This window comes from Trachypithecus francoisi, unplaced genomic scaffold, assembly GCF_009764315.1.
Source record: "Trachypithecus francoisi isolate TF-2019V2 unplaced genomic scaffold, Tfra_2.0 Lachesis_group20, whole genome shotgun sequence".
NCBI lineage: Eukaryota > Metazoa > Chordata > Mammalia > Primates > Cercopithecidae > Trachypithecus > Trachypithecus francoisi.
The window spans coordinates 49844577-49914638 of NW_022681466.1; the positions used below are offsets into that span (position 1 = coordinate 49844577).

Here is a 70062-nt window from a genome sequence, read left to right on the forward strand (position 1 = left end):
GCTTTTCCCGACCACGGTCCAAGTCTAGCGGCGCGCGCGCACTTAGCCCCGCCTCCCGTCTAGCCCCGCCCCTCAACTCCTGTCCGCTAGAGTCGTCCGGCCCAAGACCAGGGGGGATTCTCGCTGCAATCCCACAATCGGCCACAGGGAGGGGACAGTGGCTGTTGAAGCCACTGTAGGGCCTTCCCCCACTGCGGAGGATGCGGAAGCGGAAAAGGCGGGACCTAAGGAGCGCGTTACGACCGGATCTCCGAACCTGAAATCGGGAGCTTCCTACTCGTGTTAGCTGTTTAGGAGCTCCCCACGGGGTTGTAGAGTTTGGACCTCATGGCAGAGATAATTCAGGAGCGCATAGAAGATCGGCTCCCGGAATTGGAACAGCTGGAGCGCATTGGACTGTTCAGTCATGCGGAGATTAAGTGAGAGAGGGTTGGGGAGAGGGAAGAGCTAAGGCGGCCTGAGGGGAGGTTGGGAGTGTGTGGCAGGGGCCAGCTGTGGGGACGCTCGACCTGTGTTTATTTTTCCTAACGTGGCGGAAGCCCATTTCCGTTTTTCGGTGATGTCTAGAATTAATTTCTCATTCGTTGCAAGGTTATCCGTCCGTCTACTTACCCATCTGACATATTGACAGGCCTTTCATGGAGCCGGGTCTTAGGGTCGTTAACGGTAATTAAACCCAGGATTCCTGCTCATTAGGAGCTAATTGGGCTGTATGTTGTGGGGGAGATAGACTAAATATTTTGATAACAGTGTACTGTAAGGTGATTGCAGTAGCTTGTACTGCTCTAGGGATGGGAACAGAGTGCAGCGGGAGTGAATAAGTTTCTAACTAGACTGAAGGTGAGGACCGTTGAAATCAGTTTCATATGCTACTCCAGAGCCTAACCACAGCGCCTGGCACATAGTAGACATTCAGTTGCGTGTTAAAATTATGTTTAGTAGTTTTTAATGGTTTCTGTGATTGTTGCTTTGTTTTGCAACGTCTGAATGTAGTAATGCGACTCAGAGCTTCAAAGTAAGCATTCGTTACTGAAACACAGAACATAGCAGTGTGGATGCTTAGAAAGTGCTCAGTAAATGTTATTGTTACCATTACTAAAGACACCTGTCTTGCACATCTTGCATTAAATTCTACTAAAGTGTGCTTGTCATGTGTTCTCTCCTTAGCTAAGGACTCTGAATCTTCTCCCATAAGTCCTTCGTAGTAATAAACCTTTTAGGGCAGACACAATTTAGAATTTTTAAAAAATTTGGTCGGGCGCGGTGGCTCAAGCCTGTAATCCCAGCACTTTGGGAGGCCGAGACGGGCGGATCACGAGGTCAGGAGATCGAGACCATCCTGGCTAACACGGTGAAACCCCGTCTCTACTAAAAAAAATACAAAAACTAGCCGGGTGAGGTGGTGGGCGCCTGTAGTCCCAGCTGCTCGGGAGGCTGAGGCAGGAGAATGGCGTGAACCCGGAAGGCGGAGCTTGCATTGAGCTGAGATCCGGCCACTGCACTCTAGCCTGGGCGACAGAGCGAGACTCCGTCTCAAAAAAAAAAAAAAAAATTTACATGTTGAGAACTCAGAAATAAGAGGAATTTCAGAAAGAGATTTATTATTAAAATCAAAGTGACCTGAACTCGGTGCAAAAGAAGTCTTTATTAATACCAGCCGGGCGCGGTGGCTCACGCCTGTAATTCCAGCACTTTGGGAGGCCGAGGCGGGTGGATCACGTGAGATCAGGAGTTCGAGACCAGCCTGGCCAATGTGGTGAAACCCCATCTCTACTAAAAATACAAAAATTAACCGAGCGTGGTGGCAGGCGCCTGTAGTCACAGCTACTCAGGTGGCTAAGGCAGGAGAATCGCTTGAACCCAGGAGGCAGAGGTTGCAGTGAGCTGTGATCTTGCCACTGCACTCCAGTCTGGGTCGACAGAGTGAGGCACTGTCTCAAAAAAAAAAAAAAAAAAAAGAAGAAAAAAATACCATGCATAAATGGTATAAAGTTATTAATTATGTTTGCTTTGCTGGTGGGAATGTCATTGGTTTTGGGAGTTGATTAAGATGATTTTCCTGAAAGTTTAAAAATACATCCTGATACCCTTAAGAACACAAAAGTAATTGTGTAAGAGAATACTTTTTTTTTCTTTTTTTTTTGAGATGGAGTCTCGCTCTGTCACCAGGCTGGAGTGCAGTGGCACGATCTCGGCTTACTGCAACCTCCACCTCCTAGGTTCAAGCAATTTTCCTGCCTCAGTTTCCCGAGTAGCTGGGACTACAGGTGCGCACCACCACGCCCAGCTAATTTTTGTATTTTTAGTAGAGATGGAGTTTTACCGTGTTGGCCAGGGTGGCCTCAATCTCTTAACCTCGTGATCTACCCGCCTTAGCCTCCCAAAGTGCTGGGATTCCAGGCATGAGCCACTGCACCCGGCCAATGTATTTTCTTTTTTTTTTTTTTTTTGAGACGGAGTCTTGCTCTGTCGCCCAGGCTGGAGTGCAGTGGCCGGATCTCAGCTCACTGCAACCTCCGCCTCCCGGGTTCACGCCATTCTCCCGCCTCAGCCTCCTGAGTAGCTGGGACCACAGGCGCCCGCCACCTCGCCCGGCTAATTTTTTGTATTTTTAGTAGAGACGGGGTTTCGCCGTGTTAGCCAGGATGGTCTCGATCTCCTGACCTCGTGATCCGCCCGTCTCGGCCTCCCAAAGTGCTGGGATTACAGGCTTGAGCCACCGCGCCCCGCCTGTATTTTCTTATGAAGGATAACTCTAGGAATTTTGTATTTTGAAAAACGTGTTTTAGATATATTCAAAATAAAGTTAAACATTTAATTTTTGCAGTTTTCAAGTGAAGTTTAAATGGTTTTCTCCTCAGGGCTATCATTAAGAAGGCTTCTGATCTAGAGTACAAAATCCAGAGAAGAACCCTTTTCAAGGAAGACTTTATCAATTATGTTCAAGTAAGTGTGTAATTAATAATTTTTTTTTTTTTTTGATGAGATGGGGTCTCACTCTGTCACCCAGGTTGGAGTGCAGTGGTGTGAATGGTGTGATCTTTGCTCACTGCAACCTCTGCCTTCCAGGCTCAAGCAGTTCTCCTACCTCAGCCACCTGGGTAGCTGGGACCACAGGTGCATGCCACCTTGCCTGGCTAATTTTTTATACTTTTTGGTAGACACTGGGTTTTGCCATGTTGCCCAGGCTGGTCTGGAATTCCTGAACTCAAGGGATCCACGCCTTGGCCTCTCAAAGTGCTGGGCTTACAGGTGTGAACCACAATGCCCGACCAATAATTAATAATTTTATTACTTATTTTTGAGGCAGGGTCTCACCTTTCACCCAGGCTGAAATCCAGTGGTCCCATCATGGCTCAGTGTAGCTTCCACGTCCTGGGCTGGAGCCATCCTCCCACCTCAGCCTCTGGAGTAGCTGGGACTACGGGTGTGTGACACTATGTCTGGCTAGTTTTTGTGTTTTTTGTAGAGACAGGGTTTTGGCATGTTTCCCACACCCAAAATGCTGGGATTACAACTGTTTGTGAGCCACCGGGCCTAGTCTTTCTTTTGTTTTGTTTAGTTTTTGAGACAAGAGTCTTGCTCTTTCGTCCAGGCTGGAGTGCAGTGGTGCGATCTTGGCTCACTGCAACCACCACCTCCCGGGTTCTAGTGGTTCTTAAGTCTCAGCCTCCCCAGTAGCTGGGATTACAGGCGTGTGGCACCACGCCCAGCTACTTTTAGTAGAGACTGGGTTTTGCCATGTTGGCCAGTCTGGTCTTGAACTCCTGGCTTCAAGCAGTCCACCTGCATTGGCCTCCCAAAGTGAGTGCTATGATTACAGGTATGAGGCACCATGCCCGGCCTTAGCCTTACTTTAATCCCTTCACAAATGATTGATTGGTTGATTAATTGAGATGGAGTCTCTCTGTGTCACCCAGGCTGGAGTGCAGTTGCACAGTCTCTGCTCACTGCAACCTCTGCCTCCTGGCTTCAAGTGATTCTCCTGCCTCAGCCTCCCATCCCTTCACAAATTTAAAATCACTTCTAGAATGATTAGCTTAACATCATTTTTTTTTTTTTTTGAGATGGAGTTTCGCTCTTGTTGCCCGGGCTGGAGTGCAGTGGTGTGATCTCAACTCACTGCAACCTCTGCCTCCCGGGTTTAAGCAGTTCTGTGCCTCAACTTCCTGAGTAGCTAGGATTACAGGCGCCTGCCACCATGCCAGGCTAAGTTTTGTATTTTTAGTAGAGACAGGGTTTCACCATCTTGATCAGGCTCGTCTTGAACTCCTGATCTCGTGATCCACCCACCTCGGCCTCCCAAAGTGCTAGGATTACAGGTGGGAGCCACCGCTCCTGGCCAACATCAATTTTTAAAAAAATTTTTAGGCTGGGCGCGGTGGCTCACACCTGTAATCCCAACACTTTGGGAGACCACGGAAGGCAGATCACTTGAGGTCAGAAGTTCAAGACCAGCCTGACCAACATGGTGAAACCCCATCTCTACTAAATACAAAAATTAGCCGGACATGGTGGCGGGTGCCTGTAATCCTGGCTACTCAGGAGACTGAGGCAAGAGAATCGCTTGAACTCGGGAGGTGGAGGTTGCAGGAGCCAAGATCACGCCATTGCACTCCAACCTGGGCAACGTAGTGAGACTCCGTCTTAAAAAAAAAAAAAAAATTATTTTTTTCTAAAATTCCAGAAAGGTGCATTAGATAGATATTTCTGAACAGGAGTAACATTGGGAATAGCATTACTCCACTAAGACTTTAGTCCTTGCCAAACTGAACTTACTTTTCCCCTCTCTCTCTTTTCATTTTTTTTTTTTTTTTTTTCTACTGGGTTTGTAGATCAGAGATTGTCAGAGACATAGCGTGTATCAGGACTTCAGCAAGAGATTTGCCTCTTGGTGAGCAAGATAGAGGAGAGTGAATTCGGTGATTGTAGAGAATTGAAAAGTTACTACTTGTTTATCCGTTGTCTGTCCACTTGGAAAGAGGTGTGCTGCAAGATTTTTTCGTTTTGTAAATGCATGGAAGGTTTGAATAAAGATAAATCATGTCAGATCAATTTTCCAATGGGGGAGAATAGCTAATATGTTGGATGATGAAATCAGGATTCGGAAAGAACCAATAACAAGATGAAATGTTTATAAGACTAGAAGTTTTGGGTGGGCACAGTGGCTTATGCTGTAATCCCAGCACTTTGGGAGACTGAGGTGGGCAGATCACCTGAGGTCAGGAGTTCGAGATCAGCCTGGCCAACATGGGGAAACCCCGTCTCTGCTAAAAAATCAAAAATTACCTGGGTATGGTGGTGGGCGCCTGTAATCCTAGTTACTCAGGAGGCTGAGGCAGGAGAAACGCTTGAACCCAGGAGGTGGAGGTTGCAGTGAGCCAAGATTGTGCCATTGCACTCTCAGCCTGGGCGACAAGAGTGAAACTGCATCTCAAAAAAAAAAAAAAGACTAGAAGTTTTGAGCTTAGATTTCAAAAGACAGCTGAACAAATGATATATGAACCTTGACTAAGCTATTGTTTCTGAAAGAGGTCCTATGAGTAGATTGCTCACTCAAAATGAGTCAAGACCATATTATGTCAAAAATATAATTTGTTTTTTTTCAAGTAATACTCACACTCTTGCCCAGGCTGGAGTGCAGTGGTGCGAGCATCACTCATTGCAGCCTCAAACTTCTAGGCTCAGGTGATCCTCCTGCCTCAGCCTCCCAAGTGGATAGGACTACAGGCTTGTGCCAGATGGCTGGCTAATTTTCTTATGTTTTGTAGAGATAGGGTCTCTTGATGTTGCCCAGGCTGGTCTTGAACTCCTGGGCTCAAGTGATCCTCCTGCCTTGACCTACCAGAGTGTTGGGATTATAGGCTTGAGCCAGTGTACCCAGCCAAAAGATTTCTTTTTTTTTTTTTTTATTGAGACGGAGTCTCACTCTGTCGCCCAGGCTGGAGTGCAGTGGCCGGATCTCAGCTCACTGCAAGCTCCGCCTCCCGGGTTTACGCCATTCTCCTGCCTCAGCCTCCCAAGTAGCTGGGACTACAAGCACCCGCCACCTCGCCCGGCTAGTTTTTTGTATTTTTTAGTAGAGACGGGGTTTCACCGTGTTCGCCAGGATGGTCTCGATGTCCTGACCTCGTGATCCGCCCGTCTCGGCCTCCCAAAGTGCTGGGATTACAGGCTTGAGCCACCGCGCCCGGCCAGGATTTCTTAAAGCTAAATGAGACTGTGAAAGCACAAACCATAGGAGAAAAGATCGATTGATTTGTGTTCAAAATACAAATTTCCGGAGGGGCGTGGCGGCTCACTGTAAGACAGGCAGATCGCTTGAACTGAGGAGTTCAAGACCAGCCTAGGCAACATGGCAAACCCCATCTCTACAAAAAAATACAGAAATTAGCTAGGCATGGTGGTGCACGCCTGTAGTCCTAGCTACTCTGGAGGTTGAGGTGGGAGGATCAGTTGAACCTGGGAGGTGGAAGCTGCAGCAAGCCATGATGGTGCCATTGCAGTTCAGTCTGGGTGATAGAGACCCTGTCTCAAAAAAAAAAAGAAAATTTTCTATGCAAAAAAGACATGACAAATAATGTGAAAATACAAGCCACAAAATGTGAGAAAATATTTGCAACACAAAATTGGAACTACATATATGCATGTATAAAGAACTGTAAATCGAGAAGAAAATGACAACTGAAAAGAAAAATGGCCAAATCATGTGAATGTGAAAGTCGCAAAGGGGAAACATCACTTGTAGTTAAACTTATGAAAAGATGTCAGCCTCATCAGTAATTATTTAAATAAAGATTAAAACCAGGTGTAGGGCCTGGGCACGGTAGCTCACGCCTGTAATCCTAGCGCTTTGGGAGGCCGAGGCAGGTGGATTACTTGAGGTTGGGAGTTGGAGATCAGCCTGGTCAACATGGTGGAACCCCATCTCTATTAAAAATACAAAAATTAGCCAGGCATAGTAGCACATGCCTATAATCCCAGCTACTGGGGAGGCTGAGGCCAGAAAATTGCTTGAACCTGGGAGGCAGAGGTTGCAGTAAGCCTAGATTTTGCCACTGCACTTCAGCCTTGGCGACAGAGCAAGACTCCATCTTAAAAAAACAAACAAAAAAAACCAGGACTGCTTTATAGTCCTGCTTTTTAGGACTGCTTTATATTCATCATAAGAGCAAATCTTTTTTTGTTTTGTTTTGAGATGGAGTCTCGCTCTGTCACCCAGGCTGAAGTGCAGTGGCATCATCTCGGCTCACTGCAACCTCCACCTCCTGAGTGTTTGTTTTTTTTGTCTCAAACAAGCAAAAAACAACGAACAACCTATGGGTTGATAGATGTAGCATGATACCGTTTATGTAAAATTTAAAAGCATTCAAGACATCATTGTAATAAAGTTCAAAATCATGTTTGGGAATGATAACAAAGTCAAGATAATTCCTGCCTCTGGAGAGGGAGAAGAGTAGAATCAGAGATGGGTACATAGGTGGCTTCATTTTTATACTGTTTTATTTCTAAAAAAAGATTTGAAGCAAATGTAGTGCAATGTAGGTTTTGATGTAGCTGTATTGTAGCTGCATGGGGTGTTTTATAAGCTTGAAATATTTCATGGAATAATTTTTAAGTGAAGCATGTAATTATAAGCTTGTTAATTATTTTGTTTAAGTTTTATAGCTAAGTGAATTTAAGTGAATTCTAGACATTTATTGTAAATTATACTTATGTGATAGCACATTATTTTTTATTTTATATTCTTGAGTTTTGTTTTATGACTAACTACATTTCCAGTATCTAAAAGGTTTTAGATTTTCTAGCTTCTAATTTTTTTGTATGTTTTTCATTCGTAGTATGAAATTAATCTTTTGGAGCTGATCCAGAGAAGAAGAACAGTAAGTAGAGGATTTTCTAGAAATTGGAAAAAAATACAGAACTAAGCAGTATGACTGACGGTATAGTTAGGACTTGTGTTTGGGAGACAGTGTTGATAAAACTGTATGGTGACATGCCTGTAATGGATATTTGTAATTATTTGTTTGCTTCATCAGTACCACTCAGTGGTCAAGTAGGAATGCTGTTTTGGACAAATGTGATTAAGCTGAGGCTTTGTTTTTTATGTCCCCCTTTAGCGCATTGGGTATTCATTTAAGAAGGATGAGATTGAGAATTCTATTGTACACCGGGTACAAGGTGTTTTCCAGCGTGCCTCAGCAAAATGGAAAGTAAGTGATCAGGCCATCCTTAATTTTATGAGATGTGAAGATAAGTATTATACATATTGTATTAGGAATTCAACTGCAGTTTTCTATTTTTATCTTGGGTATCTTTATACTTATTCTAATGATGGTATCATTGCTCAAAACATTTTTTGAGCCACTTAGCAAACCAGTAAGAAAATTGGTCTTATTACCTTATAGTTATTCTGTGAGGACACTGCTGAAAATAGTGTATTTGATACATTACTAAGGATTGGAAATTTGGGAGATATTTGTATATATTTGTGAGTATACTGAAGACTTAGAGCCTGAAGATAAATGGTAATGTAGGGGCAATACCTCAGAAACTTGATTTTTTTTCTTTTCTTTTTTTTTTTTTTGAGATAAGGTCTCACTGTGTTGCCCAGGCTAGGGTACGGTGGAGTGATCTCAGTTCACTGCAACCTCTGCCTCCTAGGCTCAAACGATTCTCCCACCTCAGCCTCCCCAGTAGCTGGGATCACAGGCGCATGCCACCATGCCTGGCTAATTTTTGTATTTTTGGTAGACACAGGGTTTTGTCATGTTGCTCAGGCTGGTTTCGAACTCCTGGGCTCAAGTGATCTGCCCACCTCAGCCTCCCAAAGTGCTGGGATTACAGGACTCTTTGGGATTGGATATATTATATGAGAAGTATTTTGGATTCTTGGGAATGACAAATTTTGTATTGCTACCCAGATTGAGATCCTTTAAGAACTGCATTAAACAAATTGGATAGATAGGGCCGGGCGCGGTGGCTCAAGCCTGTAATCCCAGCACTTTGGGAGGCCGAGACGGGTGGATCACGAGGTCAGGAGATCGAGACCATCCTGGCTAACATGGTGAAACCCCGTCTCTACTAAAAATACAAAAAACTAGCCGGGCGAGGTGGCGGGCGCCTGTAGTCCCAGCTACTTGGGAGGCTGAGGCAGGAGAATGGCGTGAACCCGGGAGGCGGAGCTTGCAGTGAGCCGAGATTGCGCCACTGCACTCCAGTCTGGGCGACAGAGCGAGACTCTGCCTCAAAAAAAAAAAAACAACCAAAAAAAACAAATTGGATAGATAACAAAGTTTTTTTGGGGCACTGTGAGTGGGAGTTCGGGGAAAGATTGAATTATCATAGTTAAGAGATCTGAGGCCTTTGTGAGGGAAAGCCAGATAGGATGAGAGGTGATTGAATTTTCTGAAACCTGCTTTTTTTTTTTTTGGGATGCAATCTTACTCTGTCGCCCAGGCTAGAGTTCAGTGGTGTGATCTTGGCTCACTACAACCTCTGCCTCCTAGGTTGAAGTAATTCTTCTGCCTCAGCCTCCCCAGTACCTGGGACTACAGGCACAAGCCACCACACCTGGCTAATTTTTGTATTTTTAGTAGTCAGGGTTTCGCCGTCTTGTCCAGGCTGGTCTCGAAACTCCTGACCTCAGGTGATCCACCTGCTTCAGCCTCCAAAAGTGCTAGGATTACAGGCCTGAGCCATTGTGCCTGGCTTTTTTTTTTTTTTTTTTTTTTTTTGAGGTGGAGTCTTGCTCTGTCACCCAGGCTGGAGTGCAGTGGCACAATCTCGGCAGCTCACTGTAACCTTCACCTCCTAGGTTCAAGTGATTCTTCTGCCTCAGCCTCCCTAGTAGCTGGGATTACAGGCACATACCACCATACTTGGCTAATTTTTTTTTTTTTTTTGAGGTGGAGCCTCCCTCTGTTGCCCAGGCTGGAGTGCAGTGGCATGATCTCGGCCTCCCGGGTTCGAGCGATTCTCGTGTCTCAGCTTCCCGAATAGCTGGGATTACAGGGGTCTGCACCACACCCGGCTAATTTTTTTGTATTTTTAGTAGAGACGGGGTTTCACCATATTGGCTAGGCTGGTTTTGAACTCCCGACCTCAAGGGATCCACCTGCCTTGGCCTCCTAATAATCTTTGTAATTTTGTTGAGGTGGGGTTTCACCATGTTGGCCAGGCTGGTTTCGATCTCCTGACCTCAAGTGATCCTCCCACTTTGGCCTCACAAAGTGTTGGGATTACAGGCGTGAGCCACCGCACCCAACCTGAAATCTACTTGTTTTTAGCAAAGCTAATTAATGCGAAGATGTATTATATGTAACGGTCAAATTCGCTCAGCTTACTACATTGCTTTTCTTGCAGGATGATGTTCAACTTTGGCTCTCCTATGTGGTTTTTTGTAAGAAGTGGGTGAGTAAAGCCATGCATGTCTTGCTTCCTCTGGCCATATTTTTGTTAATCTGCCCTTTAAGCTTCATGTCAGAGGTTTTTCCTGAAGTGTAGGGTTAATAAATGAAAAAAGAACCCAAGGAGGCGGAACATCAATATAACATTGGATATCTAAATGACTCTTAATAGTTTCCAAGTCAGTTGAAAAGAATATAATTTTTACGTGTATTGGTTCAATACAGCTGATGTTTAAAAAAAAGATTTAAAGTGTTTAGTGGTTTAATTGAGGTAGAAAATTATGAGGGTCTGTGTTCGTTTATGTGTCCCTAGCAATAGCATGTCATGCTTCATTGGATTTTACAGTTGGTAAAGTTAGGGTGCACATTACTTAGCGAGTAAGAGCAATGATTTATCTGTGCAGGAAGTAGAAATATTTTCCTTTTTTACAGGCTACTAAAACTCAACTTAGCAAGGTATTCTCTGCCATGTTGGCGATTCATTCCAACAAGCCAGGTATGGTGAAATCTTTGTCAATTTTTCTGCATTTTATTTAGACTCAAGCCATTTTGGATTTTATTTCACTTGATGAATCTAAGAGATTATTTTGAGGACTTGAGCTTAGGCAGTCGGTCTCAGCAGTTTTTGTTACTGACATAGCTGCCTCATAGTTCACCCCTGCCCATTATAAACTAGTTACTGTCCTAGGTGTTGTATCTGCAGGCAAGAAGGACTGTATTTCTTTTTTTTTTTGAGATGGAGTCTCGCTCTGTCACCCAGGCAGGAGGGCAGTGGCGCAATCTCGGCTCACTGTAACCTCCGCCTCCCGGGTTCAAGCAGTTCTCCTGCCTCAGCCTCCTGAGTAGCTGAGATTACAGGCATCTGCCATCACGCCCAGCTAATTTTTGTATTTTTAGCAGAGATGGGGTTTCACTATGGTGGTCAGGCTGGTCTTGAACCCCTGACCTCGTGATCCACCCAGCTCGGCCTCCCAAAGTGCTGGGATTACAGGCGTGAGCCACCACGCCCGTCCAGACTGTATTTCTTTTTAGGTGATGGCAAAATAAACTTTTGAGTCCTTTGAGGGACATTTTATTTGGAGGCAGTCAAATCTGAGGAATTTTAGAAGCTTAAAGGGGAAAAGACCAATATAAATTTTAGAAGAGTGCTGGTACAGGGTAGACTCATGTTTTGTAAAAGAAATATTTCTCTTGTGAATAACGTATAAATGGTCTAGTTGATAGTGGAGAGGCCTCAGTACCTATTCTCAGGGTATTAGGCTTAATCAGACATCTTACACCACGCAAGACTCAAATAGACGACATTTGCTACCAGTTTACTCAGAAATATAGCAGGATAGCCTTAGGTATGTTTCTTCTGCAGAATGCTCTTAGCAGAATGCAGGTAGCCTCTGGTTCCTAAGGTGACTGTTCAGGTATGAGGAGATGAGATCATATCAGTGGGTAGGGGATCCAGTCTGGCTTAGAAGCCCCATGGATGGGCGTGGCTTCTACAGATCCTAGAAGGGTCATGCTCAATTTTAAGAGTCACATGTTCAAGAAAGCTCAACGGAATTTCTTGCCACCATTGCTGACCCTCCTATTCCAAGTGTGGTTACCAGCCAGGCGTCATTTTTAACAAAAGCAATATTGCTTGTTAAGATAGCTGACCTTTGTTAAGTTTCTAGGGAAATAGCTAGAATGTTAACTCAGGGTTAATTTCCCATATAGAAGGATAAAGGATTTTAAAGAAAATTACGAATTAGAATTTATTTTGTTTTTTATTTTTTCGAGACAGAGTCCTGCCTCTGTTGCCCAGGCTTCAGTGCAGTGGTACTATCTCGGCTCTCTGAAACCTCTGTCTCCTGGGTTCAGGTGATTCTCATGCCTCAGCCTCCTAAGTAGTTGGGATTACAGATGTGCACCACCACGCCCGGTTAATTTTTGTATTTTAGTACAGATGGGGTTTTGCCATGTTGGCTAGACTGGTCTCGAACTCCTGACCTCAAACGATCTGCTCACCTCAGCCTCCCAAAGTGCTGGGATTACAGGAGTAAGCCATTGTTCCTGGCCCTAGAATTTCTCTAAATATTGAAAAAAGAGCAAAAAATAATTCATTCATTGTAAGATAAGCAGTTTTTTCTGGCCTTTTTTTTTTTGAGATGGGGTCTTTCTCTGTCGCCCAGGCTGGGGTGCAGTGGTGCGACCTCAGCTCACTGCAGCGTCCACCTCCCAGGTTAAAGTGACTCTTCTGCCTCAGCCTCCCTAATAGCTGGGACTGCAGGAGGGTGCCACCACATCCGGCTAATTTTTTTTTGTATTTTTTAGTAGAAACGAGGATTCATCATGTTGGCCGGGCTGGTCTCAAACTCCTGACCTCAAGTGATCTGCCTGCCTCGGCCTCCCAAAGTGCTGGGATTACAGGTGTGAGACTCTGTGCCTGGCCTTTTTCTGGCATTTTACTACCTTTAAAATTTGTATGTGGACCAGGCACAGTGGCTCATGTCTATAATCCCAGCACTTTAGGAAGCCGAGGCAGGCAGATCATTTGAGATCAGGAATTTGAGACCAGCCTGGGCAATGTGGTGAAAACCTGTCTCTACAAAAACTACAAAATTTAGCTGGGCGTGATGGCGTGTGCCCGTGGTCCCAGCTACTTGAGGGGCTAAGGTGGGATCCTGGGAGGTAGAGACTGCAGTGAGCTGTGTTTGTGCCACTGCAGCCTGAGCAACAGAGCGAGACCCTGTCTCAAAAAAAAAAAAAAAAAAAATTGTATGTGACTTACAATAATGTCCTTTGAGCTGAGGAAATATAGTAACAGACACTTAGGTACTCATCCTCTAAATTAACATTTGTTATCATTTACTTATTTGCTTCAGAGTACTGTTTCTAATTTTAGATAATGTAACCAAGCTTTGCAGTTAGAAACAGTCTGTGGGAACTGCATCCCCTTTTGTTAAGGGTTTTTAAAAAAAATTGTTTGAGTAGGCTGGGTGCGGTGGCTCACGCCTGTAATCCCAGCACTTTGGGAGGTCAAGTGGGGCGGATCACAAGGTCAGGAGATCGAGACCATCCTGGCGAACATGGGGAAACCCTGTCTCTACTAAAAATACAAAAAAGAATTGGCCGGGCATGGTGGTGGGCGCCTGTAGTCCCAGCTACTCAGAAGGCTGAGGCAGGAGAATGGCATGAACCTGGGAAGCGAGGCTTGTAGCGAATCAAGATCGCACCACTGCACTCCAGCTGGGCGACAGAGTGAGACTCCATCTCAAAAAAAAGAAAAAATGTGTGAGTATTAAAATTGGATCATTTGGTTCTTTTCTTGTCTGACTTGATTAATTTATTGAAATCTGATGTTTTTTCACTTACAGCTTTGTGGATTATGGCAGCCAAATGGGAAATGGAAGATCGATTGTCTTCAGAAAGCGCAAGGCAACTCTTTCTTCGGGCACTGCGCTTTCATCCAGAGTGCGCAAAACTTTATAAAGAAGTAAGTGTGTGTGCACATAGGATGAGATGGTGATGTCTCAGTTTGGTCCTCTGGAGACATATATTGTTTTTTTTTAACTGGATTCAAGCAATTCTTATACCTCAGCCTCCTGAGTAGCTGAGATTACAGGTGCCCGCTACCATACCTGGCTATTTTTTGTATTTTTAGTAGTGATGGGGTTTTGCCTTGTTGGCCAGGCTGGTCATACATATATATATATATATATATATATATATTTTTTTTTTTTTTTTTTTTTTGAGACAGAGTCTCGCTCTGTCACCCAAGCTGGAGTGCAGTGGCGCAGTCTTGGCTCACTGCAAGCTCTGCCTCCCAGGTTCACGCCATTCTCCTGCCTCAGCCTCCCGAGTAGCTAGGACTACAGGTGCCCGCCACCACGCCCAGCTAATTTTTTGTATTTTTTAGTAGAGATGGGGTTTCACCGTGTTTGCCAGGATGGTCTCAATCTCCTCACCTCGTGATCTGCCCGCCTTGGCCTCCCAAAGTGCCGGAATTACAGGCGTGAGCCACTGTTCCTGGCCCGTGTATTCTTTGTTAAATAAAAAAGGCTTCAATTTATGGAGGCTAGGAATAAGTGTGGAGGTGTGGGTAAGGAAAAACTTCTTTTTTTTTTTCTGGAGATGGAGTTTCGCTCTGTTGCCCCAGCTGGAGTGCAGTGGCCCAGTCTTGGCTTATTGCAACTTCTACCTCCTGGGTTCAAGCGATTCTCCTGCCTCAGCCTCCCAAGTAGCTGGGATCACAGAGGCCCCTCATCACATCCGGCTAATTTTTGTATTTTTAGTAGAGATGGGGTTTTGCCCTGTTGGGCAGGCTAGTCTCGAACTACCGACCTCAGGTGATCCACCCACCTCAGCCTCCCAAAGTGGTGGGATTACAGGCGTGAGCCACCATGCCCAGCCAGGGAAAAACATCTTTTTATTTTTTGGCCAGTGGTAGGTGTTGACACTGCAGCTTCTAAGTTAGTTGAGAGGTTAGAACCCCCATCTCCTTCCTGTGGTTGGAAGGAATAGGGAACTAGACTCTAACATTTTTTTAGTTGAGAGCCGGATTTAGCCTCTTTATACTTTTGTTTTTATTTTTTTTCTTTTTCCCCTTGTTCCCTTGGTTCTCCAAAGAAGCCCTCTTCTGGCTTCTTTGCCTTGTCTTCCTCTTTTCTCCACGTTCTTTCTGTCTCCCTTTCTTGAGATAGATACCTGGCACTACTTCCTTTCTCTCTTCGGGGTCTTACTCCCTTATGGACGGTGCCCTAGAACATTTGAGGGCCAAGCTTTAGAAAATCCCAGATAATAGAAAGGATGTATTGGAAGCTGCACTGTTTGAGTCATTTGTCAGGATAAAAGAGAAACTGCTATTTAATTATTATTATGTTTTTTGAGATGGAGTCTCACTCTGTCACTCAGGCAGGGGTTCAATGGTGTGTTCTTGGCTCACTGCAACCTCCGCCTTCCGGGGTTCAAACTATTCTCCTGCTTCAGCCCCTGAAGTAGCTGGGATTATAGGTGTGCGCCACCATGCCCCACTAATTTTTGTATTTTTAGTAGAGATGGGGTTTCACAATGTTGGGCAGGCTGGTCTCAAACTCCTGACCTCAAGTGATCCGCCCACCTTGGCCTCCCAAAGTGTCAGGATTACAGGCATCCCCAACCTGCAATTTAATTCTTAAATGAAAATTAAGGCTGGATGTGGTGGCTCATGCCTTTAATCCCAGCACTTTGGGAGGCTGAGGCAGGAGGATCACTTGAGGTCAGTTGTTTGAGGGCAGGCAGCAACATAGTAAGACCCTGTCTCTCCAAAAAATAAAAATAAAAAAATTATCTGAGTGTGATGGGACGTGCCTCTAATCCTAGCTACTCAGGAGGCTGAGGCAAGGGGATCACTTGAGCACAGGAATTTGTGGCCGAAATGAACTGTGATCACCAGTCCGCTCCAGCCTGGGTGACAGAGCAAGACCCTGTCTCAAAAAAATTTAAAAAAGCGTCTCCAAAGATTTTCAGTTTATTTCCCTTCTGTAGTACTTTAGGATGGAGCTGATGCATGCAGAAAAACTGAGGAAAGAGAAGGAAGAATTTGAAAAAGCCAGTATGGATGTGGTAAGGTTCTAATTATTTTATTCTCACTTGCTAACAATGTATAGCATTTTGAGCCTACTTAGGAGTAAGAGAAAATATTTGGAATATATATATATATTTTTTGAGACGGAGTCTCGCTCTGTCGCCCAGGCTGAAGTGCAGTGGCCGGATCTCAGCTTACTGCAAGCTCCGCCTCCCGGGTTTACGCCATTCTCCTGCCTCAGCCTCCCGAGTAGCTGGGACTACAGGCACCCGCCACCTCGCCCAGCTAGTTTTTTTGTATTTTTTTTAGTAGAGACGGGGTTTCACCGTGTTAGCCAGGATGGTCTCCATCTCCTGACCTCGTGATCCACCCGTCTGGGCCTCCCAAAGTTCTGGGATTACAGGCTTGAGCCACCGCGCCGGCCTATATTTTTCTTTTCTTTTTTTTTTTTTTTTTTTTTGAGACAGAGTCTTGTTCTGCCACACAGGCTGGAGTGCAGTGGCACCACCTCGGCTCACTGCAAGCTCTGCCTCCTGGTTCAAGATTTAATGTTTAATGTTGTTAATTTTGAAACTTCCAGATGAGTTAGTGTTAATTATAAGTGGACTTAGGAAAGTGAAGCTTTATGCTATAAAAATAGATATTTGGACTAATTAATGTGGTCCTCAAAATTGTTACTTACAGAATAGCCAAATGCTATTCTTTAACACTGTATGATCTCATAAAGTGATACATTAATGGATTCAAGGAGCTTGAGAAAGGTTGTGAAATGTGTGGTTTCCTGGCCTTCTTTCTTCCCTTTTTATATAATTTTTTTATGTGACAGAATAATTAAAAGATTTAGAATGTTAGAGCTGAGAAGAAACTTTGCTATTGTCTGTTATTGTGGTTTCCAGCTTAGAACTTTTTTCTCAGATGGAGTCTTGCTCTTGTTGCCCAGGGTGGAGTGCAATGGCACGATCTTGGCTCACTGCAACCTCCGCCTCCCGGGTTCAAGTGATTCTCTTGCCTTAGCCTCCTGAGTAGCTGGGATTACAGTCGCCCGCCACCACGCCTGGCTAATTTTTGTATTCTTAGTAGAGATGGGGTTTCACCACGTTGGCCAGGCTGGTCTTGAACTCCTGACCTCAAGTGATCCATCCGCCTCAGCTTCCTAAAGTGCTGAGATTATAGGCGCGAGCCACTGCGCCAGGCCAGGACTTTTTTATTCAAATAAAATGTTACACAGAAGCGCAAATAAGACATGTAAAATCTGACCTGTTTTGGTCCAAGTGGAGAGTGAGGCCTTAAGCTGTGTGATCTTGCCACCACTCTTGGAGCCTGAGAGAACACAGTTGGAAGATCAGTGATCTTGTTCAAGCTGCACACTTTACAAGTGAGGGAACTGGCCTGGAGAGAGAGACATGATTTGCCATTGGTCATATGGCACAGATAGTCTAGGATTGTTAATTTCCATCCTAGTGCTTTTCCTCCTTGTATTACCTGTTAAGTTACATTTGATATAACACTCTTTAGGAGCATCCTGATTATTCTGAAGAAATCCTTAAGGGCGAGTTGGCACGGATCATCTACAAAAATTCTGTAAGCATAATTAAAGGTAGGTATCTTTTGAACATTATTTTTGGTAGGAAAGTGAAACATTCTTTTCCTAATGAAGACCTTTACCTAGTTTTGAAATTTTCCAGTAGAATGTATATAAAACTCTGTAGGAATAGTGTCCTGTTTCTTTCAGAAAATACTTATTTTTCCTACGCTATAATTGAACATTTCAGTAACTTATTTACTTATTTTTTGAGATGGAGTTTCGATCTGTTGCCCAGGCTGGAGTGCAGTGGGGCAATCTTGGCTCACCACAGCCTCCACCTCCTGGGTTCAAGTGATTCTCCTGCCTCAGCCTCCCAACTAGCTGGGACTATAGGCACACACCACCCTGCCTGGCTAATTTTTGTATTTTTAGTAGAGACGTGGTTTCCCTGCGTTGGCCAGGCTGGTCTCATACTCCTGACCTGGTGATCTGCTCCCCTTGGCCTCTCAAAGTGCTGGGATTACAGGCGTGAGTCACCACGCCCGGCATAAGTCTCTTTTTAAAATTTATATTCTACTCCCATTTTTTTTCCTTAAATTTCAATAGGTTTGGGCCAGGTGCAGTGGCTTATGCCTGTAATCCCAGCACTTTGGGAGGTCGAGGCAGGTGAATCACTTGAGGTCAGGAGTTCGTGACCAGCCTGGCCAACAAGGTGAAACTCCGTTTCTTTTTTCTGTCGCCCAGGCTGGAGTGCAGTGGCCAGATCTCAGCTCACGGCAAGCTCCGCCTCCCGGGTTCCCGCCATTCTCCTGCCTCAGCCTCCCGAGTAGCTGGGACTACAGGCGCCCGCCACCTCGCCCGGCTAGTTTTTTGTATTTTTAGTAGAGACGGGGTTTCACTGTGTTCGCCAGGATGGTCTCGATCTCCTGACCTTGTGATCCGCCCGTCTCGGCCTCCCAAAGTGCTGGGATTACAGGCTTGAGCCACCGCGCCCGGCCGAAACTCCGTTTCTACTAAAAATACAAAAATTAGCTGGGTGTGGTGGTGGGTGCCTATAATCCCAGCTACTTGGGAGGCTGAGGCAGGAGAGTCGCTTGAACCTGGGAGGTGGAGGTTGCAGTGACTGAGCTGAGAGAGCAACAGAGCGAGACTTCATCTCACAAAAATGAAAATGTCAGTAGGTTTTTGGGGAACAGGTTTAGTGGTGGTTTTTGAGATTTTGGTGCACCCATTAGCAAGCAGTGTACACTGTACCCAGTGTGTAGTCATTTATCCTTCCATTTATTTTTTTTGAGACAGGGTCTCACTGTGTCACCCATGCAGGAGTGTGGTGGTACAATCATGGCTCACTGTAGCCTCGACTTCATGGGCTCAGACGATTCTCCCACTTTAGCCTCCTGAGTAGCTGGGCATGGACCTCTATGCCTGGCTAATTTTTGTGCTTTTAGTAGAGATGAGGTTTCACCATGTTGTTCAGGCTAGTCTTGAACTCCTGAGCTCAAGTGATCTTCCTGCCTTGGCCTCCCAAAGTGATGGCATTACTGGCGTGAGCCATTGCACCCAGCCTCAGTAAGTTCTCATGGAGTAATTAAATAATGTGGGGAGTTGAAAATTAGTTCTTTTTTTATGAATACTTCAAAGATATTAACAATATATTGAAGAATACTTCAAAGATATTAACAAAGATATTAACAAACCCTGAGGTGAGGGGACTATGGGATGACTTTTGTCCTATTTTGTTCTATTTCTCATTTAAAAAAACAAAAAGATTAACTCCAGTACATGAGGAGAATGCTACTTTTAAAGTAAAGTGACTCTTATTGGCAATAAACTTCTCCTTCCTTGCTTTTTAAATTTAGGTGCAGAATTTCACGTGTCACTGCTTTCAGTTGCACAGCTATTTGACTTTGCCAAAGATCTACAAAAAGAGATTTATGATGAGTAAGTAACATTAGTAGAAAGGTGAATATATCTATTTCTGATCTTGAGATTAAGGGTTTGAGGTTGGATATTTAGTAGAAGAGAAAGAAGATACCACACTGAATCCCTGAAATAAAAGCTAATATTAGCCGGGTGCAGTGGCTCACACCTGTAATCCCAGCACTTTGGGAGGCTGAGGTGGGTGGATCACTAGAGGTCAGGAGTTCGAGACCAGCCTGAACAACATGGTGAAACCCTGTCACTACTAAAAATACAAAATTAGCTGGGTGTGGTGGTACATGCCTGTAATCCCAGCTGCTTGGGAGGCTGAGTCAGGTGAGACTCGCTTGAACCTGGGAGGTGGAGGTTGCAATGAGCCAAGATCCCACAATTGTACTCCAGCCTGGGCGACAAGAGTGAAATTCCATCTCAAAAACAAACAAACAAACAAACAAAAAAAACCTAATATCATATTATGTTAAAAAAATTTTTTCCTGGCCCAGTGTGGTAGCTCACACTTTGGGATCCCAGCACTTTGGGAGACCAAGGCAAGTGGATCACTTCAGCTCAGGAGTTTGAGAGCAGCCTGGGCAACATAGTGAAACCCTGTCTCTACAAAAATAAGCTAGGTATGGTGGTGCATTCTTATAGTCTTAGCTACTCTGGAGGCTGAGGTGGGAAGATCACCTGAGTCCGGGAGGTTGAGGCTGGAGTGAGCTGTGATCCTGCCACTGCACTCCTGTCTGGGTCACAGAATGAGACCATGTCTCAGAAAAAAAGTATCTTCCTGATTAAGTTCTTTGATTCACTTATTGGGGGAAATAGTTTATTCAATAAAAAAAAAAATCTAAAGCTTATATAAAATTGTAAATTCTGTTTTCTTGGCATTTATCCATAAAATGAGAGTTATATGTTTATAGTTGAGTGCTGGTAATTCTTTTTATTTCTTTATTATATTTTTATTTATTTACATTTTTAATTATAGAGATGAGGTCTCACTATGTTACCCAGGTTGGTCTTGAACTCCTGAGCTGAAGTGATCCTCCTGCCTTAGCCTCCCAAAGTGCAAGGATTACAGATGTGAGCCATTACACATGGCTGGTAATTTTATTCTTTAATGTCTGATTATATGGTTTTACAATTATTTGTAAGCTTTGGCAACATGGTGAGACCCTGTTTTTACCAAAAATAACAATAAAATTAGCTGGGTGTGGTGTTGTGTACAGCCTGTAGTCCCAGCTACTTGCAGGACTGAGGTGGGAGGATCCCTTGAGCCTGTGAGGTTGAGGCTGCCGTGAGCTGTTGTTGCGTCACCGCACCATTAAATTTTTTTTTTTTTTTTTTTTGAGACGGAGTCTCGCTCTGTCGCCCAGGCTGGAGTGCGGTGGCCGGATCCCGGCTCACTGCAAGCTCCGCCTCCCAGGTTTACGCCATTCTCCTGCCTCAGCCTCCCGAGTAGCTGGGACTACAGGCGCCTGCCACCTCGCCCGGCTAGTTTTTTTTTTTTTTGTATTTTTTTTTTTTTTGAGACGGAGTCTCGCTCTGTCGCCCAGGCTGGAGTGCAGTGGCCGGATCTCAGCTCACTGCAAGCTCCGCCTCCCGGGTTTACGCCATTCTCTCGCCTCAGCCTCCCGAGTAGCTGGGACTACAGGCGCCCGCCATCTCGCCCGGCTAATTTTTTGTATATTTTAGTAGAGACGGGTTTCACCGTGTTAGCCAGGATGGTCTCGATCTCCTGACCTCGTGATCCGCCCGTCTCGGCCTCCCAAAGTGCTAGGATTACAGGCTTGAGCCACCGCGCCCGGCCTTTTTTTGTATTTTTTTAGTAGAGACGGGTTTCACCGTGTTAGCCAGGATGGTCTCGATCTCCTGACCTCATGATCCACCCGCCTCAGCTTCCCAAAGTGCTGGGATTACAGGCTTGAGCCACCGCGCCTGGCCTGTTTTTTTTTTTTTTTTTTTTTTTTTTTTTTTTTTTTATGAGACAGAGTCTCGCTTTGTCACCCAGGCTGGAGTGATGCGATCTTGGCTCACTGCAACTTCCGCTTCATGGGTTCAAGCAACTCTCCTGTCTCAGCCTCACTAGTAGCTTGGACTACAGTCACACACCACCATGCCTGGCTTATTTTTGTATTTTTAGTAGGGATGGGGTTTCACCATATTGGTCAGGCTGGTCTCGAACTCCTGACCTCAGGTAATCCAGCCACTTCGGACTCCCAAAGTTCTGGTCTCCACAAGGCGTGAGCCACTGCGCCTGGCCTGGGAAATAGTTTTTATGGTACTGCAGTTGTTACAGGGATGTCCCGTGTAGATTTTTTAAGCATAGGTGACTGTTTCTCTGATATTCTGAGTTAGTTTCTTGTTGTGGGATAGATACAGGTAAGTCGTATTTTTCAGTCTTCAGACTCTACACACAGATGATCCTCTTACTTGGGATTATGTGGCAAGGCGAGAATTAGAGATTGAGTCACAGACAGGAGAAGAGCAGCCCACAACGAAACAAGCCAAAGCAGTGGAGGTCGGCCGGAAGGAGGAGAGATGCTGTGCTGTATATGAAGAGGCAGTGAAGACTCTGCCAACAGGTGAACTTCACCAAACCATGGTGTGATATAGAAGGAATAGTACCCCTGAGTGTGAAACTTAAGCTCCTGTTCCCATTGCCAAAATCAACATTGGGGATCTCTCTAGTATAATTATGATGTGCCTGGCTTTCTGTTTTGTTTTTTTTTTTTTGGAGACGGAGTCTCGTTCTGTCACCCAGGCTGGAGTTCAGTGGCTTGATCTTGGCTCACTGCAACCTCTGCCTCCCGGGTTCAAGCAATTCTTTTGCCTCAGCCTCCTGAGTAGCTGGGACTACAGGCGCCTGCCACCATGCCCAGCTAATTTTTTTGTATTTTAGTAGAGACGGGGTTTCACCATGTTGCTCAGGCTGGTCTTGAACGCCTGAGCTCAGGTGATCCACTCGCCTCGGCTTCCCAAAGTTCTAGGATTACAGGATTACAGGTGTGAGCCACTGCGTCTGGCTTTTTTTTTTTTTTTTGGAGACAAAAAGTCTCACTCTTGCCCAAACTGGAGTGCAATGTCACAATCTGGGCTCACTGCAACCTCTGCCTCCTGGGTTCAAGCGATTTTCCTGCCTCATCCTCCCGAGTAGCTGGGATTACAGGTGTGTGCCACAATGCCCGGCTAATTTTTGTATTTTCAGTACAGATGGAGTTTCACCATGTTGGCCAGGCTGGTCTTGAACTCCCGACCTCAGGTGATTTGCCCGCTTTGGCCTCCTAAAGTGCTGGGATTACACGCGTGAGCCACTGCATTTGGCCGTGCCTGGCTTTCTAACTTGGTCTTTCTCTCATGGTAATGGAGCTTTTATGACCTTCCTCCATAGTAGTGGTATTTACGTTCATTTATTTTGGGGGAAACTTAGGAAATAATTCCTAGGAATCTTAAATTATTATTCCTTAATTACCTTTTTTTTTTTTTTTTTTTTTTGAGACAGGATCCTGCTGTGTCACCCAGGCTGGGGTGCAGTGGCACGATTGCAGCTCACTCCAACCTCTGCCTCCTGGGTTGAAGCAGTCCTCCCACCTCAGCCCCCTGAGTAGTTGGGTCTACAGGCACGTACCACCACGCCAGGCCAATTTTAATGTATTTTTTGTAGAGATGAAGTTTCGTCATGTTGCCCAGGCTGGTCTTGAACTGCTGGAATTAAGCGATCTGCATGCCTCGGCCTCCCAAAGTGCTAGGATTACTGACGTCCTTAATTATTTATTTATTTTTTCTTTTTGAGACAGAGTCTCACTCTGTGACATGATCTCAGGTTACTGTAACCTCTTCCTCCCGGGTTTAAGCAATTCTCCTGCCTCAGCCTCCCGAGTAGCTGGGATTACAGGTGCATGCCACCATGCCCCACTGATTTTTGTATTTTTAGTAGAGATGAGGTTTCACCATGTTGGCCAGGCTGGTCTTGAACTCCTGACCTCAAGTGATCTGCCTGCCTCACCCTCCCAAAGTGATGGGATTACAGGCGTGAACCACTGTGTCCGGCCCTTAATTATCTTTTGATAGTGATTTAATTTTTATTTTGTAATAATGTAGAAAAAAGGCAGAGGGGATATATAACCTAGATAAGGCTTTCAATTTTTATATGTAAGCTGTTACTCAGTTGTTTTCCCCCAATATTTGAGGTGTTTTATTGGTTGTAGTCAAAATAACACTTTTTAAAATCAGGCTAATTTAAACTTCTTCAGAAGAGAGTTTTCCCCTCGAAGAAAAGATGTATGATGACTGTTTTTTTCCTTCTCTTTTAATAACTTTGATGTGATGGATGTTGAACTAAGTGATCTGATCAACATAATCTTTGACTTTTCCAGAGGCCATGTGGAAGTGTTACATCACCTTTTGCTTGGAAAGATTTACTAAGAAGTCAAATAGTGGGTTCCTTAGAGGGAAGGTGAGGTTGTTACATGGTTACATGGTTACAGTGGTTGACTAGATAGTGACTGTCTTCTGAAAGAAGAACAGAAGCACAGCTCTTTTGGTGTCTAGCATAGCTTCTGAGAACTTGTATGCTTAGCCACTCTCTCTCTCCTTGTGGGCGACGAGTTATTCTAAAGGTCTGAGTCTGGTTTGCTGCCAGGTTAGGAGGGGCTCTCATGTGACTGGGCTCTGTTCGGTGCAGCTGCCTAGTGCATCTATTCATAAGTGAAAGCACCATGCAGGAGCAAGTCAGCTTTGAATTCTCAGAAATGCGCAAAACTGCTTTTGTTCATGTCAGAGGCCAGAGGCCCTTGCTGGGATCTTTGTAATGAACTGAGGGATTTTTCTGTTTTCAGAGGTTGGAAAGAACCATGACTTCATTCAGGAAGGCACATGAACTGAAGCTTCTGTCAGAATGCCAATACAAGCAGTTGGTAAGGACGTGGAGAAAATATTTTCTGCCAGTTAGAAATACCTTATTCCAGTTGTTTTGTGCCACAGTCATATTTTAAATATATATAGTCTTAAGATGAAGGCCATTCGGGAGTTTGGTATATAAAGTGTGTTTATATGTGTTTGCCAGTATTTGGCATATGCTAAAAATGAAATCTGTACTAGCAAAGGGAGGAATATTATATAATGAAAAACACTTAGAACAAGAGTCATAATTTGGGTTTGTTTTACCACCCATTCCTTTTTTTTGAGACAAGTGTCTCACTCTCCACAGGCTGGAGCACAGTGGCGCGATCTCAGCTCACTACAACCTCTGCCTCTTGGGTTCAAGTGATTTTTCTGCCTCAGCCTCCCAAGTAGCTGGGATCACAGGTGCATGCCACCACACCTGGCTAATTTTTGTATTTTGGTAGAGACGGGGTTTTACCATCTTAGCCAGGCTGGTCTCTAACTCCTGACCTCAAGTGATCCACCTGCCTCGGCCTCCCAAAGTGCTGGGACTACAGGCGTGAGCCATCACGCTTGGCCAAATTTTTGTATTTTTAGTAGAGATGGAGTTTCACTATGTTGGCCAGGCTGGTCTTGAACTCCTGACCTCAAGCGATCTGACTGCCTTAGCCTCCCAAAGTGCTGAGATTACAGGCGTGATCCACCGCTCCTGGCTGTGCCTGGTTTTCTAACTTGGTCTTTCAGGCGTGAGCCACCATGCCCAGCCTAGATGATTCATTTTCTGTCAGAAGAAAGATATCAAACTGTTTCATCTCTTAGACTGGAGGCTCTATGGGTGGTAGGGAATGTACCTGATTTGCTCACTATTGAATCTAGCATATATAGTGTGCAATAAAAATGCTTGCTGAATATACTAATTATATACTGCCATTTAATGTTTCAAAAATTTGTACAATTGGATTGGTTTTAGGTTTTTTTTTTTCTCTTTTTCAAATAATGTAGATATAAGCATTTTGAACAGGTAAGATTTCCTTTCATTCGTGTATTTTTTGGCCCACATTTGTTAATGTAAAAGTCCCAAATCGAAGCGTTGAGCACTTTCATGACTCTTGCTACAAACTGTCAAATTGAATTTCGGAAAAATTGCATTAGTTTATGTTATGTCCAAGTCTGAATGAATATACCTGTTTCTTTGACACCCCACAAATACTGATTTTGTATTTAATAATTAAAAAAAATTTTTTTGGAGACAGAGTCTTGCTCTGTCACCCAGCCTGGAGTGTAGGCATGATCTCGGCCCACTGCAACTTCCTCCTCCCAGGTTTAAGTGATTCTCCCACCTCATCCTCCTTAGTAGCTGGGATTACAGGTGTGCGCCAACACACTTGGCTAATTTTTGTATTTTTAGTAGAGACAAGGTTTCACCATATTGGCCAAGCTGGTCTCGAGGTCTTGACCTCAGGTGATCCGCCTGTCTCGGCCTCCGAAAGTGCTGGGGTTACAGGTGTAAGCCACTGAGCCTGGCCTATTTGTTAATTTTCATCCTCTGTTGGGTGAGCATGTGTTCTAGCATAGTGAACTGTTTTGTTTTTATTTATTTATTATTTTTTTGAGATGGAGATTTGCTCTTGTTGCCTAGGCTGGAGTGCAATGGCGCGATCTGGGCTCACCTCAACCTGCGCCTCCTGGGTTCAAGTGATTCTCCTGACTCAGCTTCTCGAGTAGCTGGAATTATAAGCATGCACCACCATGCCTGGCTAATTTTGTATTTTTAGTAGCGACAGGGTTTTTCCATGTTGGTCAGGCTGGTCTGGAACTCCCGACCTTAGGTGATCTGCCTGCCTCAGCCTCCCAAAGTGCTGGGATTACAGGCGTGAGCCACTACGCCTGGTCATGAACTGTTCTATGAAAAACTTACGCCAGGTATGGTGGCTCATGCCTTTAATCCCAGCACTTTGGGAGGCCGAGGCAGGCAGATCATCTGAGGTCAGGAGTTCGAGACCAGCCTGGCCAACGTGGTGAAACCCCATCTCTACTAAAATACAAAAAATTAGCTGGGTGTGGCTGCAGGCGCCTGTCATCCCAGCTACTCGGGAGACCGAGGCAGGAGAATTGCTTGAACCTGGGAGGCGGAGGTTGCAGTGAGTGGAGATCATTGCGCCACTGCACTCCAGGCTGGGCTACAGAGCGAAACTCCGTCTCCAGAAAAAGAAAACACACACCTAACTTACAGTCTAAATTATTTATGTTCTCTGGTTTTTACGTCTCCCCTGTTTTTGGATAACTCTCATGGGTAGGAGCAGTGAAAAGAGGAGAAATTCTAAATTGTTCACTTTGCGCCTGTTTAACAGCCATGGAAAATTTGTTTTGATACCTATAAATTATCACATAGCTCTTTTCTTTTGTTTGTTTGTTTTTTGAGATGGAGTCTTGCTCTGTCGCTGAGGTTGGAGTGCAGTGGCGTGATCTCAGCTTACTGCAATCTCCACCTCCTGGGTTCAAGCGATTCTCCTGCTTCAGCCTCCTGAGTAGCTGGGATTACAGACGCCCACCGCCACAACCAGATAATTTTTGTATTTTTAGTTGAGACGGGGTTCACCACGTTGGCCAGGATGGTCTCAATCTCCTGACCTCGTGATCTGCCTGCCTCGGCCTCCCAAAGTGCTGGGGTTACAGATATGAGCCACCATGCGTGGCCTCTTTTTTATTTTAAATTGTAGTGGAAAGGTTGGTGAAATTCTTGCCTCAAATGAGGTTTTTATTTGTCTCCATTTACATAGATTGTTTGGGTTTCAGTAATTAATTTATCAGTCATCCTTCATCTTGTCTAGATTGTTTCATTGCTGTGTCATAAATTCCTGAGGGAAGCTCTGGAAGTGGCAGTAGCTGGAACTGAATTGTTTAGAGACTCTGGGACAATGTGGCAGCTGAAGCTGCGGGTGCTGATTGAGTCAAAGAGTCCTGACATAGCCATGCTTTTTGAAGAAGCCTTTGTGCATCTGAAACCCCAGGTCAGTGAGCTGGATCTTTTGTATTCATTATATTTGGGAAACCTTTTATAGCCAAAGCTCATTTGGAATGTACTTGTCTATTGAGAGCCAATTCTAGAGTGGCGTTTGTTATTAAGTGGTGATGGTTCATAGGTTAAGAGTAGAAGAACTTGCCTCTATTTAATATCCTTTATTTGAAAGTTGACAGCCGGGCGCGGTGGCTCAAGCCTGTAATCCCAGCACTTTGGGAGGCCGAGACGGGCGGATCACGAGGTCAGGAGATCGAGACCATCCTGGCTAACACGGTGAAACCTCGTCTCTACTAAAAATACAAAAAACTAGCCGGGCGAGGTGGCGGGCGCCTGTAGTCCCAGCTACTCGGAGGCTGAGGCGGGAGAATGGCGGGAACCCGGGAGGCGGAGCTTGCAGTGAGCCGAGATCGTGCCACTGCACTCCAGCCTGGGCGACACAGCGAGACTCCGTCTCAAAAAAAAAAAAAAAAAAAAAAAAAAGAAAGTTGACCGAATTATATAAAACTTCCTGTTCTATTTAGGAATAGAATGGTATTTCTTATAAAGTTAGAAATACCAGTAGAATATTAATGTCACTTGCTGAATATAAGCCCAAATTTTTTTTTTTTTTTTTTTGGGATGGAGTCTTGCTCTGTTGCCCAGGCTGGAGTACAGTGGCGTGATCTCAGCTCACTGCAGTCTCCACCTCCCGGGTTCAAGCAATTCTCCTGCCTCAGCCTCCTGAGTAGCTGGGACTACAGGTGCGTGCCATCACACCTGGCTAATATTTTCTATTTTAGTAGAGACAGGATTTCTCCATGTTGGCCAGGCTGGTCTGGAACTCCTAGCCTCAAGTGATCTGCCTTCCTTGGCCTTCCAAAGTGCTGAGATTATAGGCCTGAGCCATGGTGTATGGCCAGATTCACTTTGCAGTGAATTTTTTGTATTAGTAGGAAAAATGTATTCCAGAAGATAAAGTAGGAAAAAAACTACTGCTCACTTGGTGTTGTTTTCTTTTTCCTTTTTTTTTTTTGAGATGAAATCTTGTTCTCTTGCCCAGGCTGGAGTGCATTGGTACAATCTTGGCTCACTGCAATCTCCACCTCCTAGGTTCAAGCGATTCTCCTGCCTCAGCCTCCCAAGTAGCTGGGATTAGAAGCGCGTGCCGCCATGCCCAGCTAATTTTTGTATTTTTACTGGAGACAGGGTTTTGCCATGTTGGCCAGGCTGATCTTGAACTCATGGCCTCAAGTGAGCCGCCTGCCCCCGTCTTCAAAGTTCTGGGATTACAAACATGCGCCACCATGGCTAACCTTTGCTGCTCATTTGTATGTATCTCTGGGACATGAATGAAGATCAGATAATTCAGCCTAGATTAATTAGTTCTTGTAGGTCCTAGACAGCAGAGACATGACCTGGGTAGCTGTGAATCTAACTGTGTGGGCTGTTAATTGCTTACTTAACTAAAAGATGATTGATGATAACTACATGAAATATTTCCCAATAGAAAGGAACTAAAATTCACAGAAGAGCGTTGCTCTGAGTGACTTGATCAGAAGGCTGACTGTGTTCTGGCATGCCATTCCTGCTGGGCAATGAGAATTCTGTCACAGTGAGAACTGTTTGGGAATGAATCCCTATTTTACATGTCGATTATCTTAGGAGGAACCTGCCTTTTAACTAGTTTTCAGAGCATAGGACTAAACTGTTATTTTATAGCTTAAAAAAAATTGATACATAATATTTTACATATTTATAGGGTACATGCGATGTTTTGTTATATGCTATTTTCTAACATTTTTTAAACTGGGAGTAGGTTTGTCTGCCATTGTGGATTTCCTGGGCAGAGTGGAGTGAAGGTGCCAAAAGCCAAGAAGACACTGAGGCAGTCTTTAAGGTATAGGCACCGTGTTCCAAGTCTTGTGGTGTGGGGAATGGCAGAAGGTTCCCTCGTTGGCCAGCTCAAGTGTTGCAGGTGCGCCTAAAGCACTATGGAGTGGCCTCAGGTGGTTCTGGGAAAATCTGTTTTGATACCTGTAAGTTTTCTCACATAGCTTGTTTCTTTTTTCTTTTAAATTGTAGAAAGCTCTCTTAGCTGTCATAGGTGCCGACTCAGTAACCCTGAAGAATAAGTACCTGGATTGGGCTTATCGAAGTGGTGGCTACAGAAAGGCCAGAGCTGTGTTTAAAAGGTACTCACAGACGTTCATAGTTGTTGCTGGTCTCTCCATCCCATACTCAGCCGCTCATACCCAGATTATTTGTATCACAAATAGCATCTGAGGGAGTAATCCAATACACTTTTTCTTTTTTTTTCTTTTTTGGTTGGAGTCTCGGGCTGGACGTGGTGGCTCACGCCTGTAATCCCAGCACTTTGGGAGGGCGAGGCGGGTGGATCACCTGAGGTCAGGAGTTCAAGACCAGCCTGACCAAAATGGAGAAACCCCGTCTCTACTAAAAATACAAAATTAGCCAGGCATGGTAGTACATGCCTGTAACCCCAGCTACTCGGGAGGCTGAGACAGGAGAATAGTTAAAACCCAAAAGGCGGAGGTTGCGGTGAGCTGAGATTGAGCCATTGCACTCCAGCCTGGGCAACAAGAGCGAAACTCCGTCTCCAAACAAACAAACAAACAAACAAAAGATGGAGTCTTGTGTCTGGCTCTATTTCCCAGACTGGAGTGCAGTGGCACAATCTCGGCTCACTGCAATCTCCGCCTCCTGCGTTCAAGTGATTCTCCTGCCTCAGCTTCCCGAGTAGCTGGGATTATAGACGCCTGTCACCACGCCTAGCTAATTTTTAACTTTTAGATTTTAAAGACAATGTTTCACCATGTTGACCAGGCTGGTCTCAAACTCCTGACCTCAGGTGATCTGCCTGCGTCAGCCTCCCAAAGTACAGGGATTACAGGCATGAGGCACTGCACCTGACCCAATACACTGTTTCGTTTTCCTTTTTTGTTTTTTTTTTTGTTTGTGTTTTTGAGACAGAGTTTCACTCTTGTCACCCAGGCTGGAGTACAGTGGCAAGATCTCAGCTCACTGCAATGTCCACTTCCCGGGTTTAAGTGATTCTTCCGCCTTAGCCTCCTGAGTAGCTGGGATTACAGATGTGCGACACCATGCCCAGCTAAATTTTGTAATTTAGTAGTGACAGGGTTTCATCATGTTGGCCAGACTGGTCTCGAACTCTGGTCTCAGTGATTTGCTTGTCTTGGCTTCTCAAAGTGCTGGGGTTGCAGGCATGAGTCAGTGCATTCGGCTTCCAATAAACTTTTTCAAAAAGTAAAGTTTCTTTTTTTTTTTTTTTTTTTTTTTGAGACGGAGTCTTGCTCTGCTGCCCAGGCTGGAGTGCAGTGGCCGGCTCTCAGCTCACTGCAAGCTCCGCCTCCCGGGTTCACGCCATTCTCCTGTCTCAGCCTCCCGAGTAGCTGGGACTATAGGCGCCCGCCTCGTCGCCCGGCTAGTTTTTTTGTATTTTTTAGTAGAGACGGGGTTTCACCGTGTTAGCCAGGATGGTCTCGATCTCCTGACCTCGTGATCCGCCCGTCTTGGCCTCCCAAAGTGCTGGGATTACAGGCTTGAGCCACCGCGCCCGGCTAGTTTCTTTTTCTTTTTTGAGACAGGTTCTCACTCTGTCACCCAGGTTAGAGTGTAGTGGCATAAGCATGGCTCACTGAAGCCTTGAGCTTCTGGGCTCAAGCAGTCCTCCCACCTCCGCCTCCCAAATGTCTGGGTTTACAGGAATGTACCACCATGTCCAGCTAACTTAAAACATTTTTTTTTTTTTGTAGAGACTGAGTCTCACAGCATTATTCAGCCTGGTCTCAAACTCCTGGGCTCAAGCAGTCCTCCTGCTTAAGCCTCCCAAAGTATTAGGATTGTAAGTGTAAGCCACCATGCCTGGCCTTCTTTTTCTTTTTTTTTGAAAAATAAGGCCGGGCGCGGTGGCTCAAGCCTGTAATCCCAGCACTTTGGGAGGCCGAGACGGGCGGATCACGAGGTCAGGAGATCGAGACCATCCTGGCTAACACGGTGAAACCCCGTCTCTACTAAAAGAATACAAAAAAACTAGCCGGGAGAGGTAGCGGGCGCCTGTAGTCCCAGCTACTCGGGAGGCTGAGGCAGGAGAATAGCGTAAACCCGGGAGGCGGAGCTTGCAGTGAGCTGAGATCCGGCCATTGCACTCCAGCCTCGGTGGCAGAGCGAGACTCCGTCTCAAAAAAAAAAAATAAAATAAAAGCAGTTCATTGTGGTGGGGGAAAACATAACCATGATAATTTATTATATCATCAAAGGAAAAATTACTGTTAACATATAATTTTATTTTTTTTTATTTTATTTTATTTTTTGAGATGGAGTCTCGCTCTGTCACCCAGGCTGGAGTGCAGTGGCCAGATCTCAGCTCACTGCAAGCTCCGCCCCCCGGGTTTACGCCATTCTCCTGCCTCAGCCTCCCGAGTAGCTGGGACTACAGGCGCCCGCCACCTCGCCCGGCTAGTTTTTTGTATTTTTTAGTAGAGACAGGGTTTCACCGTATTAGCCAGGATGGTCTCGATCTCCTGACCTCGTGATCCGCCCGTCTCGGCCTCCCAAAGTGCTGGGATTACAGGCTTGAGCCACCGCGCCCGGCAACATATAATTTTAAAATTTGTTTTTATGTAGTTGAGATTATAGTATAACTAATTTTATTTACGATTAAAAAATTTTTTTTTTTTTTTTTTTTTGAAACGGAGTCTCGCTCTGTTGCCCAGGCTGGAGTGCAGTGGCTGGATCTCAGCTCACTGCAAGCTCTGCCTCCTGGGTTTACGCCATTCTTCTGCCTCAGCCTCCCGAGTAGCTGGGATTACAGGCATGTGCCACGACGCCTGGCTAATTTTTTATATTTTTAGTAGATAGGGTTTTTGCCATGTTGGCCAGGCTGGTCTCAAACTCCTGACCTTTGGTGACCCGCCTGCCTTGTCCTCGCAACATGCTGGGATTACAGGTATGAGTCATGGTGCCCGGCCTAAATATTTTTTTTTCTTTGAGACAGAGTCTTGTTCTGTTACCCAGGCTGAGTGTAGTGGCCCCATCTTGGCTCACTGCAAACTCTGCTTCCCTGGTTCAAGCAATTCTTGTGCCTTAGCTTCCCAAGTAGCTGGGACTGCAGGTGTTGCACCACCACACCCAGGTAATTTTTTTATTTTTAGTAGAGATGGGGTTTTACTGTGTTGCCCAGGCTGGTCTTGAACCCTTGGGCCCAAGCAGTCTGCCCAGCTGAGCCTCCCAAAGTGCTGGGATTACAGGCATGAGTTACCATGCCTGGCCATGCTCAGCTAATTCTTAAATTTTTTTGTAGAGTCGTGGTCTCGCTTTGTTGCTTAAACTGATCTTGACCTTATGGCTTCCAGTGATCTTCTTGCCTTGGCCTCCCAAAGGGCTGGGATTGTAGGTGTGAGGCACTGTGCCCAGCCAAAAATTATTTATAAACATCATTTATTAAACATAGCCATATGAGCTGGGCACGCTGGGTCAAGGCCTGTAATCTCAGGACTTTGGGAGACTGAGACAAGAGGATTGCTTGAGCCCAAGTGTTTGAGACCAGCCTGGGCAACACAGTGAGACTTCATTCTTTTTTTTTTTTTTTTTTTTTTTTTTTCTTTTTTTTTTGAAACGGAGTCTCGCTCTCGCCTGGGCTGGAGTGCAGTGGCCGGATCTCAGCTCACTGCAAGCTCTGCCTCCCGGGTTTACGCCATTCTCCTGCCTCAGCCTCCGGAGTAGCTGGGACTACAGGCGCCCGCCACCTCGCCCGGCTAGTTTTTTGTATTTTTTAGTAGAGACGGGGTTTCACCGTGTTAGCCAGGATGGTCTCGATCTCCTGACCTCGTGATCCACCCGTCTCGGCCTCCCAAAGTGCTGGGATTACAGGCTTGAGCCACCACGCCCGGCCGAGACTTCATTTCTATTAAAAGTTAAAATAAAAAAAGTTGGGTGTCGTGGCATGTGCCTGTGATTTTAGCTCCTTGGGAAGCTGAAGTGGGAGGATCACTTGAGTCCAGGTGGTTGAGGCTGTAGTGAGCCGTGTTTGTGCTACTACATTCCAGCTTTGGTGATAGAGTGAGAACCTATCTCAAAACAAAAACAAAAACAGGCCGGGCGTGGTGGCTCACGCCTGTAATCCCAGCACTTTAGGGGGCCAAGCAGGCGGATCATGAGGTCAGGCGATCAAGACCATCCTGGCTAACACAGTGAAACCCCCATCTCTATTGAAATTCAAAAAAAATTAGCCAGACGTGGTGGCAGGCGCCTGTAGTCCAGCTACTCAGGAGGCTGAGGCAGGAGAATGGCGTGAAACTGGGAGGCAGAGCTTGCAGCGAGCCTATACCGCGCCACTGCACTCCAGCCTGGGCGACAGAGCGAGACTCCATCTCAAAAACAACAAAACAAAAACAACAACAGAAACAAAAAAACCCTAAACAAAACAAATAGCTATATTGAAGGCAGCCAACATACATATGAAAAAATGCTCAAGATGACTAACCCTTAGAGAAATGCAAATCAAAACCACAGTGAGATACCATCTCACTAGTCAGAATGGCTGTTATTAAAAAGTCATAAAATTATAGATATTGGCAAGGCTGCAGGAAAAACCTTATACACTGTTGGTGGGAATGTAAATTAGTTCAGCTCCTGTGGGAATCAGCTGGAGATTTCTGGAAGAACTTAAAACAAATCTACCATTCATCTCAGCAATTCCATTACTAGGTATATACCCAAAGGAAAACAGTGCTCCCAAAGAGACATGTACTTGTATGTTCATCATAGCACTATTCACAATAGTAAGAACGTGGAATCAACCCAGGTGCTTATCAACAGTTGACTGGAAAAAGACAATGTGGTACATATACTCTATGGAATACTATGCAGCTACAAAAAGACCAAAACCATGTTCTTGGCAGTAGCATGGATACAGCTGGAGGCCATTGTCCTCAGCAGGTTATCACAGGAACAGAAAACCAAATACCACATGTTCTTACTTACAATTATAGCTAAACATTGGGTACACGTGGACATAAAGACAAATAGTAGACACTACAGGGTGGGGGAAGGAGGGTAGGAGGAACGGAGGAAAGGGCTGAAAATCTACCTATTGATTACTATGCTCGTTATCTAGGTTACGGGGTCAGTCTACCCCAAACCTCAGTGTCACGCAATATACTCACATAGCAAACCTGCACATGTACTCCCCTGAATCTAAAATAAAAGTTGAAATTAAAATAATACGTGGCTGATGGGCCAGGCACTGTGGCTCACACCTGTAATCCCAGTGCTTTAGGAGACCGAGGTGGGAGAATTGCTTGAGCCCAGGAGTTTGAGGCTTCAGTGAGCTATGCTTGTGCCACTACACTCCAGCCTGGGCAACAGAGGGAGAGCCTGTCTCAAAAAATAAAAAAAAAAAGAGGCCAGGCATGGTGGCTCATGCCATTCCTGTAATCTCAGCACTCTGGGAAGCCAAGGCTGAGGTGGGAGGATTGCTTGGGCCCAGGAGTTGAAGACCAGCCTGGGAAACATAGCAAGACCCTTTCTCTACTAAAAATGAAAAACAATTAGCCAGACACGGTTTTTACCTGTGGTTTCAGCTATTCCGAAGGCTGAGGTGGGAGTACTGCTTGAGCCCAGGAATTCTAGGCCGCAGTGAGTCATGATCTCAACACTATACTCCAGCCTGGGTGACAGGGGAAAAAAAAAAAAGATAGCTGTATGATATACTGCTCTGTGGATGCAGTACAACTTTTTTTTTTTTTTTTTTTTTTTTTTTGAGATGGAGTCTCACTGTGTTGCCCAGGTTGGAGTGAAATGGCTTGATCTCGGCTCACTGCAGCCTCCGCCTCCTAGGTTCAAGTGATTCTCCTGCCTCAGCCTCCCAAGTAGCTGGGATTATAGGTGCCCGCCACCACACCCAGCTAATTTTTGTATTTTTGGTAGAGACAGGGTTTCACCATGTTGGTCAGGCTGGTCTTGAACTCCTGACCTCAGGTGATCCACCTGCCTTGGCCTCAGAAAGTGCTGGGATTACAGGCGTGAGCCACCGTGCCCAGCCGTGGATGCAGTATAACTTTTTTGGCCACAGTAATACTGTTTGGATGACTATTTCTGCACAAATATTTGTCCATATTAGAAATCATTTCCTTAGAATATATTCCTAGAAGTGGAATTACTGATTTCCCAAAAGACTTTGACATGTAGTTGAGGGAACTTGAAAACTCTACAATTGAGAAAGAAGAGTACAGTAAGTAAGAAAATTGAACCAGGCATGGTGGCTCACACCTGTAATTCTGGCACTTTGGAAGGCTGAGGCGGGAGGATTGCTTGAGCCCGGGAGTTTGAGACTAGCCTGAGAAACCTAGTGAGACCTCTTCTCTACAAAAAATTTGAAAAATAAGCCGTGGCCGGGTGCGGTGGCTCAAGCCTGTAATCCCAGCACTTTGGGAGGCCGAGACGGGCGAATCACGAGGTCAGGAGATCGAAACCATCCTGGCTAACACGGTGAAACCCCGTCTCTACTAAAAAAAAAAAAATACAAAAAAATTAGCTGGGCGAGGTGGCGGGCGCCTGTAGTCCCAGCTACTCGGGAGGCTGAGGCAGGAGAATGGCGGGAACCCGGGAGGCGGAGCTTGCAGTGAGCTGAGCCGGCCACTGCACTCCAGCCTGGGGGCAGAGCGAGACTCTGTCTCAAAAAAAAAAAAAAAAAAAAAAAAAAAGAAGAATAAGCCGTGTGTGGTTTTGTATACCTGTAGTCACAGCTACTGTAGAGGCTAAGGCAGGAGGATTGCTTGAGCCTGGGAGTTCAGGGCTGCAGTGAGCTATGATTGCAACACTGCACTCCAGCCTGGGTGACAAAGTGAGACTCTGTCTTAAGAAAAAAAAAAAAAAAGAACTAAGAACTGGATATGAAGAGAAAGTGGTCATTGAATTGTGAGAGTGACTGGCCATCAGGTCAAGTCCTTGCATTGATTTGAAGTCAAGTCTTTATTAAACCATGTGTTGTGGAGGCACTGGTCTGGGTATTTACATTTATGAGATGTAAGAGGCTTTTTGTCATTGCTGAAGATAACATTTTCTCCTTCCTTTTTAGTTTACAGGAGAGCCGTCCATTTTCAGTTGACTTTTTCAGGAAAATGATTCAGTTTGAAAAGGAGCAAGTAAGTATTCTGTTTCAGCATTTCTTGTCTGGGAAAATGGATAAGTGGTTACTAATCTATCGGACATTTTTTTTTCTTCCCCTGAGGCAGAGTCTCACTCTGTCACCAGGCTGGAGTGCAGTGGCGCAATCTTGGCTCACCGCAACCTCCATCTCCCAGGTTCAAGCGATTCTCCTGCCTCAGCCTCCTGAGTAGCTGGGACTACAGGCGTGCGCCACCAGGCCCAGCCAATTTTTGTATTTTTAGTAGAGATGGGGTTTTACCATGTTGGCCAGGGTGGTCTCTATCTGTTGACCTCATGATCTGCCCGCTTCTGCCTCCCGAAGTGTTGGGATTACAGGTGTGAGCCACTGTGCCCGGCCTGGGAGTGCTTTGTTATGTAAAAAGCTATCATTATAATACAATATAAATTTCTGATCCCTTGGTCTAACCCCTTTCCATAGAGCTGGTTTAGGATTGGTAATCAAGCAAAGGGAAAGTACGTGTTCGGAGAATAGAAAACTTAGATGTTACTTTTTTTTTGAGATAGAGTCTTACTCTTGCCCAGGCTGGGGTGCAGTGGTGTGATCTCGGCTTACTGCAAACTCTGCATCCTGGGTTCAAGTGATTCTCCTGCCACACCCTCCCGAGTAGCTGGGATTATAGGCACATGCCGCCATGCCCGGCTAAATTTGTATTTTCAGTAGAGACGGAGTTTCGCCATGTTGGCCAAGCTGGTCTCAAACTCCTGACTTCAGGTGATCCCTCAGCCTCCCAAAGTGCTGGAATTATAGGTGTGAGCCACTGCGCCCGGCAAGCCAAGTATCTGTTCTTATTCTACTGTATAAGACAGTTTTATAGTACAGGAGATAGTCTAGCCTAATATTTAATAGCCAGGCTTTGGATTTATAACATGATAGTTAGGTGCCTTGAGCAAGTCACTTAATTCTAAGCTTCCCGTCCTCATCTGTAAAGGTTATTATACCTGTTTCAGGGGTGTTAGAGTTGTAAGGCCAAATGGGATACTGGATAGAAAGGATGTTGCATAATGCCGTGCACATATGAGCCGTTAAACAGGTGTGATCTGTTTTTCGTGCATGTCTAAAATATGAGGTTAAATTGACTTTTTTTTTTTTTTTTTTTTTGAGACAGAGTCTCACTGTCTGTTGCCGAGGCTGGAGTGCAGTGGCACAATCTTGGCTCACTGCAACCTCCACGTCACAGGTTCAAGCGATTCTCCTGCTTCAGCCTCCCAAGTAGCTGGGCTTACAGGCCCCTGCCACTGCACCTGGCTAATTTTTTTGTTTTTGAGACGGAGTCTCGCTCTGTCACCCAGGCTGGAGTGCAGTGGCGCACTCTTGGCTCACTACAACCTCTGCCTCCCAGATTTAAGCAGTTCTCCTGCCTCAGCCTCTTGAGTAGCTAGGATTTCAGGCATGTACCGCCATGCCTGGTTAAGTTTTGTATTTTTAGTAGGGACAGAGTTTCACCATGTTGGCCAGGCTGGTCTTGAACTCCTGTTCTTGTGATCCACCCGCCTCGGCCTCCCAAAGTGCTGGGATTACAGGTGAGAGCCACCACGCCTGGCCCTAATTTTTGTATTTTTAGCAGAGATGGGTTTCACCATGTTGGCCAGGCTGGTCTCAAACCCCTGACCTTGTGTTCTGCCCGCCTCGGCCTCCCAAAGTGCTGGGATTACAGGCATGAGCCACCGCTCCCAGCAAGAATACTTTTTTTTTTTTTGAGACAGAGTCTCGCTCTGTCACCCAGGCTGGAGTGCAGGGGCACCATCTCGGCTCACTACAAACTCTGCCTCCCGGGTTCATGCCATTCTCCTGCCTCAGCCTCCTGAGTAGCTGGGACTACAGGCGCCCACCACCACACCCAGCTAATTTTTTGTATTTTTAGTGGAGACGGGGGTTCCACTGTGTTAGCCAGGATGGTCTTGATCTCCTGACCTTGTGATCTGCCCACCTCGGCCTCCCAAAATGCTGGGATTACAGGCGTGAGCCATGGCACCCGGCAAGAATATATTTTTAAAAATAGGTGGAGAATGAGCAGTTTTTGGTTGTAAAGTTAGTTATAGCTATTTTGCTAGGTACATAATTCATTAGCATTTTAATCTAATACGTAGCTGTGCTAAGATATTATGCTTGTTTTATAGGTGAGGAAGTGTTTAAGGTCAAAGAGTTTAAAAACTTGCTGAAGGTTATATAACTAGTATTTATTTTAAGTGGATATAGCAAATAAGTACCAGAGCCCAGATATTCAGAAGGAAGAAATCCTTACTCAAAACAATTAGAACCTTTGCTGTTTCTTTATTTAATTCCCACTCATTCCTCAAGACTTTCAAATACTGTTTTCTGTGAAGCTGCCCATGTCCCCCACTTTTTTCTAATAGTGCTTTTTTTTGCCATGCTACTACAGCAAAGTGCTTTTGTGTTTCACATGTACTTCACTCTGTTGAGTGGCTTTGATTTTTTCCTGGAAAAGTTGAGAGCCAAGTTGTGTTCATGTTAAACTCTTCCCCTTCAAATACCTGACAGACAATAGCTGCTTAACAATATGGTTGGAATGAATTTGTTATGTTATAAGTCAGGCTTTTGAGGCAAGATTGTCTGTCTTTGTCAGGAGTCCTGCAATATGGCGAACATAAGAGAATATTATGAGAGGGCTTTGAGAGAATTTGGATCCACAGATTCTGGTAAGTAAACCCTTAATTTGTGACCAATTAGTATGGTTAGAACAGTATTTCTTGGCTGAGCACAGTGGTTGATGCCTGTAATCCCAGTACTCCAGCCTGGGCGATACAGTGAGACCCTGTCTCAAAACCAGAAACCAAAAACACCCGCTCTGGATTAGAGAAAGATTTGCATGGTTTTGTTCTCTTAAAAAAATGTATTTAGAGTTACATGAAAGGGGTAAACGTGAGATGCCGATTGGCATCTGTTATTGACTGTCTCCACATTGCCCTCATTTGTAGGACTTGTATAACGTACTTCTGGGTATAGGTATGTCACATAAAATCTGTGGACTTTATGAACTCATAAACATTGATTTGTTTATTTTTATTTTGTTTTGAGTCGGTGTCTCACTCTGTCACCTAGGCTGGAATGCAGTGGCGCAGTCTCGGCTCACTGCAACCTCTGCCTCCCAGGTTCAAGCGATTCTCATGCCTCTGCCTCCCAAGTAGCTGGGAGTACAGGCACGCGTGCCACCATGCCTGGCTAATTTTTGTATTTTCAGTCGAGATGGAGTTTTGCCATGCTGGCTAGGCTGGTCTTGAGCTCTTGACCTCAGGTGATCCGCCTGCCTTGGCCTCCCGAAGTGCTGGGATTACAGGTATGAGCCACTGTGCCTAACCAAAAAGTTTTAGTATTTTTGAGTTAATTAAATAAAACAGACTTTTATGATTCATGTGAAGGTTTTCTACTGGGAAAAAAAAAAAAAACTGGCGAGGTGCAATGTCTCACACCTGTAATCCCAGCACTTTGGAAGGCCAAGGTAGAAGGATTGCTTGAGCCCAGGAGTTCAACACTAGCCTGGGCAATATGGTGAAACCCTCTTTCTACAAAATATTAAAAAATTAGCCAAATATGGTGGTGTGCCTGTGGTCCCAGCTGCCCTGGAGGCTGAGGCAGGAGGGTCACTGGAACTCAGGAAGTTGAGACTATAGTAAGCCATGTTCCCACCACTACGTTCTAGCCTGGGCAACACAGCGAGACCCTGTCTCAAAAAAAACAAACCAAAATCTGCCCCTATAGTTTAAAGAAGCTAAGAGAGGTATTGTTAAACAAAGCATCCTAGGGAAGTAACAGTGAGAAGTTAAGTTTCTTAGAAATCTTGAGTTGAATTGATATTTAATAAGGTTACCTAATAACACTCCTGTCAGTTATCTAATTGTATTATTATTTTTTTTTTAAAGATATTTGGATGGATTATATGAAAGAAGAATTGACCCACCCCCTTGGTAGACCTGAGAACTGTGGACGGATCTACTGGCGAGCGATGAAAATGTTGCAGGGAGAGTCAGCAGAGGCATTTGTAGCTAAACATGCTATGCATCAGACTGGCCATTTGTGAAGAGGAAGAATACAGCCTGCTTTGTGAAACAGTATTGCAAGCAAGCCCTGTGGGCAAATTTGTATTATGAGTCCATCTGTAATTTGCTCAGTGATGGCAGACAAGATGGCTGTCTGGTTTTGAGACACACTTTATTTTATGTTAACTTGTTAATCTTTTTTAAAAATTAAAAATTTTTTATGATTGAGACAGGATCTTGCTCTTTTGCCCTGGCTGGTCTTGAACTCCTGGACTCAAGTGACCTTCTCACCTCAGACTCCTGAGTAGCTGGAATTATAGGTATATGACACCGTGCTCAGCTTGATGTGCTAATCTCTGATTCCAGGAAAGAGAACTGCTGATTTAATGTTGAGGCCCGATCTACCACAGGTCCTAAATGTTCCCCAAAATACATGGAAAGCATATGACTGTTTTTTTTTTTATTATCTCGGGTCAAGCACTAGTATCTCTAATCTCGATTTAAGAGCCAGTTGAAACGAAGGAGAAAGTGGCCGGGCGTGGTGGCTCACACCTGTAATCCCAGCACTTTGGGAAGGCTGAGGCAAGCAAATCATCTGAGGTCAGGAGTTTGAGACCAGCCTGGCCAACGTGGTGAAACCCCATCTCTACTGAAAATACAAAAATTAGCCGGGCGTGGTGTTGGGCTCCTGTAATCCCAGCTACTTGGGAGGCTGAGGCAGGAGAATCGCTTGAACCTGGGAGGCGGAGGTTGCAGTGAGCTGAGATCATGCCATTGCACCCCAGCCTGGGCAAGAAGAGCAAAACTCCTCGAGAAAAAAGGAAAAGGAGAAGGTACAGTTTTGTTAGTTTATTCTCATTATAAAAGATACGTGGTATGCATTTGTTCTGAAAAATATGGAGGAAATAGAATAGTGTGGCGAAAAAAATCAAAACATCCTGTAATCTAGAGTTAAACTCAGTAATTTGATTTCCTTTATCAGAATTGGATTTATACTCTTAGATTATTTACCCATTCATTCATTCAAGAAATATTTGAGTGCCCATTATGTGCAGGAAAGAAGGGAGGCCTTTGGGGATAGAAGTGGGGGTTGCAAAAACAGCTGAATGTCCTAAGAAAGTTGATTGGATCAGCAGCAAAGGAATTGCTGGATGTTGGGAAAATTTGTCCTTCAAGAAGGTGAAAACTATAAAAAAGTGTCTTCTGTCTTCTGGGACTGATGATCAGAGAAGTGTTTGCAATTGAGGCGACCCACCAACAAAAGAAGGGAAGGGGTAGGGAATAGATTCAAGTGCAGAGAAGCCTTAGCAGTGAGGAGTGCAAGGCAGGCTTGGAGCAAAAAAATAAAAACATTCCAGGAGCAGGATGTAACTGTTTGAATTGTATCCTGTAGCTTAATATCATGTCACTGGGACAAGCTTTCAGTGTGGCTTATTGTTAGTTTCACTTAGTATTGTTTTTCTGTGTCATTAAATAGCCTTAAAACATTTAATGAATTCATAACATTACATTGTAAAAATAAGCTATAATGTATTTTACTCATCCTCCGGTTGGACTGTCTTTGTTTGTTTGTTTGAGATGGAGTCTTGCTCTGTTGCCCAGGCTGGAGTGCAGTGGCCCTATCTCGGCTCACTGCAACCTCCACCTCCTGGGTTCAAGTGGTTCTGGCTCAGCCTCCCGAGCAGCTGGGTGGGACTACAGGCACTCGCCACCACACCCAGCTAATTTTTGTATTTTTAGTAGAGAAGGGGTTTCACCATATTGGCCAGGCTGGTTGCAAACTCCTGACCTCATGATCCACCCGTCTTGGTCTCCCAAAGTGTTGGAATTACAGGCGTGAGCCACCGAGCCCGGCCTAGACTTGTCATTTCTAATTTTTAAAAAAATTATATAAATGCTGTTGATGAAGATTCTTGTCAATCTTTGTTCACATCCCTGCCTATTTCCTTAGGAGATTGACATCTGACAGTGGAATTACTGGATCAAAGGATACTGCTTTTAGAGAATATTGATATGTATTGCTGGTTTGCTCCTTCTTTCAAGCAATAGATGAAAGTGTCAGTATCCTTACCTGTACTGGTGTAATTATATTTTTTATTTTTACCGTTTTATAGGTGAAATGTCATATATCATTGTTTTAACATACTTTTCTTTGATATTAGTGAAGTTAGTGTATTTTATGTTTCTCATCTTTTTACATCCTTAGACTATTTTAAACACTTTTTCTTACTAATTTATGAGTTAAATTTTTTTTTTTAATTGGACAAGGTCTTGCTCTGTCACCTAGGCTACAGTGCAGTGGTATGATCATGGCTCACTACAGCCTTAAATTCTGGGCTCAAGAGATCCTCCTGCTTCAGCCTCCTGAGTAGCTGGGACTGTAGGCACACACCACCACGTCTGGTTAATTAAAAAATTTTTTTGTAGAGACTGGTCTCACTATGTTGCCAGGGCTGGTCTCTTAAAGGGTTGGCCTCAAGCAATCCTACCTCAGCCTCCCAAAGTACTGGTATTACAGGCATGAGCCATTGTGCCTGGGCAGAGTTTTTAAAAACATACTAAGTATATTATTATCTTGTTTCTAATTTGTTGCAAATAATTTTATCCCCAGCTTTTCTTGTGGCAATTTTTTTTTTTTTTTTTTTGAGACAGAGTCTTGCTCTGTGGCCCAGGCTGGAGTGCAGTGGTATGATCTTACTGCAACCTCTGCCTCCTGGTTCAAGCAGTTCTCCCTGCCTCAGCCTCCCAAGTAGCTGGGATTATATAAGCGCCCACCTTTTGTGGCAATTTTTGATGCCCAGAGGTATTTTGAGTGTGTGTGTGTGTTTGTGATGTCTGTTTTTAAAATGCTTTGAAAGCTCTTCCTGGTGCTGAGAAGACTCTTTTTCCCCAAGCAGTTAATTTTTCCAACACTCTTTGGGCAGTTACGTTTCTCTCTGCTGATTTGTGATGTTGCCTTTATTATATGTTAAATTTCTGTGAGTATTAGAGTCTACTTTAGAATATTTTTATTTTGAGCTTTTGTACTGTTTTTTCTTTCTTTCTTTTTTTTTTTTTGACCAAGTCTCACTCTGTTGCCCAGAGTGGAGTGCCGTGGGACAATCTCTGCTCACTGCAACCTACACCTCCCGGGCTCAAGGGATTCTCCTGCCTCAGCCTCCCGAGTAGCTGAGATTATAGGTGTGCGCCACCACGCCTGGCTAATTTTTGTATTTTTGGTAGAGACGGAGTTTCACCATGTTGGCCAGGATAGCCTTGAACTGACCTCAAGTGATCCGCCTGCCTCAGCCTCCCAAAGTGCTAGGATTACAGGAGTGAGCCACCGCGGCCAGCCTGTTTTCTTGTCATTTGTTTTAAAATAAGAAAAAAATTCCTCTTTTTCCTGTCCCTTAAGTCCTGGGATGTTTAACCTTCTTTTTTTTTTTTTTTATTTTTTTTTATTTTTTTTTTATTATTATTTTTTTTTGGAGGCGGTGTCTCGCTCTGTCGCCCGGACTGGAGTGCAGTGGCCAAATCTCAGCTCACTGCAAGCTCCGCCTCCCGGGTTCACGCCATTCTCCTGCCTCAGCCTCCCAAGCAGCTGGGACTACAGGCGCCCGCCACCTCGCCCAGCTAGTTTTTTGTATTTTTAGTAGAGACGGGGTTTCACCGTGTTAGCCAGGATGGTCTCGATCTCCTGACCTCGTGATCCGCCTGTCTCAGCCTCCCAAAGTGCTGGGATTACAGGCTTGAGCCACCGCGCCCGGCGGGATGTTTAACCTTCTAAATCTTATTTGGCACTTTAATTTTACAAAAGAGATATGTGTTGTAAATAGAGTAGGGAGCAAAGAGGATAGTGGTAGTCTCCTTAACACAAAGCTATATAAAGGTGGTCACCTGGGCTCATCACGTCCCTATATCTGATTCTCACTATTGCAGATTATGAAAACGCATCTAGCTAGCACACTTAGAGTTGCACTGCTAGAAACAGTAGCTCCTAGGCAGATGTAGCAATTTAAATTTATTAGAATTATTCAATTTATTCATATTGGCCACATTTCAAGTGCTCAGTAGGTATATGGTTACTATATTGGACAGCACAGATAGTAGAACTTTTATTTTCACCATTAAAGAAGGTTCTATTGGACACTGCTGACCTAGAGGCAGCCTTGGGGATACTGACTCCTGCGTAGGAACATCTACAGAGAGAAAAATAATACCGAATATCGTGTGTCAGTTTTATGCTAAATTTTTTCAAATGCCTTTTGTGTTGTACAAACAACAGAGTCTTTGAGGGGGATGAAGGAAGAGGGTCTCATGTCCTGATGTTGACGTGATTAGCACGCCTTGAGCTGGTTTGTTATTAGAGGTTAGGCACTGTGGGGAAGGCAGGGAAGGCTGTCTTTCCAATTGGGTTGTTCCCAGCTCAGGCCCTGCCTATCCCCAGAAGCCACCTTTCGAGGAAAAACGGGAAATAATTAGGTTGTTGAGTATCAGGCGTTGAGCATGGAAATACAGGAACCCGAATGTTCAGGATTAGCGTCGTGGCCTCTATTCTGTGTCCACCGCACATTGCAGTTTGTGTCTTATCCTGGTTTCTAATAGATTATCTTCAAAGACGATCATTATCTCAAGGTGGAGGTCACTAGGTTGCTGATGTGTCCTACCCACGCGGGGTTTTGAAGCTGGAGCACACCCCAAGTGGCTGCGTAGGGTACGCATGGCGTTTCACACCCAGCTAGTCGTCCAGCCTTGGGATCTGTACCGCGAGGAGTTGCCAAAATCAGTCCCCGAGATTGTTTCAGATTTCGCGCCGGCAGGGAGGGGCGGGCTCCGCGAGGCCGCACGCCCCGCCCCCTGCACCGCCCCGCCCCCGTTTCCTCGTGACCCCCCCCCCCACGGCGCCCCGCCCTCTTGGCCGGGACCCTCCCCAGGCTGATTGGCCCCTCGGCGGCGTATCCTCGGGCTGGCAGGCGACAGGCGCGCGTCACGTGGCCCACGGCGTCCAGGGCGCCGATCTGCTGGCAGCCGGGCATGGACCCTCAGGCCGCCAGGGCCCAGGCACGGCGGGCCGCGGAGCCGTCTCGGGGCCCGCCGCTGCCTAGCGCGCGGGAGACGCCCCCCAGCCCGGAGGTAAGCGCCGCGTGGGGGCAGGGAGCAACAGCCAGCCGCATCCTGGGGCAGGAAGTCGCGGGGCCGGGCTGGGCGGGGGCCGCGGGGCTGGGGAGGCGCCTTTGGCCGGCCTCCGGCCGCCCCGCGACCTGGAGCGCTGTTTGGCTTCGCGCTCGAGCTGAAAACTGCCAGGCCGAGGGGCCGCGGGGCTGCGGGGCGAGGAACGCCGAGGGCGTGGGTGGGCGCGCCGGGTCGGTGGGGAAGGCTGTCCGCCCGCTGGGCGCCGCTGCGAATTTGGTAAATGGGAGATGACGCTGGTGACCGAGAGCCGGGTCCCGCTGCCAGGAGCCTGGGCGAGGGCCTGGTGAGAGCGGCGAGGAGAGAGACTTGACTTTACAGATCTGTGGACCTCTGTGCGTTGGTGGGGATGCCCGCTAACCCTGAGCCCCAGATGATGTCACATGCGCACTCCCCCTTCTTATTGAAACCAAAAAGGCCCTGTTTGACGCAGGGTTTCCAGAAACTTGTTTTCATGTACGCTAGACAGCACCCGGTTTTCTCGAGAACGTTACAGACCGTTATTACAGTCATTACCTGCCCTTGTTTATTGTCAGTCCCGGCTAGGTGCTGAGGTAGGAACCCGCTGTTAGGGCTGTTTGCCCAGCCTAGCATAGTGCCTGGCACAGGAGATAGACATGCTAACTGGATGAATGATGCCTCAAAGATGGTACTTAGCCAAAGTAAGATATGAAAAATGCAGCGACACTTATACAGAAAATTACTTTGTGGTGCAGAATAGAATGGGACTAATTTTGTCTGGGTCTAGCAGGAAAAGATCAAGGCTGGTGGTGTCTGCAGAGGCGTGGAGATGAGAAAGTGCAGGGCACATGACCTGGAGTTGGGTCTCAGAGCATGCAGAGAACTATGCTCAACAGGTTGATGGGAGTTGGGGACGTGGGGACGTGCGAATGCCATGGCTAATTTTGCACTCCCTCAGTGGAGGGCTGTTGAGGATTTAGAGCAAAGTAGTGATTAATTCTGTAAGGCTGGGCCAGATGGCTGGATGGGAAGGTGGTTAGGAGGCAGTGGCAGTGGTTTAGGCGAGAGGTCTGACTTCTCCTTGGGCGGCAGTGATCAGAAGTTGTCACTAACTAAAGGGAGTGGAATTGAATTATTAAAACCAGGTATAACTAGATAATGAATGCTGATTGGAGCAGGTGCCAAGTACAGTTTAGATGTAGCAGAAAAGATGAATTTAAATTCAAGAAATGTTACATTCTTGCTACATGCCAGGTGTTTTCTTTTCTTTTCTTTTTTTTTTTTGAGGCGGAGTCTCGCTCTGTCGCCCGGACTGTAGTGCAGTGGCCGGATCTCAGCTCACTGCAAGCTCCGCCTCCCGGGTTTACGCCATTCTCCTGCCTCAGCCTCCCGGGTAGCTGGGACTACAGGCACCCGCCACCTCGCCCGGCTAGTTTTTGTATTTTTAGTAGAGACGGGGTTTCACCGTGTTAGCCAGGATGGTCTCGATCTCCTGACCTCGTGATCCGCCCGTCTCGGCCTCCCAAAGTGCTGGGATTACAGGCTTGAGCCACCGCGCCCGGCCTGGTGTTTTCATAAATGGTATCTCATCATAAGTCCCCTGCAGGGTCAGAACAGTCGCCCCCAATTTCTGGAGAAGAAAACTCAGGCACAGTAATTGAAGTGATGTGTTCAAGGTCACAGTCTGAATGGATGGCAGAGCTGAGATCAAAATCAAGTCTTTTTATGCAGGCAGGGAACATTTCCTGATTCATTAGAAAGAGATCTTGGAGGTCGTAGGGTTTCAGGAACTTCTGAGTGATGGGAGCAGAGAAGCATTTGGTTGGCCGTACGGGAAGATTTTCAGTTAGATGAGAAATACTGCCTTCAGTGCTCAGCATTGCAGAGGAACTATAAAGCTTCCCCCACCTCAATGTGTCGGTGAGGAAACAGAATTCGATAGAGTTGTTTGCTAACTATAAAGTTGTTAAGTAACTGAAAAGGTGAAACGTATACCTGGGGGTGGCAACCGCAGGGAACAGCTACCAACCTATGGCTGGAGGAACAAAGAGATGAAGTTGATTAAAAGCTTAGAGGAAAGGCTCTGTAGAGCTGAAATTCCAACCTTTAAGGAGGAGGCACTGCCTCAGCTGATGTAGGGGGTCTCCGACCTTGGAGGAGAGTCCTGGGATCCAGACCTCTAAAGAGAAGGTGCAGTGATAAGGCTGGCTCTGCAAGAGTTCGCAGAACTGTATACTGGATTCTGTGGCCACTATAGGAAGGCATTCCTGCTGCCATGGTGAAGTGTCATAAGGTGATGCCAACGTGAATAGGAAGGAACAATGCCCGTCTCCTTCCAGCCTTGTGCAGTTTAACAGGGCAAAGCAGAAATGTGGGTGGCAGAGTGCCAGCCCTGCATCACCAAGGGGAGTATGGAAGAGTGGGTGGGGTTGAGGTGCAATAGCTGAATACTGGGCATACCCCAGATACCCAAGTCCTTGGTAATCGTTTCTTCTTCCTGCAGGCTGGCTTTGCTACAGCTGACCACTCCAGTCAGGAGAGAGAGACTGAGAAGGCTATGGATCGACTAGGCAAGTAGATGGCAGAGACAGTGGAAGCTGGGGAGACCAAGGACGTGAGGAGAGGGATAGTCCCTCTGTCTCATTTACCTTTTCTTTTAGCCAGTCCTCTCTGCTGCTTAGTGGCCTCTGCCCAGGGTTGAACAGTACCCTCCTTTGGAAGCCTTGCTTGGAGCTTCCTTAAGGGAAGTCCTGGGGCTTTCCTTACGTTCAAACCCATCCTTCTACCGAGAGAAACAGCTTGAAACGGTGAAAATAGTACAGCAGTCTCCCCTTATTCCTAGGGGATACATTCTAAGACCCCCCCCCAGGGGATGCCTGAAACTGCTTTCTTTCCCCCTATATATACTATTTCTGATATAGTTTAATTTATAAATTATGCATATGTGATTAACCATATTAATATAGAACAATTATGCCAATATACTGAAAGTTATGTGAATGTGTTCACTCTCAAAATATCTTTTTTTTTTTGAAATGGAATCTTGCTCTGTCACCAGGCTGGAGTACAGTGGCACAATCTCAGCTCACTGCATTCTCTGCCTCCCAGGTTAAAGCAATTCTCCTGCCTCAGCCTCCCGAGTAGCTGGAACTACAGGCATGTGCCACCACACCCAGCTAATTTTTGTATTTTTAGTAGCTATAGGGTTTCACCGTGTTGTCCAGGCTAGTCTAGAACTCCTGATCTCAGATGATCCGCCCACCTAGGCCTCCCAAAGTGCTGGGATTACAGGCATGAGCCACTGTGCCCGGCCCCCTGCCTTTTTTTTTTTTTTTGAGAGGGAGTTTTGCTCTTGTTGCCCAGGCTGGAGTACAGTGGCACAATCTTGGCTCACTACAACCTCTACCTCCTGGATTCAAGCATTCTCCTGCCTCAGCCTCCCAAGTAGCTGGATTACAGGCATATGCCACCATGCCCGGCTGATTTTTGTATTTTTAGTAGAGATGGGGTTTCACCATGTTGGCCAGGCTGGTCTTGAACTCCTGACCTCACGTGACCCATCTGCCTCAGCCTCTCAAAGTGCTGGGATCACAGGTGTGAGCTGCTGTGCCGGCCCCTTTTTTTTCTTTTTTTTTTTTTTGTTTTTTTTTTTTTTTGAGATAGAGTCTCACTCTGTCATCCAGGCTCACTGCAACCACCGTCTCCTGGGTTCTAGTGATTCTCGTGCCTCAGCCTCCTGAGTAGCTGGGATTACAGGCGCGCACAATGGCGTCTGGCTAATTTTTGTATTTATTTATTTATTGTTTGAGACAGAGTCTTGCTCTGTCTCCCAGGCAGTGTCGCGATCTCGGCTCACTGCAAGCTTCGCCTCCCAGGTTCATGCCATTCTCCTGCCTCAGCCTCCCGAGTAACTGGGACCACAGGCACCTGCCACCACGCCTGGCTAATTTTTTGTGTTTTTAGTAGAGACAGGGTTTCACCATGTTAGTCAGGATGGTCTCGATCTCCTGACCTTGTGATCCGCCTGCCTTGACCTCCCAAAGTGCTGGGATTACAGGCGTGAGCCACCACCCCCGGCCTAATTTTTGTATTTTTAATGGAGAGGGGCTTTCACTATGTTGGCCAGGCTGGTCTTGAACTCCTGACCTCAGGTGATCTGCCCACCTCGGCCTCCCAAAGTGTTGGGATTACAGGCATGAGGCACCACGCCTGGCCCTTTTTTTCCTTTTAAAGTAACTCTCACAACCCTATCTTCATTTTACAGATGTGGAAATTGAGGCACAGAATAGTTAAATAAAAACAATTTAAAAATTGTGGTAAAAGATACCTAACATAAATTTACCATTTAACCATTTTACAGCATATAATTCAGTGGCCTTTTAGCACAATGGCAGTGTTGTGCAACCATCACCAGTACTTAGTTCCAGAATCTTTTCATCACCCTAAAAGGAAACCCTGTGCTCACCAAGTAGTCATTCTCCATTCCTTCCTTCCCTGAGCTCTTGGCAACCACTAATTTGCTTTCTGTCTCTGTGGATTTATCTATTCTGGATAGGCAAATGTGAGTTGCCTGTAAATGGAATCATAACAACATGTGCCTTTTGTGTATGGCTTCTTCCACGTAGCGTATTTTCAAGGTGCATCCATGCTGTAGCATGTATCAACACTGCATTCCTTTTTATGGCTGAATAATTCCATCATATGCATATACCACATTTTGTTTTCCCGTTCATCCATTGATGGACATTTGTGGTGTTTCTCCCTTTTGGTGATTGTAAGTAGTACTGCTGTGAGTATCCTTGTTTTATTTGAACACCTGTTTTCAGTTCTTTTGGGTATATGTTTAGGACTGGGATTGCTGGGTCATATGGTAATTCTATATTTATGTTATGGAACTAGTTAAGTAAATTTCAGCTCAGTCACACTTTTTTTTTTTTTTTTTTTTGAGACAGGGTCTCACTCTGTGCAATGGCACGATCTTGGCTCACTGCAGCCTCTGCCTCCCAGGCTCAAGCGATCCTCCCACCTCAGCCTCCTGAGTAGCTGGGATTACAGGTGAATGCCACCGCACCCAGCTAAATTTTTTTTTTTTTTTTTGAGACGGAGTCTTGCTCTGTCACCCAGGCTGGAGTGCAGTGGTGGGATCTCAGCTCACTGCAAGCTCCGCCTCCTGGGTTTTACGCCATTCTCCTGCCTCAGCCTCCCGAGTAGCTGGGACTACAGGCGCCCGCCACCTCATCCGGCTAGTTTTTTTTGTATTTTTTAGTAGAGACGGGGTTTCACCCTGTTAGCCAGGATGGTCTCGATCTCCCGACCTTGTGATCCGCCCATCTCGGCCTCCCAAAGTGCTGGGATTACAGGCTTGAGCCACTGCACCCGGCCCCAGCTAAATTTTTTGAAGTTTTTGTAGAGACAAGGTTTTGCCACAATGTTCAGGCTGGTCTTGAACTTCTGAGCTCAAGCAATCTGCCTGCCTCGGCCTCCCAAAGTGCTAGGTTTACAGGGGTGAGCTACCGCGCCCTGCCCAGTCCCGTATTTAGTACTTGGCAAAACAGGGATTGGAAACCAGGCAGTCTGGCTTTAGACCCCTTGCTCTGAACTATCACTTTATTGCCTATCACTGTTACTGTTGTTCCAGTATTAAGAGCATGGCTGTTTTAGGCTGATTGCCTTCGCTCCTGGGACCTGGCATCACCAAAGCACTGTGTGCTTGGAAATCCATTATCTTTCCCCAGTCTTTCCTCTCTTATTGTGAGGCCTTTTGAAAATGTACTTCCGGCCTCCCCACTGTCAGAAGGAGGCACTAGGTGCTGCCCATTGTAACTAGACAGGCTCTGGTCTTCTGCCTGCAGTGCCCCTGCTCTCCTTTGTCCCTGTGCTCACCTCTAACATGCTCTTTGAGGCTGAAGGGAAGAATAAAAGAGCAAAAACTGCCGGGCGTGGTGGCTTACGTCTGTAATCCCAGCACTTTGGGCGGCTGAGGCGGATGGATCACAAGACCAGCCTGGCCAAGATGGTGAAACCCCATCTCTACTAAAAATACAGAAAAATTAACTGGGCATGGTGGCGGGCACCTGTAATCCCAGCTTCTCAGGAGGCTGAGGCAGATAATTGCTTGAACCTGGGAGGTAGAGATTGCAGTGAGCCGAGATGGCGCCACTGCACTCCAACCTGGGCTACAGAGTGAGACTGTCTCAAAAAAAAAAAAAAAAAAAAAAAGAGCAAAAACTTAATTCAAGCTTGTATTGTGAAAGCGTATTATTTATCAGAGGCCCTTTGCCTCAGTGACAGACATGCAAACCACCTGAAAATGTTAACTGTCCCTAGCTCTGTTTGTAAATTAAAGGACCTGGCAATTAATGGTCTTGTATAAGACAAAACATCTTATTGAAAATAAGTTATCAGGTCTTTTAAAAACATACACAGAAGAGCATTTTTAAAAAAGTGTTCAGGTGGCTAAAGAAGACTCTGTGCACTTGCTTTACTACTTTCATAGTAAGTCTGCCCAAAATTGACTGAGCACACAGCAGGTCCTTCCTCTTTGGTTTGTCACTAAGGCCATCTTCTCTTTATCAATTTAGCCCGTGGAGCACAGAGCGTTCCTAATGACAGTCCTGCTCGGGGTGAGGGCACCCATTCTGAAGAGGAAGGTTTTGCCATGGATGAGGAGGACTCTGATGGAGAACTGAATACCTGGGAGCTGTCAGAAGGGACAAACTGTCCACCCAAGGAACAGCCTGGCGATCTTTTTAATGAGGACTGGGACTTGGAGTTGAAAGCAGATCAAGGGAATCCATATGGTAGGTGTGGAGTCTCTGGGGGTCCTGAACCAGGCCTTCTCAGACACACCTGTCAGACTAGCCCTGAAGGCAGACAGTTTGGAACAGGGGTCCACATCTATGAGCTTAGGCTGGTATCTGTTACAGGTCTGCAATTTCTGTGACACTTCTTTTATATTGAAAAAATACATTTGACTTCGTAATGTATCACTGTTTTAACATCAAAACTGTTACTCTCTTCAAAAATCTCTGCTATGAATTCAGCAGCTGCAAGATAGAAGTGCTGTGTTATCCAGTTTGCTTCCTCTCCACTGCTAAGAACCCTTGTCTGAGAAGCACAGCTTCTCAGCTGTTCAGAATGAACACATTTACAATTCTTCAGGAAAGGAGAACTGTGTGTGTTTTTAAACAAAATAAGTGCAAGGATCTGTCCTCTAGACATACTTTGTGGCTGTCCATTTTTACCTTCTTTCCTTCCCTCCTTCCTTCCCCTAATCTGTCTTTTAAAACTGTCTGCAGATGCTGACGACATCCAGGAGAGCATTTCTCAAGAGCTCAAACCTTGGGTGTGCTGTGCCCCACAAGGAGATATGATCTATGACCCCAGCTGGCACCATCCGCCTCCACTGATACCCTATTATTCCAAGATGGTCTTTGAAACAGGACAGTTTGACGATGCTGAAGACTGAGTGTGGAGCTTTCTGCCTTGTAGGTGGGCGGGCCTCCACATCAAGATCTCTTTTCCTGTCTTGGAGGTTAAAAGTCGTATGTGAGAAAACGTTCTCAGTGACCCCTAGTCTGCGGTACACAGACTAGTGTTCTTTATTGAACAGTGTTCAATAAGGCCCCGTCTTTCTCCCCAGTCTGTTGTTGTTACTAATGGGCTTCTCCTTGGAATGTGTGTGTGTTTGTGTCAAGAGGAGTTGTGTTCTTTGTAAATAAAGGTTAAAAAAAAACTAGTATGCTTCGTCTGCTTTTTTCCCATTTATTTATTTATGGAGACAGTCTCACTGTGTCAGCCAGGCTGGAGTGCAGTAGCGCGAACTTGGCTCATTGGAACCTCCACCTCCTGGGTTTAAGCAATTTTTGTGCCTCAGCCTCCTGAGTAGCTGGGACTGTAGGTGCATGCCACCACACCCGGCTAATTTTTTGTGCTTTTAGTAGAGACGGGGTTTCACCACGTTGGCCAATCTGGTCTCGAATTCCTGGCCTCAAGTGATCCACCCACCTTGGCCTCCCAAGTGCTGGGATTACAGTTGTGAGCCACCATGCCCAGCCTTCACTCCTTCGTTTAAAGTCCCTGAATGACATTTTAAAGATTCAAATGCTTGGAGGCTTTTTTTTTTTTTTTTTTTTGAGACGGAGTCTCGCTCTGTCGCCCAGGCTGGAGTGCAGTGGCTGGACCTCAGCTCACTGCAAGCTCCGCCTCCCGGGTTCACGCTATTCTCCTGCCTCAGCCTCCTGAGTAGCTGGGACTACAGGCGCCCGCCACCTCGCCCGGCTAGTTTTTTGTATTTTTTAGTAGAGACGTGGTTTCACAGTGTTAGCCAGGATGGTCTTGATCTCCTGACCTCGTGATCCGCCCGTCTCGGCTTCCCAAAGTGCTGGGATTACAGGCTTGAGCCACCGCGCCCGGCCGCTTGGAGGCTTAAAACTACTTTGTGAAAGAAAAAAAAATTTTAGTTTTGCTTCTGTAGATCTGGCACTGTTGACCAAGGATTGAAATCCAAGAGACATTGGTGATTTTGTAGCTGATTGTTTTCCTGTTGGTAGAAAATGGAACATTTACTTAGTTAACAGGCTTTTCCCTAGGCTGAAAACTAAATGGGAAATTAGTTAAACTAGCAATTGCATAATCCTTAATTGACACTAAACTCAGTTTTCCATTTAATATTTTAATCCTTACTTATGTGAAGTCTCTTAAAAATTTACCTCATTTTGACTGGGCACGGTGGCTCACACCTGTAATCCTAGCACTTTGGGAGGCTGAGGTGGGCAGATCACCTGAGGTCAGGAGTTCAAGACTAGCTGGCCAACACGGAGAAACCCTGTCTCTACTAAACAAAAATTAGCCAGGTGTCATGGTGCACACCTGTAATCCCAGCTACTTGGGAGGCTGAGGCAGGAGAATTGCTTGAATCTGGGAGGCAGAGGTTTCGGTGAGCCAAGATCACGCTGTTGCACTCCAGCCTGGACAACAACAGTGAAACTCCATCTCCAAAACAAAACAAAACAAAAACCCAACTTTACCTTATTTTAGAGATGAGGAATGCAAGACTCAAAATGTTTTGACCAGGCCGGGCGTGGTGGCTCACGCCTGTAATCCCAGCACTTTGGGAGGCTGAGGCGGGCGGATTGCCTGAGGTCAGGAGTTGGAGATCAGCCTGGCCAACATGGTGAAACCCCGTCTCTACTAAAAATACAAAAATTAGCCAGGCGTGGTAGTGGGTGCCTGTAATCCCAGCTATGTTGGAAACTGAAGCAGGAGAATAGCTTGAACCTGGGAGGCAAAGGTTGCAGTGAGCCATGATCATGCCACTGCACTCCAGCCTGGGCAACGGGGCAAGACTCCCGTCTCAAAAAAAAAAAAAAAAAAAATGTTTTGACCTCTTCAAGATCACACAGTGAGCAGCAGAACTGGGACCTAGGCACATGTGACTCTGAGGTCCATTTTTGGCCCTGCGTGTATGAGATAGCACCATCTGGGGCCACGCCTTGGCAGGTCTGGGATCCACTAGAGTAAGTCACCTTTGTGTCTGACGGACTCAGGGATTGTTTCTTCCTGCCTCCTTACTGAAGCTGACTCAAGAAAAGCTTTTAGATGTGAAATTTTAGTATACTCCTTGGCAGTTAATTGAGCATTTAACCATTTAAACTTTTTCAAAGGCCCCACAAGGTGTGTGAACAAGGCAGAACCTTGTGAGGGAATGCAGTGGCTTTGGCGGTGAGGGGGGTCATGGCCAAGGCTGTCGTAGGGAGGAAAAAAATGCCCCTTCCACTGTTTTTGTTAAAAGGGCAGTTGTAGATCATATCACCACACCCCCCTTTCTTCCTCCTCGCAAGGTTATAGATGATGAGACCATGAGTATGTCTGACATGAAAAGGTGAACTTGAGAAACAGAGCCAAGGGATATTAGGGGCTTGAGGAGGATGGCAGAATTGCTGAAATGTCATGTTATTGAAAGGTTATGTTGGCCCATGTGTGAGCAGGAGTTATGAGGCAGCTGCAACTATGAGTAAAGGCGGAAGTTGTGAGTTGGGGTATTATATATATAGGGGGGTGGGAGGGAGAGAAGAAAAAAATAGTATGAAGAGCATATGTGCATGAGTAGCTAAGTAAAGAAAATTCACACAGCGTTGCTGCTGTGATCCATGGAGGAGTTGTGAATCTAGGCCTGTTTTGCTATTTATTTATTTATGAGACGGAGTCTCACTCTGTTGTCCAGGTTGGAGTGCAGTGGCATGGCCTCGGCTCAGTGTAAGCTCTGCCTCCTGGGCTCACGCTGTTCTCCTGCCTCAGCCTCCTAAGTAGCTGGGACTACACACGCCCGCCACCATGCCTGAATAATATTTTGCATTTTTAGTAGAGGTGAGGTTTCACCCTGTTAGCCAGGATGGTCTTGATCTCCTGACTTCGTGATCCACCCGCCTCTGCCTCCCAAAGTGCTGGGATCGCAGGTGTGAGCCACTGCGCCCAGCCATTTATTTATTTATTTAGAGATGGAATTTCACTTTTGTTGCCCAGGCTGGAGTGCAGTGGCACTATCTCGGCTCACTGCAACCTCTGCCTCCTGGGTTCAAGCGATTCTCCTGCCTAAGCCTCCCAAATATCTGGGATTACAGGTGTCCGTCACCACACCCGGCTAATTTTTGTATTTTTAGTAGAGACGGGGTTTCACTATGTTGGCCAGGCTGGTCTTGAACTCCTGACCTCAGGTGATCCGCCTGCTTCAGCTTCACAAAGTGCTGGGATTACAGGCGTGAGCCACTGTGCCTGACCCAATTGTTCTACTTTGAATATTATTCTGGTACCCTACCATTGCATGATTCAATCAAGAGAAAGAAGATGTAGAGTATTGGTTATCTAAAGGGGATGAAGTGGGAATAAGAAAAAAAAGTGAAATGATACTAATGATATAAGACGTGAAAAGGTGGACTCTCAAACTACTTTCATAATATTGCATGTATGAAATAATTGCATGTATATGTATAAAGATGAGAAGGTAAGATGGAGAATTGGAAACAATTTGATTAAATGATGGAAGTGTAGATAATTTTGCTTTTACATTTTTGTTATTTTAAGATTTTGCAATTAGGTATTATTTTCAAACCTTTCAATAGTTTTTGGGGAACAGGTGGTTTTTGGTTACATAGATAAGTTATTTAGTGGTGATTTCTGAGATTTTGGTGCGCCCATTACCAAGCAGTGTACACTGTACCCAGTGTGTAGTCTCTTATCCCTCACCCCCCTGCAGTTAGAGTTAGGTATTTAAACAAGACCTTATTCTTTTTTTTCTTTTTTTTTCAGACAGGTTGTTGCTCTGTCGCTCAGGCTGGAGTGCAGTGGCATGATCTTGGCGGTTCAACCTCTGCCTCCTGGGTTCAAGAGATTCTTCTGCCTCAGCCTCCCAAGTAGCTGTGATTACAGGCGTGTGCCACCACACACAACTCATTTTTGTATTTTTAGTAGAGACAGGGTTTCACCATGTTGGCCAGGCTGCTCTTGAACTCCTGACCTCATACGATCCGCGCACCTTGACCTCCCAAAGTGCTGATATTACGGGAGTGAGCCACCGCACCCGGCCAAGACCTTAGTCATAAGTGTTCTCTGTCTAGGCTTCCCTGTTCTTGCTGACAAACATCACAATACTTACCTTACTCTACTGTGCTCATTGGCTCATGGGTCTGCCTCCCTCTTTAGGCCAAGAGCTCTTTGAGGGCAGGACTTTAGCCCAAGAGCTTTTTGAGGGCAGAACTATGACTTACTCAACATCCCTGTTTTACACATACTGGGCATGGGGCCCAGCATGAAAATGCTCAGTGAATATCGCTACAAATTCCTTTACCTTCAGTAATGATGCAGTATTTGCCTTGACCGTATTTAGGGTTGCCTGATAACATCCCAGGCTGGTGATGAAAAAAGAGCAAGGTATTTGAAGAACCTTTAAAAAGTCTTTGTGTTAAATTGGATTTGGATTTAATTATAATTCCTTATCTATTAACTTTTTTTTTTCTTGAGACTGAGTCTCATTCTGTTGCCCATGCTGGAGTGTAGTGGCGTGATCTCGCCTCACTGCAACCTCTGCCTCTCAGGTTCAAGCAATTCTCTGCCCTAGCCTCCTGAGTAGCTGGGATTATAGGCACCCACCACCATGCCCAGCTAATTTTTTTTTTTTTTTGTATTTTTAGTAGATACAGGGTTTCTCCATCTTGGCCAGGCTGGTCTTGAACTCCTGACCTCATGAACCACCCGCCTTGGCCTCCCAAAGTGCTGGGATTACAGGCAAGAGCCACCACGCCTGGCCTAATTTGCTATTTTTAAAAACAGTGTATGGGGATAGAATGGAGAGAAATGTCCAGAAGCGGTGTGTTTGCAACTGTGCTTTAATCTGAAAGCCTTCAATCAGTGACCAAGTAAATTTTGTTCTCTAAAAACTAGTGTATATATGATAAGACAAATGAGTTTGTAATGCAAAGTATGGCCAGGCATGGTGGCTCACCCTTGTAATCCCAGCACTTTGGGAGGCCGAGGCGGGTGGATATCCTGAGCCCAGGAGTTTGAGACCCACCTGGGCAACATGGTGAAACCCCATCTCTACCAAAAATACAGAACAACAACAACAACAAAAAAAATCAGCTGGGCATGGTGGCACACGCCTGTAGTCCCAGCTACTTGGGAGGCTGAGGTGGGAGGATCGCTTGAGCCCAAGAGGCAGAGGTTGTAGTGAGCTGAGGTTGTGCCACTGCACTCCAGCCTGGGTGACAGAATGAGATCCCATCTCAAACCCCAAAACCAAAGTATTTATTTGATAAACAACAAATCATGATTATTAAAAAAATCAATAAAAAGAAAATATCACAATGATTTCTAACCAGTGTCCTATATTGAAGAATTGTAATTTTAGGTACTCAATAAAATGAAAAATCTTTTATTTATCTGAAACTCTACTGAGCTGAGAAGTCTCAATCTGAGAATGGGGGAAAACATAGATGTTGCTTAGTTTGGCCTTGTGCCATCTGCAGATATCCTCTGTGCCTACTTCTAGTTGCAGGGATCTCACTACCTCAGAAGGATCCCCTCTGTTAGCCCCTGTGTTAGCCCCTGGCTAGTGTTGTTTGTTAGAAAAGTCGTCAGTGTAGGCCGGGCACGGTGGCTCACGCCTGTAATCCTAGCACTTTGGGAGGCCGAGGTGGGTGGATCACCTGAGGTCAGGAATTCGAGACCAGCCTGGCCAACATGACAAAAATCCATCTCTACTAAAACTACAAAAATTAGCCTGGCACAGTGGTGCACACCTGTAATCCCAGCTACTAGAAAGACTGAGACGTGAGAATCGCTTGAACCTGGGAGATGGAGGTTATAGTGAGCCGAGATCTCACCACTGCATTCTGGTCTAGGTGACAGAGCCAGACTCTGTCTCAAAAAAATAAAATAAAATAAAATAAAATAAAATAAAAAAAGGAAAGTCCTCAGTGTGCTGAGCTGAAATCTACCCATTTGGTTCTGGCCTACTCTGTGGTCTGACACTCTTTCAAATATTGGAAATTAGCCATCTTATCCTCTCTCTAGCTTTTTGTTTTCCAGGCTAAACAGTCAACAGGCGGTTGCATATACATATGTAGAATCAGAGGGAGAGGGATGCTGGAGGTGCGAATTTGGGAAATGTTGAGGTCTCAGTAGGTGTTACAACACTGAGAGGTTGAGGGTGTTCAGTGAGGGCACGCGGAGAGAGAAGGGGGTCGACGACAGAACTCTGGGGAGCAATGGCAGTGAAAGGGTAGGTGGAAGGATCTGGCCACAAAGGCAGCCTGTGGCCACAGAGGAGAAGGAAGACCAGGTGGGTGGAGGTGCCTTTCAAGCCAAATCTAATAATAATAAGATTTTTAAGGAAGAGGGAGCAGCCAACTTTGATAGAGAGAGGCCAAGTAAGATGAAGGCTAAAAGGGGTATTTTGGGATGTGGAAATTAGGAAGTACTCACATGATGTCATGACTGGGAGGGGGAACAGGTACACTGTGGGCTGAAATGGGATGTGTGTGGCCAGCTGAGCTGCTGCCTTTGTTATCATTGCTTCTCTTGACTGGGGAAATGGTGACTTTTGGCCAGCTCCTCTCAGAATGTCAGACTGAGAAGAGACAGTGATGGGAGAGAAAAGGAAGAAACAGGAGGAGGACAAAGGTCGACAGAGGCTCTTGAGAAATAAGGTACTAAGGGCCTGTTAGGAGGAACAAAAGAGTAACTTTTTTTCTGACTTTTCTTTCAAACAATATCATTCATCAAGAAAGAAACCACAACTGACCACAGCCAAAATCTTGAGTGATGGGAGAGGAAATGTGTGTGGATCAAACGTCTGGATGATCATTTGAGATGTGTATTTGGCTTTCCCTCCTTCATTCCCCTCTCCATGCAAGCAGGCAGTTGGCTGTCTGTCATTGCCTGAGTGGAGTCATGCGGCAGAGTCTAAAGCAGCCAAGAAATCTTTCTGGCTTTTATTTTACAAAATGGATTTACTGATTTGTTTTTTGGTAAGGAGGCAAAGGGGTTTTGGGTCAACAGACTGTGCATCTTGAAGAAATTTGGAAGAAAATAATTTTCCCCAGGACCCCCCGACCCCAACAAAAAAAATCTCTTGGGTTGTGAGATATGGTAGAGAAGAGAGAAGAGAGAGATGGGGGAATGCTAAGGGTAGGTGGAACAGGAGCCCTGCTTCTTGGAGTGTCCCTGGGGAGCTAGGTCCTCAGAGAGTGATAGATGTTAGTGCTTGTAGGCAGTTGGGACTGTCTTGCAATGTCCAGGCCTTGGCTGGGCACGGTGGTTCACGCCTGTAATCCCAGCACTTTGGGAGGCTGAGGTGGGTGGATCACTTGAGGTCAGGAGTTCAAGACCAGCCTGGCCAGCATGGTAAAACCCCGTTTCTACCACAAATACAGAAATTAGCTGGGTGTGGTGGTGGGCACCTGTAATCCCAGCTACTTGGGAGGCTGAGGCAGGAGAAATATTTGAACCCAGGAGGCAAAGGTTGCAATGAGCAGTGAGCCGAGATCATACCACTGCACTCCAGCCTGGACGACAGAGCAAGGCTCTGTTAAAAAAAAAAAAAGATGCCCAGGCCTTAAGCATTCTGAGAAGCTGATGGACCTGGAGGGCCCAGGGAAGACTTCTGAAGATGGACGGCAGATAACCTGATGCCCACCCCCACTTACCTCCTTGGCATAACTCCAGGTAAGTGAGGAGAACCCAGAAGGCCTGGATGGAAGCTCAGGGTCAGAAATTAGGATCATTAGAAGGACAGAATTGCTTCTTGTGAACCCCCAAGATGCAAGAGATGCCAAGCTGCAGAAGCCTGGATGTGAGTGTTACAGTTTGGTCCTGGGGGCATCATCGACTAGGTCAAGATGATGTATTTACGGTACCATCATTGGTTGATTAATACCAGAGTGCTAATACTTTTTGGTTTTATTTGCTATTTTGATGAAAAACTTGCAATTTCCATACTATACTGGAACCAACAGAATTGTGCTGTTCACAATTTGTATAGGTAGTTTTATGGGTGGTTTTTTTTTTTTTTTTTGAGAGAGTCTCACTCTGTTGCCCAGGCTGGAGTGCAGTGGCGGGTTCTCAGCTCAATGCAACCTCTGCCTACCGGGTTCAAGCGATTCTCCTGCCTCAGCCTCCCAAGTAGCTGGGACTACAGGTGCCTCTGCCCCATGCCTGGCTAATTTTTGTATTTTTAGTAGAGACAGAATTTCACCATACCAGCCAGGCTGGTCTTGAACTCCTGATCTCAGACAATCCGCCCGCCTCGGCCTCCGAAAGTGCTGGGATTACAGGTGTGAGCCACTGCACCCAGCCAATTTTTGTATTTTTAGTAGAGACTGGGTTTTGCCATGTTGGCCAAGCTGGTCTTGAACTCCTGGCCTCAGGTGATCCGCCCGCCTTGGCCTCCCAAAGTGCAGGGATTACAGGCGTAAGCCATTGCATCCAGTCAGTTTTGTGTATTTTTGATGGTTCCCACTTGTTTCTGTCTGTTTTATGGCTTTCTTCCTTTTGGGAAATTCTGGGGCAATGTAGCCCTTCATCCCGGCCCCAACTTAGCTTGGTGCTTTGTTTCCAGTGGGGTTAGTGGTCATAAGACCTCTGGAGGGTGTGGTGGGTGGTGCTTCCCCAGGTTTTACTCTCCACACTTGTGTGCCTGGGCTAAGACGGGCCTTTCCAGAGAGGCTTTGTCTTCTCCGAAGCAGATTGTGTAGAGGCTGCAGAGACCATGCTCTCTGTGTCCAGAAGCAACTGGCTGGATTCAGCAAAGCCCTGCTGCCTTGAGGAAATCTGAGACTGCCTCCTTGGAAGATGGAAGTAAACTCATGGGCTAAGTAAATATCTTGGTGCTGCACTGCCCTTGGTTTTCCGGAGTTTGCATTCTTGGGCCCAACTTTTCACAGGATGGTTGGAATATGGAGAAAGAAAAAATAACCCCGGCTGTGGCCCATCTGGATTCTGCCTCCCAGTTTTCCCAGAACAGATTTTCCACCCAAATAAATGAGAATGATGGAATGGAGGACTCTGTGTGTGTGTGTGTGTGTGTGTGTGTGTGTGCGCGCACTCCTGAGTGTGGCAGGCCAAGGAGAAGAACCACCGGTGGAGGGAAAAGAAGTTGGAGGGTGGAATAGGAAGGCAGGAGGCAGGGCTGGCTCCCACTTTGTTGACTTAACAAGTCTGGCTGCAAAGCCAAGGCCTTTGGAAAGAACGGCCTCCCTGCTTTGGGCAGTTTTCCAGGACTGAGCTAGATCCTGCCTTGTTTATGGGCAGGACAGTTCAGTTGGATTCCTGCGCACCAAGGTTTAGAGAATGTCACCAGGATCTGCCCTTTGTGATGGCCCATGGAGTAAAGCATGACCATGGTTTTACAAGAAGATACTTCCTCTCACCTCACAGGGTTTTCTGGTCCTTCTTGCCTTGGAGTTAGAAAGAGAAATTTTCCCCGGAGGTACGCTCCACGTTGTAACCTTTGCAAGGTGCAGTGGGTTTTCCTATTCTTTCCTTTTTTTTCTGGATAGGTGGTTTTTATTTCAAAAGCAATCTCCTCTGACACCCTCTCATTAGCTGCTGAAGAAATGTGGCAGATATAAGTTAGAGCCGTGCATTTGGCTGCTCCAGGCAGGCGCCTGAATTTCTCTGGGCTGCTGTCTGTGGCCTTATCCTGTTTGTCCAGCAGGTGACAGTAAAGACCCACTGACTTCGCTGTCTCCGTACGACCCACCTTCTCCTCTGTCTCCGGTGCGACCCACATCCAGGGGCTTTGGAGGAGAGGCTGAGGCTGGTTCAGCGTTACTTTCCTGTTAGTTGGCTTCCTGCTGGCTGGGAAACCCACCTGTGAATCCTCAGGATTTACTCCGGATTTACAGCTGAGTTTTCTCAGAAGCAGTTACTGCGAAACCTGGGGTCAGGGTCATCATCATTACCCCCAGCACCTGCCTGGATCTGGCACGTGGTAAGCATTTCACAGATGCCTGCCATCATCAGCCAGAATGTGTGCATATGGGAAGGAAGGTGGAAGGCATTGTACTGCGTCCCTCTGCCGGGTCACATGCTAGGTGTTTTTCTTTTGAAGTAGGGTTTATAATTCCCACTTCAGAAACAGAAATTGAGGCTCAGGGAGGTGAAATAACTGACCAAAGATCACAAATATAGGATGTGACCCAAGTCAGCTGACTCCAAGTTTTCAGCCTTGTATGCTTGCTGTACTGAGGTGGGAAACATTTAGATTCAGCAAGAGTCTAGGATGAATTTAGTGTAGGTGTGATCTTTATTCATTAACGTAACTATGGAAAGGGTAAGCCTGGGGTGTGGGGGAACCCAGAAGGGGTGGGGGGATAAAGGAGATCCCTCAGAGGAGATGGTCTCTCAGCTGAATTTTTTTTTTTTTTTTTTTTTTTTTTGAGACAGAGTCTTTCTCTGTTGCCCGGGCTGGAGTGCAGTGGCATGATCTCGACTCACTGCAACTTCTGCCTCCCTGGTTCAAGTGATTCTCCTGCCTCAGCCTCCCAAGTAGCTGGGATGAGAGGCTCCTGCCACCATGCCCAGCTAATTTTTGTATTTTTAGTAGAGATGGGGTTTCACCATGTTGGCCTGGCTGGTCTCGAACTCCTGACCTCAAGAGATCCGCCTGCCGTGGCCTCCCAAAGTGCTGGGATTATAGGCTTGAGCCACTGCACCAGACTCAGCTGAATTCTTGAGGACTTGCTGGGCAAGTAGTGGTGGGGGTGTCATCTAGGCAGAGAGAGCTGTGTGTGCAAAGATCCCAGGTGTGAGAGGAGTTGAAGTGTTCGGGGGAACTGGCAAGGGAGGTGGTGAGGGATGAAGTCTGGTAATCACAGGGCCTTGAAAGTCATGCTGAGGGGCTTGAAAGGTTTTTAACAGGCATGTGACATGGGCAGATTTTCATTTTTGGAAGATTCTTCTAGTTTCTGGTAGGGAGTGGCAGGAAAAGGCTGAGACTGAAGGCAGGGAGGCCAGGCTGGGGGCTATAGACTAGCAAGAGAGGATGGTGACCTAAACTAGGGTAATGGCTATGGAGATGGAAGGAGGTGTACAGATTGGAACTATTTCTAGAAGGTAGAGCTGACAGGAGTGGGGATAGATTGCCTGTGAGGGGAGGGCGAGGGAGAGAGAAGAGTCTGGGGTGACCTTGAGGTCCTGGGTTGAGTAACCAGGTAGATGGAATAACCTCTTTTTTTTTTTTTTTGAGACAGAGTCTCGCTCTGTTGCCCAGGTTGGAGTGCAGTGGCCGGATCTCAGCTCACTGCAAGCTCCACCTCCCGGGTTCATGCCATTCTCCTGCCTCAGCCTCCCGAGTAGCTGGGACTACAGGCGCCCGCCACCTCGCCTGGCTAGTTTTTTGTATTTTTTTAGTAGATACGGGGTTTCACAGTATTAGCCAGGATGGTCTCGATCTCCTGACCGCGTGATCCGCCCGTCTCGGCCTCCCAAAGTGCTGGGATTCAGGCTTGAGCCACCGCGCCCGGCCGGAATAACCTCTTAAGTGTGAATGATCTTTATAATTCATATGCACTTGCTTTCTTTTTCTTTTCTTTTCTCCTTTCCCTTCCTTCCCTTCCCTTCCCTTCCCTTCCCTTCCCTCCCCTCCCGTCCCCTCCCCTCCCCTCCCTTCCCTTCCCTTCCCTTCCCTTCCCTTCCCTTCCTTTCCTTTCCTTCCTTGACTTGTCTTTTCTTTTTTCTTTTCTTTTCTTTTCTGAGGTGAAGTCTTGCTCTGTTGCCCAGGCTGGAGTGCAGTGGCGCGATCTTGGCTCACTGCAAGCTCCGCCTCCCAGGTCAAGGGATTCTTCTGCCTCAGCCTCCCCAGTGGCTGGGATTGTAAGCGCGCACCACCACACCAGGCTAATTTTTGTATTTTTAGTAGAGATGGGATTTCACCATATTGGCCAGGCTGGAGGCTGGTCTCGTACTACTGACCTTGTGATCCGCCTGCCTTAGCCTCCCAAAGTGCTGGGATTATAGGCGTGAGCCACCGTGCCCAGACTCATATGCACTTTCACATCCACTCTTTCAAGAGGATGGTGTTCCATGTTCCAGATGTACCACTGAATTCTCAGGGTTTGGAAGACTTGCCCCCACCTCCAGGATAGTGTAGTCCTAAGCCTTGACCTTGTCCAGGTCTGGCCCCTAGGTTCCTGTTTTTCCTATGCTCTCCTCTCTCCCAGGGCAGATGCTCAGGGAATGGGACTTTTCTTGCACAGGGTGCCTGGAGTGGACACGCTGCTTGCCTCCCCCATATTTATTCCCCTTCTCTGGGTGACCATACATTTTCCATGCAACCCATGAGCTTTGGGAAAGCTAATCCTACCCCTGCACATAAGGGCAGGGCATAGGGCTCAGGACTCAGCTAATTCTCATAATTGCAGTCCTTGTCCTCCGTATTCATTTCCTAGGTCTGCCATAACAAATTAGCACAAATTTGGCTGCTTAAGACAACAGAAATGTATTCTCCCATAGTTCTGGAGGGCAAAAATCTGAAATCAGAGTATTGGCAGGGCTGTGCTCCCTCCAGAGGTTCTAGGGGAGTCTGTTTATTGCCTCTTCCAGCTCCTGATGGCTGCTGGCCCTCCTTGGCTTATGGCTGCTTCCAATCACTGCTTCATATTTATGTGGCTTTCCCCTCTGTCTTCTCCTCTCTCTCTCTCTCTTTTTTTTTTTGAGACTGAGTCTTGCTCTGTCACTCAGGCTGGAGTGCAGTGGTGTGATCTTGGTTCAGTGCAACCTCCACCTCCCAGATTCAAGCAATTCTCCTGCCTCAGCCTCCCGAGTAGCTGGGATTACAGGTGCCCACCACCATGCCCGGGTAATTTTTGTATTTTTAGTAAAGACAGGGTTTCACCATGTTGGCCAGGCTGGTCTTGAACTCCTGACCTTGTGATCTACCTGCCTCGGCCTCCCAAAGTGCTGGGATTACAGGCATGAGCCACCGCACCCAGCCTCCTCTATCTCTTATAAGGATACTTGTCACTGGATTTAGGGCCCACTTGGGTAATCCAGGACAATTTCATCTCAAGACTCTTAATTACACTTGGAAAAACGCTTTTTCCAAATTAGGTCACATTCACAGGTTCCAGGGGTTAGGAAGTAGACATAATTTTGGGAAGGGGTTGTATTAGTCTCTTTTCACACTGCTAAAAAGAACTGCTGGAGACTGGGTAGTTTATAAGGAAAGAGGTTTAGTTGAACTGCAGGGCGGGGGAGGCCTCAGGAAACTTACGGTCATGGTGGAAGGGGAAGCAAACAGTCCTTCACATGGCTGCAGGAAGGAGAAGTGCCGAGCAAAAAGGGGGAAAAACGCCTTATAAAACCATCAGATTGGCCGGGCGCGGTGGCTCAAGCCTGTAATCCCAGCACTTTGGGAGGCCGAGACGGGTGGATCACGAGGTCAGGAGATCGAGACCATCCTGGCTAACACGGTGAAACCCCGTCTCTACTAAAAAATACAAAAAACTAGCCGGGCGAGGTGGCGGGCACCTGTAGTCCCAGCTACTGGGGAGGCTGAGGCAGAAGAATGGCGTGAACCTGGGAGGCGGAGCTTGCAGAGTGAGCTGAGAAACGGCCACTGCGCTGCAGCCTGAGCGACAGAGTCAGACTCCGCCTCAAAAAAAAAAAAAAAAAAAAAACCCCATCAGATCTCGTGAGAACTCACTATCATGAGAACAGCATGAGGGTAACTGCCCCTATGATTAAATCACCTCCTACAGGGTCCCTTTCATGGTACGTGGGGATTATGGGAACTACAATTCAAGATGAGATTGGGGTGGGGACACAGCCAAACCGTATCAGAGTGCCATCCAAACGTCTACGGCCTTTGTGGATGGCAAAATAGGACAAAATTGGGACTGTGATGACACTGTTGGGCCCCTATCAACCAATCCAGAAGACTGCCTGCTTCAGGGCTTCAAGTTCTATAACTCAATAAATCTGCCTTATTGCTTTAAGTCACTTCAACACAATCTGCCACGCCCCCATCACTAGCTGCTGAATGTGCTCTACTGATACACTGTGCCCATCCGGAGTCCCTGTATGCAGGCAGTGAGGTGTGGTGGAGATGAGAATTCTCCTTGGTTGGGCTCTATTGTGGACACTCCATGTGTCCTTGGGCAAACCACAGCTTTGCTGACCATCAGTTTGAATGTATAAATAGATCCTTGTCCTTGCAAAAGGCTCTTCAAAATGGAAGCCACTGTGATTTCTGTTGTATGGCTTCTGTGTTCCAAGAGAGACGTAACAGGACTGGAAAAGGACCAGACAATGGAGTAATGAAGGGCTTTTACCATGAGGGCAAGCTCCGCAATTAGAATTCTCCAGCTGGAAGAGATGGAGGCTGAGCAGGGAGTGTAACTAAATCCTTTTCTATGGTACAGCATATCCACAAGGCGGACCAGACTCACCAATTCCAGAATCCATATATAGTAGTCAGATATAGCAGCACAGCCATTATCTATATATACATACATACATACACACACACACACCCTGTATATATTACCTCTTTCTTGGAATGCAGAAGTCATACAACAGAAACCACAGTGGCTTCCATTTTATATATATATGGGGTGTGTGTGTGTGTGTGTATGCGTGTGTGTATAGTCTATACAAAGAGAGGCATTTGTGAAAGTTTGAGAAGTCGTTTTAGGGCAAACAATAGAAAGCGCCATATTCCATGGTGGAGCTGAGCTCAAAGCACTAGGGCAGCCTGGTGTAGTACACCTGGAATCAAGGAGAACTTGGCTCCACCTCTGGCTTCAGTTGTGTGATGGTGAGCAAAGCCCTCTTCTCCCTGAGTCTGAGATTGTGCATTGGTAAATTGGGGGTAATAATCTTGGTAACAAACCAGAAGTGAGCTGCCACAGATGCCCACTGCTCTACCTGCCCGCCACCACAGGCAGCCCTGTGCCTCTGCCTCCTGCTGGTCCTCTCGATGGCCAGTCGAGGATCTCCCCACTTAGGCGTGAGACCTCATCCCCTCTCGTTGCTCAAGGACCGCTCAAGCGATTCTCCCCTGTCTTTCCCACATCAGCCATTTGCCCCTCTCTACTAGATGACTCTCACATACACAAAAACACTATGATTTCTTCCATCTTAAAACCACCCTCCCTTGAGTCCACTCTGCCTCTAGCTGCTGCCCACGTTCACAGCTCCACTCTGCAGCAAAACTCCCTGGAAGAATCGTCTCTACTCATTGTCTCTTTTGGCTCAATGAATCTTTACAAAATGAATGTACCTATGGAAAGACCACCCAGATTTTAAAAAAATACTACCAGTTCCCCAGAAATCCAGCCCCCCTCTCCATCACTTACACTTCTTTATACTCTAAGGTAACTACTATCCTGATTTATTACACCATGGATTCGTTTTATCTTACTTTATTGTAAAATACACATAAACATTACCATTTTAACCATTTTAAAATGCAGAACTCAGCGGCATTTAGTACATTCACAGTATTGAGCACCCATGACCACTCCCTAGTCACAGAACATTTTCATCACTTCAAAAGGGAAGCCCATATCCATTAGCAGTCACTCTCCATTCCCCACTGGCCACAGCCCCTGGCAACCACTCATGTTTTTTTTTTTTATCTCTATGGACCTGCCGTTCTGGATATTTCATATAAATGGAATCATGTAATATGTGGCCTTTTGTGTCTGACTTCTTTCACTCTGCATAGTGTTTTCAAAGTTCATTCATGTTGTAGCATGTATCAATACTTCATTCTTCTTCTTTTTTTTTTGTTTTGAGATGGAGTCTTACTCTGTCGCCCAGGCTGGATGGAGTGCGGTGGCGCAATCTCAGCTCACTGCAGCCTCTGCCTCCTGGGTTCAAGCAATTCTCTTGCCTCAGCCTCCCTGAGTAGCTGGGATTACCGGTGCCTGCCACCAAGCCCAGCTAATTTTTTTTGTGTGTGTGTTTTCAGAAGAGATGGGGTTTCACCGTGTTGTCCAGGCTGGTCTTGAACTCCTGACCTCAAGTGATCTGCCTGCCTTGGTCTCCCAAAGTGCTGGGATTACAGGTGTGAACCACCACGCATGGCCTCAATATTTCATTCTTTTTTATGGCTGAATAATATTCCATCACATGGCTATACCACATTTTGTTTATTTATTTTCATTTTTTTAGAGACGCGTTTTCACCATGATGCCCAGGCTGGTCTCAAACTCCTGAGCTCAAGTGATCCACCTGCCTCGGCCTCCCGAAATGCTGGGATTACAAGTGTGAGCCACCACAACTGATCTCTATTGTGTATTCCAAAGTAGCTGGAAGAGAGGACAATATTATACTCCCTAATATGAGATCAGGAGGTCAGGCGTTCGAGGTCAGCCTGGACAACATGGCAAAAACCCATCTCTACAAAAATATACCAAAAAAAAAAAAAAATAGCTGCACGTGGTTGTGTGTGCCTATAGTCCCAACTACTTAAGAGGCTGAGGTGGGAGGATTGGTTGAGGCTGGGAAGTTGAGGCTGCAGTGAGCTGTGATTGTGACTGCACTCCAGCTGGGTGACAGAGCGAGAACCTGTCTCAAAAAAAAGAAAGAAATAGACAATAGATAGTTGTTAACTATAGTCACTCTGCTTTGCTGGCAAACAACAGAACTTACACCTTTTCCTAACTATCTGTTTGTAGCCATTAACCTGCCTCTTTTCTCCCACATCAATATTATACTGTCTAATGTGAGATTTATCCACATTATTGCAGAGCAGTAGTTTTCTCACTTTCATTGCAGGGTAATACATCATTATGTGAGTATATTACCATTTACCAATTTATTTTTGATGGGTTATTTCCAGTTTGCGGTTATTATGAAGAATGCTATGAATGTTTTTGTTCATGACTTCTGGTGAACATATGCACGGACTGCTATTAGAAATATACCTAGGAAAGGAATTGCTGGG

The 70062-nt window shown here is 46.0% G+C and overlaps 2 protein-coding genes across 4 annotated transcripts; both read left to right on the forward strand.

Moving 5' to 3' along the window:
* Positions 1–215: 215 nt before the first annotated feature.
* On the forward strand, positions 216–40711 carry UTP6 (UTP6 small subunit processome component). 2 transcript variants are annotated; one of them, XM_033184278.1, is made up of 19 exons: positions 216–419; positions 2862–2946; positions 7842–7883; positions 8121–8213; positions 10366–10413; positions 10842–10905; positions 13760–13878; positions 15909–15986; positions 17464–17545; positions 19333–19414; positions 21791–21975; positions 23767–23846; positions 24229–24306; positions 27106–27285; positions 29092–29172; positions 29358–29467; positions 36394–36460; positions 39071–39143; positions 40365–40711. In XM_033184278.1, exons 1-19 carry the CDS (start codon positions 328–330, stop codon positions 40520–40522), a joined length of 1797 nt encoding a protein of 598 aa, XP_033040169.1. In that variant the 5' UTR covers positions 216–327; the 3' UTR covers positions 40523–40711. The 2 variants fall into 2 exon arrangements, with proteins under 2 accessions (XP_033040169.1, XP_033040170.1); XM_033184279.1 differs by lacking the exon at positions 39071–39143.
* A 4648-nt stretch (positions 40712–45359) lies between these two features.
* On the forward strand, positions 45360–53346 carry COPRS (coordinator of PRMT5 and differentiation stimulator). 2 transcript variants are annotated; one of them, XM_033184280.1, is made up of 4 exons: positions 45360–45593; positions 48115–48181; positions 52193–52411; positions 52910–53346. In XM_033184280.1, the coding sequence occupies exons 1-4, from the start codon at positions 45495–45497 to the stop codon at positions 53077–53079; spliced, it is 555 nt and encodes a 184-aa protein (XP_033040171.1). In that variant the 5' UTR covers positions 45360–45494; the 3' UTR covers positions 53080–53346. The 2 variants fall into 2 exon arrangements, with proteins under 2 accessions (XP_033040171.1, XP_033040172.1); XM_033184281.1 differs by lacking the exon at positions 45360–45593 and adding an exon at positions 45625–45936.
* The last annotated feature ends 16716 nt before the right edge of the window (positions 53347–70062 follow it).

Bases quoted from the DNA above. Each gene is read 5' to 3' on its own strand.
- UTP6 (XM_033184278.1), top strand. From the start codon at position 328: ATGGCAGAGATAATTCAGGAGCGCATAGAAGATCGGCTCCCGGAATTG. The intron at 29,468-36,393 runs GTACTCACAGAC...CTTCCTTTTTAG, and splicing joins GCCAGAGCTGTGTTTAAAAG to TTTACAGGAGAGCCGTCCAT. The intron at 39,144-40,364 runs GTAAGTAAACCC...TTTTTTTTAAAG, and splicing joins ATTTGGATCCACAGATTCTG to ATATTTGGATGGATTATATG.
- COPRS (XM_033184280.1), top strand. From the start codon at position 45,495: ATGGACCCTCAGGCCGCCAGGGCCCAGGCACGGCGGGCCGCGGAGCCG. The intron at 48,182-52,192 runs GCAAGTAGATGG...TTATCAATTTAG, and splicing joins GAAGGCTATGGATCGACTAG to CCCGTGGAGCACAGAGCGTT. The intron at 52,412-52,909 runs GTAGGTGTGGAG...AACTGTCTGCAG, and splicing joins AGATCAAGGGAATCCATATG to ATGCTGACGACATCCAGGAG.